This window comes from Accipiter gentilis, chromosome 21 (assembly GCF_929443795.1).
Source record: "Accipiter gentilis chromosome 21, bAccGen1.1, whole genome shotgun sequence".
NCBI classification, from domain to species: Eukaryota; Metazoa; Chordata; class Aves; order Accipitriformes; family Accipitridae; genus Astur; species Astur gentilis.
The window spans coordinates 16,303,003-16,372,933 of NC_064900.1; the positions used below are offsets into that span (position 1 = coordinate 16,303,003).

Below are 69,931 nucleotides of genomic sequence, written 5' to 3' on the forward strand. Positions count from 1 at the left end.
TGCTGTATCTGCTCACCCCCTCTGAGAAGCCAGCGCATGGGTTTTCAGCCCTGTGTTGCACCCTCTTCCCCCAAAACAGGTGCTGCTCCTCTGCTCCATTTCATTGCAACGAGGGTGGTGGCAGGGAACAGGTGAGGTCCTGCAGGGACCTCTGCCTGCTGCAACAGCCTGTACCCCCCCTGACTGGATCTGGCTTTCTGGAGAGCTGCCTGGTGCTATGGGAGGTGTGTGCACAGGCTGATGAGGAGCTGGTTCATCGATGCACGAGCCTTGCAGTGAGGAGCCTCTACCTCCCGGCCCCTCAGGCTGTCATATGAATCAGTTTATTAAATGGGGAAAGGAGGGACCTTGTGTTTGTTTTGGTTCGTTACATGAATCTTGTTCCCTCTAGGAGTCCCATGGGATCAAGCAAAAGGATTTGTTTTACAGTTGGTTTTTGCTTGTGAATCCCTGAGCTAATTTAGTCATTCAGTCGATGCCCCAGTAGCATGGCTCAAGGGTAAATGCTTTGGGCTGCCATCCTTTCTGGGGAACCCCCCCCCCCGCAAAACCAACAAAAAACCCCACAACCAAAACAAAACCACCCCCAAAACTCCAAACAACTGCTTTCAGAGTGTGTCTCTGGTTTGAGACCCTTGCTAGTGTTTGGCTGCCTGCCCAAGAGGCTGGGTTTCCCCTGCCCGGGATGTGCCCCTCTCAGCCTTCCACCATGTCCCTGGCACCTGCCGGCAGGAGCAGCAGCATGCCCCGGGCTACACAATGCTGAAGGTGTGATGCCACACGGCAGCTGACAGAACTGCAGCACTTGTCTCTGGGGCTGTGGCCAGCAGGCTCCTGGCCTCAGGTCCCGGCAATCTCGCTGCCCCTGCAAGTAGTGCTGGTAAGGGATCCCCCGCATCTGGGTGCCTGTTCATGGGATGTGCTTACAGGAGAGCGTTCCCAGCCGATTTCTGGCTGTGCAGTGATCCTTTGAGAGCCGAGTAGCCACCTGGGCTGGCTGTTAGGATTCAGGGTCTCCTGTCTGGGTAGCTGATGGGCTGGTGGGGATGCTATGGGAGAGACATCATGCTTGGGGTGCCCCACTGCACCCCGAGGCAGAGCTTGGTCAGCCATCCTCAGGGAACACTGTGCTACCCCAATATGTACCTGAGGCATCGTGCTGCTGTCTGCAGCTACAGAAAATAAATAGTTGAGGGGAGCTTCAGCCCTAGAAATCTGCCCCCATCGCTCCCTGGGGTCTGGTCCCTGACCTCTCTGTTAGCAGGGACCAAGCTGCTCCATGCAACGAAGCAGGAGTCGTGAGGCAGAGGGTTAGCCTGTGAGCTGCTGTCGGACAGCAAAGCCACAGCTGGCAGCGTCGGGTGCTTGGCACACACACAGTGGCAGGAGGGACCTTGGGCATCACCCTTGCCCAGGTGGCATGGGGCTGGGGTGCCGGCTGTCACCTCCCAGAGGCGTGTTGCTTTTCTGTTGCACCCCGCTCCCCAACCTCTCCCTGCTGTTTCGAAGCAGAGGAAACCACTGCCGCCAGGCAGCTTCCTCCCAGCCTCTTTCAAAACAGCAGGGTGGCTGTTACCATCCCCTGCGAGAGCCTTCCACGGCCCTGCTGGGAGAGGACCCCAGCAGAGCAGTTTCCCATGGGGCTGGAGCGGTGCCCAGCGGCTGCTTTCCTTCTCCTCCTTCTGGGTGAGTGGCCCGCGCAGTAGCGGGGACTTTCCTGGGGCAGGCAAGGGGGAGGTGAAGCACCCCCTTGGTGCGGATGGGACCTTTCCGGACGGGTGGCTCAGTGGGGTGCCTTGCTGTGGCTGTGGGAGCCGGGATGCGTGCTGGGGTGCCGTGGCCAGTGCTGCTTCGGCTCAGTGGCCATGGGAAGAGGTGTGGCGGCATGTTCTTCTTTCGGCACTGTGGTTTCATTCCAAAGCGATAGCTCGGACCCTGGCAGGGTTTTGGTGAGGGGATGTGCGTGTCCCTGTTGCATGGTTGCTGGGGGTGTGGAGGGGGTTACCTTGCTTCCCCCCCCCTCCTTCCCTTGGGAGGGTGTTTCTGAATGTTTCTTAGGCTGTGCTACCACCAGCTCTCTTCCCTGGCCTGGTCTCCACAGTTGGCTTTTTACTCAGTGCCCATGTCCTGTGGGCATTTTGCTCAAGTGTTTGTGCTGGGCACTGGAATGGAGCGAGTGTCACCGCTGTGAGCTCTGCAGGACGGGAGGGTGCTCAGGTGGCCATCACCTCCCCAAACCCTCTGCAGGAAGAAATGGAGGGAGCCCTTGATGACTACTGGTGCTCCCTGCCTTTGGAGGAGCTCTCGTTGGCCCCCTCTCCCACTCCCTCCCCAGTTTCTGTTCATGGAGCACCTCTGCAGCACCCCGCCTGCTAGTTCCTTCTGCTGCCCCATGTCCCTTGGCTTCTGTGTTGTATCGCCTTCTCTGGCAGTGGTTGGCTCAGGCACCTGCTCCCTTTTCGCCCCAGCTTGTGCAGGACTGGAGTGCTTGGCCCTCTTAATTTTAACACACCACAAACTTCCTCCAGTGACCTCAGCCTGGTTGCTGCTTCCTCTGAACAGCTGGCTGAGAGATGCTCTCCAGCCATGAACAGGCTTGACAGCCCCCTGGCCATGATGCTGTGGTCTCTGTCGCATGATCCCCAGTGTGCTAGGAGACAAAGTTTGGAGGTTTGTCATTGCAGGACTTGTTCTTACAATTGCAAGGGGTGCAATGTCCCTTGCACTTCATGCTTCAGAGAACGAGACTGCATAGCAATTCTTTCCAGTATTGTGGTCGCATACGTGCCCAGACCCACTGCCATTTTGCGTGTGCAGTTCTCGGGTAGCATACACCCCTGCAAACACCGCGTGTGCCGACTCTTTGCCGGCAGGTTTGAGCACTGGCCAACGGGTGGTGACTGTTCAGAAGGGTCCCCTCTACCGCGTGAGGGGGTCCCACATCACGCTGTGGTGCAAGGTGAGCGGCTACCAGGGCCCGGCGGAGCAGAACTTCCAGTGGTCCATCTACCTGCCCTCGGCCCCCGAGCGGGAGGTGCAGATCGTCAGCACCGTCGACCCCTCCTTCCCCTACGCCATCTACACCCAGCGTGTGCGCAGCCGGGGGATCTACGTGGAGCGGGTGCAGGGGGACGCTGTCCTGCTGCACATCACCGAGCTGCAGGACCGGGACGCCGGGGAGTACGAGTGCCACACGCCCAACACCGATGAGAGGTACTTTGGGAGTTACAGCGCCAAGACGAACCTCTCAGGTGGGTCCTGAAAGAGAGCCCTGCTCCCTGCCAGGTGGGGGTGCAGACAGGCTTCTACTGCCCTCACCTTTGCAGTGGGGAGAAGTGCTCGTCTCTGGGTGCCTGCCAGAGGGGCAGCTGAGGAACGGAGTGATTAATGGGAGTGGTAGGCACAAATTTTCCTCCTCTTCTCCCCAGTGTGAGATTGCTATCCTACCCCTGGGTGGCCAAGGTAGGGTTGCCCACATGTCCCCTTGCAGGTTGCTCGGGACGTTGCCTCCTAGCCAGGGCGAGGGAGGGGAGGGGAAGCCTCTGCTCTCCCGTGGCCCAACTTTAACTTCAGCTCCTGACGCAGCCATAGCATTTCACAGCTAAGCACTTAGGAGGGCAGGAGTTTTCAGGCTCTGTGCGTTAGCTGTTGGTGTCCTCTTAGGTCAGGGTGTGGGACTTGACCCAAGCGGGATACCCACAGATGGAAGGAGGTAGCAGCCCCTGCAGAGTACTGGGAGAGGGAAGGCAATGGGGTGGAGAGGCAAAAGGAAAGGCCCTGGTGTGAGCTCACCAAGTCTACGTGGTGGTATGGTACTTCCACTTGGTATTCACCCTTTCCCTCCTTTATCCTGGTGTTGTACCAGCCTGCACTTGGGATTGTGAGGTGCTGGATGTTGATCTCTTTGGGGTTGCCTAATTAATACTACCCGTAGTTTGACTGAAAAGGGTACTGCAGAGACATTCACTGTGCTTTCTTCTCTGCTCAGGTTTTAACCACTTCACACCTTGGCATAGGCTGATGGAAGCCTTGTCAATCAGCTACAAAAGATATTTCTCCTATGCTGTCAGATACTATAGGGCTGGCCGTGGTTTTGTAGTGGCCGGCAGGTTGCCCACTGAGGCCAAAAGATGATTTTTCCTGTGACCAGCTGCTCTCTGTGTTTCTCCCCTGTGCTCAGTGATTGCAGACAGCCTCTCGGCTCACATGGCCCCCCAGATCCTTACCCACACTGAAGGGGACGCGGTGGAGCTCACCTGTGAGGTGTCCAAGTCCACTGCCCAGCACACGCATCTCTCTGTTGGCTGGTACCATCTTCAGGAAGCAGGAGACCGCCGCGCCAAGGAGGTCCTCACCCTCTCCAAGGACTTTGTCTTGAGGCCAGGGCCCTCTTATGTGCAGAGGTTTCTGGCGGGGGATGTGCGGCTGAACAAGGTTGGGAACACCACCTACAAGCTCTCCATTGGGGGAGTGGAGCTGTCCGACTGGGGGCAGCTGTACTGCGAGGCAGCCGAATGGATTGAGGATCCTGATGAGACGTGGAAGGACATCTCCCACAAGCAAACAGGGAGGACATCACTGGTGGTCATGAGCCAGGGTAAGGTCCTTGCAGACTCACATGTTGGCTGCAACTCTTTTGCGCATTGGAGGCTCTATAGCAGCAGCCTTCAGTGGCTTTTGCCTGCCTCCACCGCAGCCCAGGGACCCACTGGTGGGTCTGGCCGCCTCGGTTGGGCATTGAGGGGGGCGGGCAGGCTCGGGGCCATGGCAGCCCTTGGTTCGGGAGCTGTTGGTACTTACTTCTTGCTTTGGAGGTTCGCGCAGCTGAATCTCCAATGCGGGCAGCGATCTTGTAACCTCCTGGGACCATGCCAGGTGTTAGCAGAGAGAGCAGCATGTGCCCACAGCAGGCTGGCTCCTTGGCAGCATTAAGCTCCAGTTTGCGGAAAATGCGTTGTTAGATTGCCTCGAGGGTCTCGCGGGCTCAGAAACTGAAGCACACAAGTCAGCTGCCTATCGCAGTCCCTTGGCCACGGGCACTGAGGGACACAGGGATGTGCTGCATTTGCTGCACAGCTCTGGTGTCTGCTGGAGGTGGCTTGTCTGTCCATGCTGTCGCAAGTCTGCTGGCCTCCAGAGGAACTGTTTTTGCTGGTTTTTAGGCCATCCCTGTGTCTCCTCGTAGTAGTTTGTACATGGTGGTAATGGGACTGTGAGTCAGGCTGTGCTTTGAAGTCTAGCAAAATGTAGTATTAGGTATTTAGAAAGAGGAGACTTAGACCTGCTACCATATATGAGATGGATTAAAATAGGAAAGTTTGAAAAACAGCATCTTGCTAGTGCTGCCCATCCACCCCTGCTCCACTTTGTCCCTGCCAGGCACCTCCTGTTCCCTCTGCCCAGCAGCTTCCCATGGTTTCTGGCATCTGCAAGCTCTGCATCACCTCACCCAGCAGGGCTGGTGCGAAAATCCCCCTCTCCCCACTGCCCTGGGATGGTTACAGCACTGTGTGTTTGCTACCACTCCTCTGAGCACCCTGCCTGCTGTTCCTCCTGCTGCAAGCCTGTTCCTCACTGTGGTCCCTCACCCTGCTGCGTGTGGGTAGCTGTGCCCAGAGGAAGGGAAAATCTCTCTTTCCCACCAGTAAGCTTCACCTCAAAGGAGCCAAGGCAAGGCTGTGTCTAGTTGATGCTCTTTAACATAGGCAGTAGTATGCAAGAAAACGGGAGCAAGTCTCTCAGAAAAGATGCCTGGGGAGGTGGTGTACCATGTCCCCCATGCCTCGGGGCGGATGGAGGAGGCTGCAGAGCCAAGGTGGTGAGGGGAACTGGTGTCTTGTGGGAGGGTGGTGAGTCAGAGCGGGAAACCAAAGAAACGGATGGGTAAGGACCAAGAACCCTGTTTCTTCTGTTCAGAAATAGAGAAATTTTGTGAGAGTTTAGTATTTGCAGTGTGCTAGTTCTTAAGGGTAGAACGGAGGTGATGATGGTAAGAGGATAATATGGTGGTTGTATTGGAGCTGCTGGTATTGCTGGGGGGAATGGTGGCAGGCATATGAGCCCTCCAGCACATCATATCTGCAGGGCTGGGGTCTCCCTCTAGCACCCTGTGAGAGAGCCCAGGCTGCAGGGCTGAGTGCCCCATCTCACCAGGAGCCAGCGACCACTCTGACCATGGCCAGCTGCTCCAGCGGTTTCTATAAACTCTCCAGCAAATATTTGGGAATGCCAAACATATCTGCAGCAGCTGGGATTCCTCTTTGCAAACTGTTTATAAACCAGTGTTTAAATTCTCAGGGTACTCTTCTTTCAATAAATTATTTGAGCCCTTCCAGTGGCAGTCTGGGAGCTGCTCCGTTTTACCTCCAAACTATAGCATGTAGTCTTGCCCCTCATTGTTAGACATGGAGGCCACCACGGTGACCCAAGGAGGTGGAGTGGTGTGAGCCAAGCTGCCTGCCCAGGGAGTCAGGGCTCAGCCCTACCTCCTGTTTTTTAGCTGTGCCACTGCTGTGTGGGGTCACGGCACAGGGTTTTGCGGCACCCTGTGGGTCTTTGCCTGCAGCCACTGTCCAGCCAGGCTGATGCCAGGACCCAGGGGGCATTAGCAGCAGAGGCTTTGGATGCCCTGCGAGGAAGGCAAATCGTATCATAGGACCTAGAGACAGGGTCCTTACCTCAGGTGTGGCTGACTGCCCAAGAGGGTCTGCCAAGGGGAAGATGACTTTGTGCTCCCCCTGTCGCTACCCTCTTTGCTCGGTACCTGCTGCTAGTTGGTATGGGGGGCAGGACAGGGACCAGGAGACCTCTACCTCCTCTTGCTTCCCTCCGACCTTCCTGTGATGTGACAAGTCTTGACATTTCTGCTTTCTGTAGGAACTAACCCAAAACCTCTCCAACTTGGAGAGCACCTCTTGCCCACATCCTGCAGCAGCCAGTGAGGGCTGCAGCATGCGGGACCAGCAGCATCAGATTCAGACAAGCAGCTGGAGTGCTAGCCCTCCACATACCTTCTCCCACCACAGAGAGCAGATTTAAAAACACCACTGAGTGATAAAGCCCCTTTATACCCCTTTCTGGTTTACGGGATATATGTTACATGAAGCAGAACAGGGGGTGAGACGGAGTAGCCCCCTGTAAAAGCCTATGCCTCTGGGTTAGGGCAGCCCTCGGTTTGGATGTCTGAGCTGAGCGGGGGGTGTGGGTGGGTGGCTGTGGCCTGAGGCCATCCTGGGGGGGGGGGGGGGGTTAGTTGCTCCTGAAGCAGGGAGGTCAGCTCCTCAGGGCTCTGGTTCTTCCTCCACCTGCGACTGCTGGTTAGGGCCTGGAGCTGGCAACCATCTCCCCATGGGCAAAATCTTCCATCCTGATGACTCTTCTAATGAAAGAAAAGGTTTTGATAGAGAATTCTCTCCCATTTCCTTCTGTATGGCCATTGGTGCTGCCAGGCAGGAGGGAAGCATGGCAGGGCCACCCAGCACCCTCTTTGTTTTTCGTTGCCCACAGGCAGAGACCTCTCCATGGACATCACTGCCGCTGAAAGCTCCCTTTCTGAAGGTGATACCTTGCAGCTCAGTTGCACGGTGGGGGCCCAGAAGAGCAGCAGCAGGCACTTCCAAGTGCTTTGGCTCCTCAACGGCATGGAAGTGGCCAGGGTTGACCCCCATGGGACATTGATTTGGCAGGAAGAATATGAGGAGAGAGCCAAGCTGGGGCATCTCCAAGCATTCAAGCAAAGCAACGCAGTTTATGTCCTTACCATCTATGAGGTGGGGCTGAAGGACAACGGTATGTACCACTGCTCTGTTTCGGAAGTGAAGACTCCTGGAGACATTCACAGCATCCAAACCAAACTGTCGTCAGGCATCCAAGTCAACGTGAAGCCGATAGGTTAGTAAATCCTAATAGCTGCTCTTCTGGGTAAAGCCTGCAGTGATCCTTGACTAGGGAGCTCTTCAAGTCTGGCCTAATCTTGGCAGGGGCAACATACCTGCTGTTTGCAGCAAGAGTGCAAATGTGCCATAGATTTTTAGTAGATAATAATAGGAAAAGCGCTTGCTCTGGCAAACATTAGCATGACAGATGCAGCAGCTGTCAACAAAGTGTAAACGTTTAGCTCAGTCTCTTTGCAATAAGTTTTGGGCAAATAGGTAGAGTTCTGGGGAGGTTGGGTCCTCCTGTGTCGTTGGTACAGAAAATGATGAGCAACACCTGTTGCTGCTCCTGAGGATCACAGGATGACCCAGCAGAGCAGGTACTTCTGGATGGGGTGGATCATTGCCATTTCCATCAGGTGCTCTCCCTGTTTTGGTGGGATGACTTGTGAGAAACCAGTCTAAGAAAGATGTATAGGAGACTCTTGGTTTCCTTGTCATAGCTAGACAATGACTATTCTGATATAGCAGGAGCTGCCTGTTGGGACTCTATTTCTTAAGTATTTCTTTATGTATCCATGACCTAGGAAAGACATTAAAGAAGAAGAAGAAAAAAAAAAAACAAACCCCAAAACCAAAGCCCTCTCCAAAGTTCTAAGAAAAGGCTAGTTGAAAATTTCAGGCAATTCCTTTCCTTTTCCGATGTCAGGATTTATCTAGTCTCTCCATTTAATGCCACAGTATCTCTGGCTTTCTCTGGGGAGCACAAAAATGTTCCCTCCTATACAGTAACTGTTGTTTGCAGAGCGCCGCATGCGCCTGTCCGTGTCCACCAGCACGCCACACGTCATGGTGGGAGACGCCTTGGTCCTCCTTTGTAAGGTGCAAGGAGCGACTAGCCCTGTGTCCGTGCAGTGGTGGCACCTGCCACCGCAGCACCCAGGTCCCCGGGTGCTGGTGGCCACCATGGAGCGGGACGGCACCCTGAGCCTGGGCGATGCCTACGGGGACAGCAGGACTCGAGGGAGCCTCCGGCTGGAGAAAGCGAACTCCGGCGCTTTCACCCTGGTGATCCCCAACACGTTGGACGAGGGTGACAGCGGGCGGTACGGGTGCAAAGTGACGGAGTGGTCCCGAGGCCAGAGCTGGACGGAGGAGGGGGAGACAGCGGTGACAGTCAGCTCCATGGGTGAGTTGGGCCACCCCTATTTCTGGGCTTTCAAGCCGGTCATGCTGGAGGCAAGGCTGGAGAAGCGGGTGGACACATGTGGTTAGGACAGAGGTCTGCTGTGCCCCGAGCTCCGCTACTGCTGCAAGGTGACCTGGGGCTGATTGCTTGGCCCTGGAGTGCTTCAGTTTCCTCATTTCTAGCAGGGTGCTTGGGTCCTCCATGAGGTGTTTTGGGAGAGACAAGTGGGACACAACAGCTAAAATGCTCAGAGACCTGTAAGGCAGTGGCTTGCTCATCAGGTCTGTCTGTCTCCTTAACTTGAAATACAAAATATCTATCCTAGGAGCATAATTACTTACAGTAGTTAAGCTCAACAAAGGCACTTGATGACTTGTATGGTGGCCTTTGTCAGAAATACACCCCTGGTGCTGGCATCCGATCACTTCTCCTGCCCTCCTGTTTGAGCGCAGAGCTGCTAACCTCCCTGGCGTGCAATGCCATTTCTTCTTTTGATTGCTGGAACGAGTGCCTTTATGGAGTGGCAGCTTTTGGCTGTGATTTAGGGTGTTTTTCCTTTCTTATTGCTGGGCCCGGTGCCTGAGAGCACTGGTCGGGCCACAGGAGTTTTTAGGCTTTTGTGGAGGGTGGAAAGAGGCAGCAAACCGGGCAGCAGGATCAGCAGAGGATCCCTGGCTCCCTGCCACAGGGCAGGATGGGGAGCCTGGAAGAGAGGGTACTCAGGGTTGCCCAAGGGGCTGGGGGTGGGAGAGCGGGAGGCGAGGTAGGAGAGGGCCAGGGACTGTGTGGGGCTGGAAGAGCACAGTGCTACTTGGGGGAGAGCAGCGCTGGCCAGAGGAGCGGCAGGACTGCCAGCTGCCCTGGGCCTGTGGTGGCTGCAGCAGCAGGGACGGCCCTACGTGGGAAGGGTGGCGGCAAGATGGCACGGGGCAGGATTTCTGTCCCGGCGCCAAGAGCTCTCTCCTCCTGAGCAGGTCTCGGTCTGCACGCCACGCTGACAAGCCGAATTGCCACTGTCAAATATGGGCAGAGTTTTGAACTCGTCTGCCAAGTGAGCGCCAGCTACACCCTCGAGGAGGTGCCGGCGTCCGTGGGGTGGCTCTTCCAGCCCAGCCCACCCACTGGCCACTACCACGAGCTGGTCCGGGTCTTTCCCGGCGGTACTCTGGCCTGGGGAACAGCACAGCCACGCTTCCAGGGGAAAGCCCAGCTGACAAAGACTGCCACCTCCTTCAGGCTGAGCATCCACAATGCCGCGGCTGCCGACGAGGGGACGTACCAGTGTGAGGTGGAGGTCTGGAGGAAGAACACCCTGCCGCTGGGGCAGCCGGCGGCCACCACCAGGTCCAATGCCGTGGGGATAAAGCTGGTGCTGCCAGGTAAGCAGTGCCACGGGCGCTTCTTCAGCAGAGGTGTCTCCTTCTGCAACTTTAAATCTATCAAACATGACCAGGGGCAACCAGGACCATAGATTATGCCAAGCATATGGGAATCAGCATTGCCACTAGGATTTTAAGCCTTGTTTCTGGGAAGTAGTCGTCCCCTCCAAGGAGCCCAGTTGAATGCTGGGGGTGTGAGGTACCTCCCATGGTGTGGGCTTCTGGCGGGCTGGAGGGCGGTAGAGAGAGGCAGGCCCCCAAAGCTGGTGCTGGGATATGTCTGCGTTCCCCGAGCTTCTCCCAGTGTATTCGAGGTGCACTGAGAAAGGGCCAGGGCTCTCTGCCGTGTGGGGAGCCAGCACTGAGCTGCAAGGTGCTGGGGGCCCTGGGTGGAGGTGTCTCCTCCCAGGCACGGCTGGGCTGCGCAGCCAGGGACCCTGGCCAGGGTTCCCTTTTATGGCCAGCTCTGCAGGCAGGGTCCGTGCTGCCAATGTGCCTGACAGGGAGCCTCGTCCTCTTATGGAAGAGAGATGTTGTAAATACACCACAGCCGCCCAGCCAGCCCGCTGTGTGCCTGCTCCCTGCCACCCCTGGCAGCAGCACGGTGTCAGCTTGCCCTGCTCGTGGCTGGGGCAATGGAGGAATGGAAGCGGTTGTCCCAGGCAAAACCTCTGAGCCTGTGGAGGCAGGCGTGAGAACACAGGCTATTCTTTTTTCCCTTGTATCTGTTCTGCCAGCAAAGGAGAGTTCTTGCGCTTTTTGCATGTGTTAAGCGCTCCTTCCTCTAATCCTTGGATTTTTGGGATCACAACCCAGCGAACTAAAATCACATGTTTTTCACTGCTGGGTTCGCTGTAGTAAGTCGGTACATTTCCTTCCCTGTTTGGGCTCATTTCCATGCTGGTCCCTCTCCTGCTCTGCTGCTGCTTCTTCCTCACCCCTGCAGAGCTGGGTGCTAGGGTACTCTGTATTACACCCGAGCTCCAGCCAGCTGGGGGCAAGGGGTCTGCAGGGTGGTACTGAGGCTAGGGGTGACAACGGACAGCGTCTGTGAGTAGTAGTACATTAGTAGTGTAAATGGCATTAAGGCAAACAGGTATAACCGTAGAGCACCTACACAGAGGAGATGGTAGCAGTGGAGCAGTGAGATATTGCGACATTTGGCTCCAAATGTATTACGGCTGTTACTGGATACTGCGGTGCTGTAAAGGTGGTGGGAATTGGGAGGGGATGATGTGCAATGGGAGGCGGCTGCTGGCTCTAGTGCCATCTCTCTCAGAAAGGCATATTTGGGAAGGTAGAGAAGTAAGTTTGGGAAGGAAGCCGGCTCTAACGGCAATGGGATGAGGTGAAGCTGTAGAAAATAAAGCTGCAAATCATGAAAATCACCAACCTGTTTCTTCATATACAAAATCTTATGGTTAGTGACTGCAGAGAGACTGGAGCTCTTGACTTTTGCTTCAGCACTTTGTTTACCACTCAGTGTCAGTCGGTGCTTAAGGAGTTTAAACGCCGCTGTGGATCTGGCCTGTAGCTTCAGATGGGAGGGACGTGCGTGAAAGGTCATAACAAGAAGGGAAGGCGGACAGGTCTTTTCCATTTCTGACTTCTTACGTAGTTCAGCATCTGACTCTTGGGGGGGCCCATAATTAGTGCCCTTGGCAGGCAGATGCTGCCCAACCCTAGCAGGGATGCTCCCATCAGCCTCTCAGCGCAGCTGCCTGCGGTGGCTTCCCCCAGCTCCGGAGCGAACCACGGGGGACTTTGCACTAGCAGCCGCTCTGGCTGGCCCGCACGGGTTGCTGCAGCAGCCGTGCCCTTCCGTGTGCTCTGCTGCTCCTGGGCTGAGCAGAAAGCGCAGCGTCAGCAGGCAGGGTTCGCAGCGAGATGGGCAGCGAGAGGCTTGGCTTGGTTAATTAAATGGAAAATGAAAGGGAAAACAGCACCGTGTCTTTCTGTGCCAAAGGAAAAGGCAGGCAGCTGCTCTGCCCTTTTTGGTAATTGGTCTTTAGCGGTAGTGAGAAGAGACCTGGAGCTGAAACAAAGGGGCTTTGCAGAAAGTGCTCTGCTTCCTCTCGGGGTGATCTTCTCTGAGAGTGTAGCAGCAATTTTTCTCATCAAAATCAAGTGCTTACAGCAGTGGTTCCTGTGGCTCCTCTCTGAGCTCTAGTAGCTTTTGCTCCTCTGGAGTATTTTCAGGCCGGGCCGTACACAAGCACGGGGCCTCCTGCCCTGGGCTGTTTGCTGTCTCCTGTGCTGGCAGCCTCTCTGGGTTTGGGGAAAGGTCCTGGGGTTTACCTGCCTGCCCCTGACCACAGCAGCACTGCCAGGAGGACGTCACCTGAAGAGAGATGCACGTTTTGGTCCAGCATGGCCCCACAGATGACTTTCCTGAAGTTCCTTTTTGCTGGGAGAGGTGGCAGAAATGCTTGTGATGAGCAGCAGGGCTGCTCTGCCGGTATGCTCTTCTTGGCAGCTGCAGCTGGGGAAGGCACATCCTTGTGTCTGACACGGGAAAGCTGTCCCCGATGCCCACCGCTTTCCCTGGTCCTGCCTATTCCTCTCCTGTGGCCTTTGAAGTGAGAGCAGTCTCCAGTTGAAATACCTGGGAGTATTTTTTCTTTCCCTTTGTCAGAGTTCACTTCTGGATCCCTGAATAAAGCTCCTGAACTTCAGCAGGCTTGCTGAGTGATACTCCTGTACTGAACAGCTGAAGTTAAGAACCAAGTGTCTTATTTTTTCCAGTGTGATCAGTTCACCTGTCACAGAAACTCAGGATGGTTGAGGTTGGCAGGGACCTCTGGAGGTCATCTGATCCAAGCCCCCTGCTCAAGCAGGGCCACCTAGAGCAGGTTGCTCAGGCCCATCTCCAGACAGCTTTTGAATATCTACAGTGTCCCTCCCTGAAGATTTGTGCTTCCTTGGAGCTGGCTCTGGACTGGGCGTGCTTTTAAGTACTGAAGTTGGACGACATCAGCTTGTATCTGTTTCCTAAGTGCACTCAAGTCTGCTTGATCTCTGTGTACGTGGTTCTGATTAATTGCACAGCTTCCTAATTAGGTTGATTGCTTTTCTGTTTCTTCTGCTTCTTGCCCTTACCTGTTTCTTCAGAGCAGCAAAGGTGCACTGTGAAATGCTGGACAGGACTTTGTTGATCCCTTGGGAGTGGCCACCTCCCAGACTTCCCAGTGAATGTTGCTGGTGCAATCCTCACCACCGAGGTGAGGCAGTAAGCAGATACTGGGACTTGTGCAAGTCCTGCTGTGGAGGAAACTGTCAACTCTTAGTGACAATGTGTCTGTCTGCAGTGTAGAGAGAAGGGGAAGGAAGAACAGGGTGCGAAGAGAGAAGAGCAGCATAAGTGGATGTGAGCAAAGAGGTTTTGTTGGCAAATTTGAGATGGGGGCAGAGGCCACGTGCAGGGGTGTCAAGAGCCATCAGTTAGGATATTTTGCATTGACTGGCCTCAAGAGAGGCAGTGATGGCCTCTGAAGTGGATTGCTTGAGTTTTTCAAGAAGAAATGCTTGAAGGAAGGGGAAATGCGTGGGCTTTTTCTTGTGGTGTCCCTCTTCCCCATCAGCCCCTGTGGGAGAAGCTGCAGCTGCCTCCTGGTCCAGAGGCCCTCTCCATAACTTGCTGCCATGGCATCCCTCGGGGAGGTGTTGCGGAGGAGAGGGCGCCCTGCTGAGCCTGCGGCCAAGAGCAGGGGCTGGGACGCTCTGCAGGGACATCCCAGTGAGTCCTCTGCGGCCCGTCCCCGATCCCAGCACCCAGGGGCTGAGCTGAAGGGAGCTCGGCTGCGCCCAGCCTCCCCGGCACAGGGCGTCCCGCTGCTCAGCTCGTACGCAAGGAACATGCTGAGAATGGAAGCTCAGTCTACAGTCGCTTAAAAGCCTGGTGGTGTCTCGTGCTGAGTGATTTCTGTCTACCCACGGGTAGATAGCCGGTGTACTCCTTCGCGTGACTGGTGACCCCGTCTGACAGAGGTGGTGTCTCAGCATGGAGGGGAGGGCCAAGAGGAAATGCCGGTCATTGGAGGCCCTTCAAAGAGACCGGTTTGCAGCCTTTCCACTGCTGGAGGAGAAGGAAAGGCACCAGCAGCAGGGGAGGTGCAGGGGGAAGGGGACCCCTCAAACCAGCAGCAGCGCAGGCACATAGGGAGCAACTGTGTACCCTGCAGGGGGGCAGAGCTGCAGGCAGCACTGCAGCTCTCCTCTCCTGAACTGCTCAGTGCTAAACTGCGCAATTGCTAGGTATAATCACAGCGGATGTTCAAGACCGTGTTATGTGGTTTCCGATTAATAACCACAGCAAACACCGGAGACGGTGACTGTTAGCGAAACCCATGCAGGCTCTGTAGCCTCTCTGAGATAAGACACTTGTTCACAGTCTCCAAAGCCGCAGGCTGGTTCTATCGCTTATGTGTGAGCCTGCCGATAAAAGCAGTGGTAGACGGACACGTTTACTTCAGACAGAGGCTTTGCCTCCAAGCTCTAACACAGCAGCTGCCTCTGTCCCATGGTCCCCCAGGTGCCTCCTCTGCTGCTCTTCTGCCCAGTAGCACCCAGTGATTCCCCACCACAGTTCAAATAAGGGTGTGTGGATTTTCTCTTTCCCTCCTTCCCCCACCCCCCTGCTCCAGCATCCCCTAATGGGTCTTTGTCCCTTGAGCACCCTCTTCCTCCCTCCTCTTTCTGCGAGTCTCTCAGACCAGCCTTATTCCTGTCCTTGCCAGCATCCCTGTATGGTCAGCTGCATCCAGCATGATTATTTTGTTTCTCCGTTTAGAAAGCAAGCTTCATGTAGCTACAAAAGAAAGCTCTGTGGAGACTGTCAGCGGTGCCGACACAGCCATTGAGTGCAGGATCATGTTTGCCCAGAACAATTCTCAGTTTGCCATTACCTGGTACCTCCTACCTCCTCCTCTGGCAGATGCAACCCCCCTGCAAATCCTAAGGGCCGACTACAGCAGCATACTGGAATATGGGGCTGAGTTCAGCTCTCCTGCACAAAAGTCCCGCTTCCTGAGCCAGAGGGTGTCCAGCAACGTTTTCTGGCTGCGGATACTCTCTGCAAACCCTGGGGACCAGGGCAGGTACTACTGTGTAGTAGAGGAATGGCTCTGGCTGGTGGATGGCTGGTACAAACTCGGAGAGGGAGCATCGGGAAGCACCATGCTGGAGTTCAAGCTCCCAGGTAAGCAGGTGGTTTTCTTTCATATAAGTGCTGCTGGAGAAGGTCGGATCAACTTACGATGGGGCCCCTGCCAGACCTCTCCTAAACTAGCAGGGCTTAGGAGAAGCAGTGGCTCCTGCATTGGATCTGAGACTTAGGGATGCAGGAGGTGTCAGTGCTTCTCAAAGGGAAATAGGGAATTAGGAGGATTTACCACATCCTCCCAAACCAACCAAGCTGGTATTTTTGCCACTGGCAGATGATGTCTAATGCTTCATAACAAAGCGAATCATGGTATTTTCTTATCACTCCATCACATGGTGCGGTTGGTTGGTTGTACAGTTCTGTGAATAGAGAGGAAGCCATTTTGTGGTACTCCTGAGCATCCTGAAGCAAAATACTCTTTTCCTTACCCTGCAGCACATTGCTGCTGAGAGCAAGGCTGTAGGCTCAGCTGGTCCCACCTTGGGCACTGCACTGCTGGGGTGCACAGTGGGTCTCCCTGGCCCAGTTCTTCCCTCCCTCAGCCTCACTTGGCTTATGGGTTGCAGCCCTAAATAAAGTGGATCAGAGAATTCTAGCTTCCTAAATAGCTTTTGGTCCAAAGGATGCCTTATCATTTGCTTGGAGGGGGGCGGAAGTATTACCGCAGAGGGTTGTGAACAGGGGGCAGAGATGATGGGGAGGAAGGACCACCCCAGGGCAAATGAGTCACAGGAGCAAGGGTCCTGCAGGTGTCCTGCAGAGGCTCTTGTAAGAGCCTATCTCAATCCTTCCCACTTTGTTCCAGAAGATTTCTGTCAGCCTGCGAGCACAGGCAGGAGCATTTCTATGGCAGTGCAAAGCTGCAACGCATCTTTCTGCTTGCATCCTACCCCCCAGGGCGTGAACTGCAGCTGGAGAAAACCAACCGCAGCGTCTCAGTGAGGGAGGGTGAGGAGGTGACGCTGCACTGCCTGCTGCAAGGTGCCCACCTGCCCGCCACCCACCTCTCGGCCACCTGGTTTCGGGGAGAGGAAAGCAGACACGTCAGGCCCCTGCTCACCCTCCGCCATGACGGTGCCATCGAGTACCCCGTGGAGAGCCTGGCGAGGAGGCTGCACCTCCGCCGCCCCACCACCGGCGACTTCAGCCTGACGCTGCGCAGCGTGGAGGAGGGCGATGCGGGGGTCTATCACTGCCAGGTGCAGGAGTGGCAGCAGAAGAGCAAGGGGACGGACTGGGCTCTGCAAGCCTTGGCGCGCTCAGGGTACACCCGGCTCACTACCACCCCACCAGGTAATGCCACCGGGTGTGAGGGGCGGCTCACCCCACACCAGTTCCCCCTTAGCCATACTGGGATGGTGCGGGGAGGATAATGACAGCTGTCTGCTGGCAATGCTGGCTGCAATGGCAAGAATGCAGAGGGGTCGGGAGGACTTGCTAAGGGATTGCAGAAGGGGTCAGTGCTGGGGAGATCACCAGAGCTGTGTTGGGAGCCATGGGAGGGAGGAGAGCCCTTCGAGGGACACATGCTATGGACCTGGTGGGGGGAGGCAATGAGATCCTGTTCCCAGTCCCCTTGATCTGCCAGTGGCTGAAACCGGGTGCTTGGCATTGTAAATGCCAGAGGTGGTGGTCAGATGAGATGCCAAGAGCTCCGACTATGAGACATGTGGCCCAGAGGTACCACTGAGTGCACTTGTGTCTGCAGTGCTTTGTGGCTTGTGGGGTCTCTGTGGGACCATGGGCAGAAACCTCTGCTCTCGGGCGTGCCATTGGGGCCAGAATGCTAACTGTTTGGGGGAAAAAATTCTTGGTGTGATTTTTCTGGCAAGTCCGTCTCCAGCAAGGTCTCTAAAAACAGCCTCTGTCCTCTCGGGGTGAGTTGGGATGCATGCTGGGTGCAAAGATAAAGCTGGATTCTTGTGGTTTAACCCCAGCTGGCAACTAAGCACCATGCAGCTGCTCACTCGCCTCTCTCACAGTGGAATGGGAGAGAGAATCAGGAGGGTAAAACTGAGAAAACTTGTGGTCTGAGATAAAGTCAGTTTAATAGGTAAAGCAAAAGCCGTGTGCACAAGCAAAGCAAAAGAAGGAATTCATTCAGCACTTCCCATGGGCAGGCAGGTGTTCAGCCATCTCCAGGAAAGCAGGGCTCCATCACGTGTAACGGTGACTTGGGAAGACAAAACACCATCAGTCCGAACAGCCCCACTTCCTTCTTCTTCCCCCAGCTTTGTATGCTGAGCATGACGTCCTATGGTCTGGAATATCCCTTGGGTCAGTCGGGGTCAGCTGTCCCAGCTCTGTCCCCTCCCAACTCCTTGTGCCCCCCCAGCCTCCTCGCTGGTGGGGTGGGGTGAGAGGCAGAAAAGGCCTTGGCTCTGTGTAAGCACTGCTCAGCAGTGACGAAAACATCTTGGCATTATCAACACTGTTTTCAACACAGATCCAAAACATACCCCCATACTAGCTGTTATGAAGAGAATTAACTCTATCCCAGCCAAAACCAACACAATTCTGTACACAGAATTTTAAATAAAAGCAAAGGTTTCAGTCAGGCACACACAGTGTGTTTAGGGAGGTAACAGGCAGGAAAAAAATATTCTCTTCTTGCCTCTTTGGGGAAATAGGAGGCTTGGATGACCCATGTGGAGTTAAAAATATGAACTGTGAAATCGTTCATGTTGCGCTTAGCCAAGAAGATCCTGCAGCTCTTCTCGTGCCTTCAGCCCTGGAGTTGCCATGCCCGAAGCCAGCCTGGGTGCCAATGTGCAGTTATAGCTTCTGCAGGAATTACCAATGCTGACCGATGTGGAAGAGCTCAGGGCACACTGTAGAGCCCTCCCTTGTGCCTGCTGCTGTCACAGGCAAGCATGGAGCCTGCTTGCATGACTTTACACCTACAGCAGACCTAATCTGGATTTAGTTGCACAGGGAGGCACTGACAGTGCTTCATTCCCCTGCTGTTATGCTCCTGCTGTTGTCCATCATGGCTCCCTCTAGCACTCAGAATTCTCCTTCATCAGCTCCCCCTGTCTCTTGTTACCCGTTACTGGTGGAGTTACCATTACTAGAATTGCTCAGTAACTGCTAGAAAATTGTCCTTCAATTTTTGTATAAGTGTTTTTGCCAAGTGGTTTTCATGGTTTTCACAAAATCTAAGAGATTATCTGGGTGGTTTGGGGTTTTTTTTGTGTGCTTGTATGTTTCTGTAATGACGCAGGTATCTCAGAATGCCCCTCTGGCTCGTGAATTTCAGTGTTTTGGAGTTTTCCAAGTGGTAATGACATAGCCATGTGCAAGTGTACCCATAACCAGGAGTAACTTCAGCTCTAATCGCTGATGCTGCCTTTTAGGATACCTCCCTAGTACTATAGAGGCATTCATGTAGTGCAGACTTCTCCCTGTCTTCCTGTGGGAGAGTAAATGTTGCTTCCATCTATGCGGTTGGGGTGCAGAGCTTCAGAGGTAGAGAGGTGAAAGCCAGTTTCACAGCCAGGAGTAGCCCCCAGGTTGGTTCAACCCTCACCCACCAGGCTGTGTGGGTCCCCCACGGACAGCTTCAAATCAGCAGACCTGCATGCTCCGCATGGCTCTGCAGAGCAAGCATAAAACATCTGCACGTGGGTCTTTGGTAAAGAGGAGAACTGAGGAACACCGCTTTAAGGTGGATAAAACAGACCCAAAGGAGTTGGCGTGACCCTTCATGGTAGGCCAGGTGCATCTGAGGTCAGCCTGTGGTGTTGAAGCTACATGTCGATGAGATTTTGATGGCCAGGATTAATGGGTGGCTGTAAGGAGCCCAGGACAAAAATGGAGAGGCTGCAAATGAGAGCTTTTCAGCTAGCATAGGACTTATCAAACATGGTTTTGTGAAGTACACCAGCAGTACAGGCAGCCCCCACCTCAACTGGGGAGCTATTCTGCAGGAGCTGCCAGGGATGGGGCTCACAGTTGAGCATGGCTGAAATTTGATAGCAGAGCCGAAGAAGCAAGGAGGGGCAGGCATCTGGGGAAGACAGGGACCTCCTTGATCTGGTTTCGTTTGCTCTCCTCTTGTCCCTCCTTGTTCAGTGGTGCAGCCTCTGGCAGACCTCCACCTCACCTCGCTGTCACTGGTGTTGGGCAGGGACCCAGCGGGTGAAGGGTATGTGAGCCCAGTCCAGAACGGGTTAGCTGAAGAGCCATGCTGTTTCTGTTGGGATGTTTCAGCTGAACGAGTTGGGGCCCTATCTGACCTCCCCAAACAAGAAATTGAGGCAAATCACCTGGTTTCTCTCCCCCTTCTCCCCAGGTAGCCTGTATGAATTCTTAAAAATTCATGGTAACTGTTGAAGATTGAGAGAAAAGTGGTAAGAAGATAACCTGAAGAAACAGTAGGAGAGAGAAACTCAAACTAGCTTGGGGCCTCACTTCTTTATTTTTTTCTTTTTTTTTTTTTTTCTCTCTTTTACTCCAGAGTCAACTGTTTTGTCTAGGATCTGCTCATCCCCACCACTGCTGAACTTCATGCTATACTTACCGCTGGTTGTGATGCTTCTCCTGGCCCTTGTTGTCTTCTGCTTGTACTTCAAATTTGGAAAAAGCAAGAAGGGCAACGTCACAGGAGACCAGCTGATGGAACTGCAAGGAGCTGAAGGGGTCAAGAAAACTTAGCTGGTCTATAATGGCAGATGTAACTTGAAGGAGTAGAGTTGGACACCTGAGGAGGACTGAGTACTTGGAGAGGTGCTTTTTATTGTTTTGTAGTAGCTCTTGCAATGAATCCTTAAAATTGTGTGTTCACTTGCAGTGGAATGAAGTGGCTTTGAATTACTAAGCAAATAGTTTTTTTCATAACAGGTGTTCCTGTCTTTTATGTTAGGTGCCCACCTATTTCACACTCTGGTCATTGTGGTATATTTGAGGTCCTTGCAGTAGTATGTGTCTCCCACTGTGGATGGAAGTGGTGTTACTCTCTACAGGTATAAGGGGAAAAAACCAGCTCTCTCTGCACTGCGACACAAAGGTATCGAATTGCTACTCATTTTAGGTGACTTGAAAAAAAAACTATGTGGTGTGCAGGCTAAAAAAAGGCAGCAGAGCTGGAAACAGAGTATTGGTGTCCAATTTAAGGCATTGCACTTGCCTTTGTCCACCCTTTGCTGGACAAGCTCTCAGACACTTCTGTTCCCTCATTCTGGGAGCACCTGTGCCCAAAATACATCTTCTCTGAAAGGAAAAGGATCACAAAACCTGTCACAGGAACATGAGGACTGAGCAAGGCTGGCTGGGGCTGAAGAAAGTCCACAGCAGGGGTACCATAGCCATCCACAAACATTGAATCCTGTTGACCCAGTAAGGGACTTGCATGGAGTCTTGGATCCCAGAAGGAAGAAGCGGACACCAAGCCATCTTGGACATGAGTGTACAAAGACTTTCCAGCTCCTTCCTTTGCTGGGACTGCTGTAGAAGACAGCATCCAGTCCCTCATGCCAAAGCTGCATGGCTGGGACCTGGTATTAGACACCTCCCGATTGTACCATGTAATAAAAAAGCCATGGGTGCCCTTGCAGGGCAGCTCCTCTATGCTCTGGAATCCAGCTCAGGCTCACCTTTTCAAGGCTAAGGAGCTCTGCTACCTGAAAGCTGGCTGGCTGATGCATTAGAGGAAAGGAGATTTCGATCCCATCTCTATAAGTCAAGAGATACTCAAGCCCTAGTTGTGCAAAGTGGGATGTGGTCCCAGCAAATTGTAAGGTCAGGCGTCAGGGTGATGATCAAAGCACTGTCCTCAGATAAAAGCAGCTGTGTGGAAATCATGGCAGAGATTTATAAACTTGCTTCCTTTGACTGGAGGGAGGGTTGGAGACACCACAGCCCCTCTAGAACTGTTCAAGTCCTTCACTTTCCTTACAATTAGAAAAGCTGCCTGCCCTGTATCCCGAGGAACTAGGAGATGCTTCCTTCCCTTTCTCCTTGAAAAACCACTTTTTGCATAATTTTGAAGACTACTGCTCTTGTTTCCCTGCTCAGCCTCCTCTGTCTGCACTGGCTGGCTCCAGTTTGCTCAGCCTTTCCCTGTGGGTTATGTTGCCCGGACCTCGTGCAGCTTTTCTCTTTGTTGCCCTGACCCCAGCTGTCTCTCCTGTGGCATGAGTGCTCAGAGCCGCACGTGGGGCTCTCTGCAGAGGTTTCCTCCCCGCTTGGTGGGTTATGTCCCGTTTACACATCCCAGTAGGATGTTTGATTTTCTATGTGCGTGTGACAATGTGGCACTGTTTGCGCTTGGCTCGCAGTTGGCAGGCTCCTCTCCTGCAGATTCGCTGTCTAGCAAGTTGTTTCTCCACTGTGTGTTCAGGCTGTTGACTTTTCCTATCTAACTGAAGCACTGTTTGCATGGGCCTGTTGAACAGCTTTCTGCACCAGTTTGCAAAAGATCCTGCTGTCTGTTTGTCTTAGTCCTGTCTCAGTAATGGTTTAATTCGTGGACCAGTTTCAGTCTGTTTTGACAGAGAAGCAGATGCTCCCAGGACATTAAACTCCTACATGTTTCGTGGAAAGTGGTAGCCGGATGAAGGAGAGGAGGCAGGCGAGCTGTCCCACCAAGGGAAGGCTGCAGTGGGAGTTGCCTGACAGCCAGCCCTGAGCCAGCCGTACACTGGCTGCCTAGCATCCAGCTGGTAATTAGGGGACACAGAAAGGAGATGTAGGTGTGTTAGGGCGTGAGAAAGGAAAGAAGGAACCATTTTTTACCATAAACTAGTAACAATTAATCTCTTCATGTAGTTTATCTACCAATTTTGTGCTGTCCTCCTGTGTTTTTGTTTGGATTGTTTCCTTAGCTTCCCATAGGACTACTTCTTGCAGGGAAGATTAGGTAGGTCTGACATGCTCTGTTTTTGTTCAGAACAAAACAAAAAAAGTTTATTTTCTTTTTTTTTCTTGCATTCTTCTAGGTGCTTGTAATTACTATGTCCCTGCATCTCCCTGAGGATTGCAGTTAAGAAGATGCGGGTGTTCAGTTTCCCCTTCTTTTTAAAAATAATTTTGCCCTTTTCTTGTCACTCGGTTTCTCGCGCTCCTCAGGTGTTACCACAGCAAAGCACTAACAGATGGCCTGACAGCCCATTCTTGACGTGTCTTAGGATGAACCTCATCAAGACCAGCCTTCTGCTCAAAAATCAAACTTTAGGTTGCTACTCATTACCAGACAGTGGTGGTGTGGGACAGCCCCTACCCTGCTGCCGCAGTCATGAGTGCGGGTCAGTCTCTGTAAGCTGTGCAGGCTCTGTGAGTGACCTGGTTGGGTTTGGTGCATCCCCCAAGCCCGCGCTGGCCCCTTGCTCGGCCACCTTGGCACTGTGTTGCAAGTCTGTGGAGGCGGCTTTGCTGCCATCTGATCTTCATGTAAAAAACTGCAGACTCTGCTGCAACATGAGATTTTTGTGTCTGGTGGACTGCGGGAAGAAAGTGGGCAGAGAGAGGGAGGTCTCCCCATCAACAGGGTGCTTTCTTCTTCTGTCCCGTTTTCGCTCAGTTAACCAGAGGCCTATGGAAGTAGCAGCTTTCTATTCACACAGGTTTAGAGGTTTTAATATAAGTTTGCAAAGCCTGCCTAGGGCCTTGATAAAAGTGTCTGCAAGAAAAATGTGTGGTTTTGCAGTGGCAGGGTTTTTTCCTCTTCATTTTTTTTCTGGCTTTGGTGGGTCACTGCCAAACCTTTCAGCTATATGTTTTAAGATGTATTTTTTTCCATGAGTAAACTTAGAAAGAGTTGTAACTTCTCACAGCAAAAGCTCCAAACCAGTCCTATTTTTAAAGAGAACATTTCACTCAGCTGAGGTAAATGTACGAGAGGGAGAGAGATGTTTGTGTGGTGGGTCAGGGGATGGTGTTGATTTTGCTGTTGGGGCTCTTGGCCACCTTCACCCACCCCCATTGCCACCTTTTTTCCAAGTCCAGCCTCTGATGTAACTGATAAATATTTAGCTGTTACAGTCCCGTGGGGGAAAACCATGCAATAGCACAGACCCTGCAGCATAGCAGTGCCCCTGTTGCACCCCGTCCCCCAGATACACCCTTACCTAGGGAACGTCCTGTGTGAGGGCAGCGTGTGGTGGGAAGGTCCAGGGTCCTGTCACAGGTTTTAAAGCAGCTTGAAGGGTCTACAGGGCAATGCAGAGCTGCCTCCAAGAAGAATTAATCCACTGGGAAGCGGTTGAATGGGGCTATAGAAACACAAGAGCTGTGTTGTGCTCTTGTGTTTCTATAGGAAGGTATGGAAACTATAAGGCAAGGGGAGAGCAGTGCTGCCTCCCAGGCAAACCAGCACAACCTTGCAGCTTGGCAGACCCTCACTGTTCAGAAGATGGATGATGCGAGGACAGGACGGGTGGGAATATAACCCCCATGTTGCGTTGCCTTCCTGGAATGCTTTTATGGCACCTGCCTCTGGGCAGGAGCAAAGCCAGCGCTCATTGACCGCTGGGGCAGCTCACCCAATGCAGTGGGACAAAGGATCGCACCAGTGACTCTCTCACCTGAAGATGGGTGTATAAGGACCTTTTGCTGCAAGGCTCCTCTGTGCTGTGAGGTGCGACTGGGTGATGCGCTAGTTGCTGTGGAGGAGCGGTGGGAAGTGGCTTGCAAGCAAGGAGGTACTTTGCATCCTCTGGCAGCCGATGGCTCAGGGTTTCCTGGCCTGCCCTGCTGCCTGGGAGCAGAGGGCACAGCAGCAGTGTGCTGTCCTGTACTGCCAGGGCAAGGTTGTTGAGGAAGGTTGCCAAACTTTCCAGAAATGCTTCCAAACAAATGACTTGGATTTCTCCTGGGATGTCCCCTCCCAAGCAGCATCTCTTCATTCCTCCCTATTAAGTTTAAGTTGGTTTTGAAATTGGACATTCAGTTTTCTTCCTATGATACAATATTTAAAAACTGGAAATAAAAGATGCAGTTTTGACATGTGCTTTGGTCTCACTTGGTGCTATTTTGCATTCTAGCTGGTTCCCACAGCCCCTGCTTGTTTTGCATGTCCTTCGGCCTTGGGCTTTGGCACCTAAGACAAAGCAGAACCTCTCCTAGGACTCTAAACCTTCCTTAACACCAAGAAACTGCTGCATCATATCTGCCTACTGCCGTTTTTTTGGTCCTTCTCCTCCAATCCTCTGCCTTCTCCCTCTTTCCTTCCAGCAGATATTATGGGATTACAGTGCTGTTGCAAAGGGCAGGAAGAAGCAGTCCTTGCCCTAGAGCGATGCTTTCCAAGGCAGAAGCAGTACAAACCATGGGGCTCAAGGTGGGAAGGATGTGTGAGAGGTAATGTGGTATCTGGCTCGCTTTGCTACCGTAGCAAGCAGGAGGGACCAGCTCAGCATCCTTTCAGCCAGCTGCACTCACCAGCAAAGAGGCTGGTTGTGGGACTGACAAGATTAATAGACCCCTACCTGCTTGGGCATTTAAAAGAAAAACCCAGAATCCCAAAAATCCTTTTGTGGGCATCATTTAAACCAAACACAAGCATGTTTCCCTAGCAGCTCCTATTTAGAAAAGCAAACTGGAAAGTAAGGTCCAGACACTACTTGCTTCTGCAATCCAGACAGGAAACAGAATACCACAAGCAACAAATTTGAGCATGTGCTCATCTGGGCTTGCTTGCTTTCATTCATTCATTCATTACATTTTTTCCTGTATGTTTCTAAGGAGAGTTATATGTTTATAAGTGATGCTGGCAGGGAGCTGAGCCCTCCTCTAGAGCCAGTGCTAGCGAGCTCTCCAGGGATGCGTGGGCACAAGCTCACTACTGCCATAGCAAACTACTCACCTCCATCAGCAGCTTTATTTAAAAAGAATAATCTGCGCAAGGGCTATTTTGTCTTTTAATTGACAAATTAAATTAATTGCATTCCAGCTAGTATAGCAAACTACTCACCTCCATCAGCAGCTTTATTTAAAAAGAATAATCCGAGCAAGGGCCATTTTGTCTTTTAATTGACGCTGTGCTCATTCCCCCTGCAGGCAGTGGGTGCAGGTTGTGTGCCTGGGCTGCTGGGCAAAGTGAGGGGAGAGGGAAGGGAGCTGCTCCTCCAGCATCCCTGGAACCTGCCCTCGTGATGGGTGCTGTCCTCAGACTCCTCCTTGGGGACCATCATGAAGGCAAAGTGTGGTGGGGGCAGCTGCGAAGCAGGGGGTGACCTGGTCTCCAGCCTTGTGCATGCTGTTACCTGCTCCTTGTAGGGGTGGGAGGAGCATTCCTTGCTGGGACTGTTGACTAAGTGTAAAAATTCACCAGCAGGAGGGAAAACATTGGTTTTATCATTATTTTAAGTGTAAGGGAATGAATGGGTGAATGCTGGGAGTAGTATGGCAAACCACGAGGAGCTGTGACTCCTCGCAGCCCCCTCATGGGATGCTAATAGGGAGGAGAGGCCCACTGTCCCATTTGAAAAAGAAGGGCCATGACCAATTGCTGTTAAATGTGGCATAATGCCTCGTGCGGTGGCCACAGGATAAAAGGCAGAGGCAGCCTGAACTGTAAAGATGTTTCATTTCCCTGGTAATGAGGGAGACACACTGTGGCAATGAAACCAGGGAGAGAGAGACCGTGAGATGCTAATTTCTGTTCCTGCTGCCACTACCACTTTGATCTGAAGCAAATGCCCATTTTAAATTGCAAACGGATGCAAGTCAGATATCATCCAACCAGTGGCTTACAGGCTTAATGAAGTGGGATGTATGCTTCTGCCTGATAATGTTAGGAGACGCAGGAGATTCAGAGAGGAATTACTGAAGGTCTAAAGAGATGGGGAGGAAGGATGGGGAGGTCACGGGTAACTTTCACCACCATTGGTGTGGCACAAGGTCCCCTGTATTCTGCCCTTGGGAAGCTATGCCTGTGGCTAAGTCCCTAGCTCCTCTATGCCTAGAGAGAAAACTATCAACATACATGTCTATGTAAAGCACACATCCTGTACAGGCAATGCAAGGTCGTCCTGCTCTTTGGTCTCAGAATGTGACCATCAATTTGGTGCATTCCCCAGGTGAGGCAAAGGTGTGGGAGGCTAAGTAGCTCATTTTGTGCTATTATTTGGGCATTTAATTGGACTTGAACAAGACAAAACTTGTTGTGACTCGACCGATGAGGCAGTTCCGGGGCAGACTTTGGAGACATCAAGCCAGAAGCAGGGATCTGGGAGCCTGGTAGCTCACACTGGACAACTGCATCTTCTTGAGACTCTGTTTTGGGCAAAGATCTGACCTGTTTTGAAGAATGAATGTCTACAGGGATATTTTTTTATACTCTTCACTAACACAAGGCTCTTGGGTCCTAGGATCAGGCCAGAGTTTGTTGTATGTCTCACGTGGGTATTCAGAGGCTTGGATGGCTCTGCAAGTTGCTACGCTAGACTAGCCAGACGGGAAGGCTGAGGGACCTGCAGGCAGCTGGGAAGACTGAACTCTGCACCAAGCAAGGAAGAAATGGTCTGGCTATTGAAAAAGGCAGGTGTGGCTCACGAATCTAAGGTTCTTTGAAGGAGTCAGTAAGCGTGTGGATGAGGAAAATTGCATGGATGTAGTCTGTGCAGAGCTAAAAGAGTCCCCACAATGTCCATCATCGAAGGATCTTATGGAAACTAAGTAATGATGGGATAAAACTAGCAGGTCCTTGCATGGATAAACTATTTGTTAAAAATACAAAGCAGAAAAGAAAGTAAATAGTTCCGACAGAAAAGGGAGGTCACCAGTGATGAGATCTGTGCTGCTCAATGAACACACAAATGGTCTGGAAAAGAGGATGACTACTAAGCAAAGAAAATATTAAGTTAGTCAAGACGTTAGGAACAAGGGCTGGCTCTGATGAAATGCACAGGGGCGCTGTGAGACTGAGTGACTGGGTAATGAAACAGCAGGTGACATTCTGTGTAGGTGACTGTAAAGTGAGACATGGTGGCAAAAAAGTCAGTCTCAGCTTCACATATAAAGTGAATGGCTCTGAGCTGACTATTATCATTCAGAAGCAAGATCTTGATGTGAGAATAGCCAGATGTATGTAACAACCGCATGATGTTCTGAGCAGCCAAGATCGCAAACAAGAAGTTGTGAGTTATCAGGAAATATAGACTGAAACAGACAGCATCATTTTGCTGCTGTGTACACCTGCAGTGCACCCACACCTTCCGTGCAGGGCCATTCCTCCTCCTCCACCCCCCACTAGGCAAGATGAAATTTTTAGATTATCCTTTCTTTTTCTACAGCATCCTCCATTCAAGGACTTCACACCATCACAGTAGCATAGTTGAGAATTTTCTCTGCTTAACAAATGAGAGAACTTAGACACAGCAGTTTGCTGTGAAACAGGCAAAGAAATCAGAAATCTGCTGTTTAAGAACATCTCTAGAGAAGGAGACAGGAGGAAAGACTGGCTCTAAAACTGAGAATCAAAGGGAAAAATCTCTCTGCTAGACCCAAAATAAGTTTCCATAGTAACAGATTTCTCTGAACATGAATTACTGCAGTATGAAATGAAGATTGTGGATCTAATTCTGCAAAATATTTAAGCATGTTCTTTGCTTATCCCTATTCAGCTCAGGATGCAAGCATGTGATTTCCATGGAGGCTTATGTGCTTTATTTGATGGAGGTAGAAATAAGGATAAGCTATGCTGAATTGAGATCCGGGCTTTCTTGTGCTTCCTCGCCACTGACAAACTTGCAACTTATTTTTTTATGACAGCATGTGTTGCTTTGCTGCTAAAAGTACAGACCCCAGCACATAGACCCCTGTGCTTCAATCTGGGAGTTCAACACAAAGTTCCAGCAGACTCTTCCTGCTAATGGCGAGTGGAGTCAGCAGAGTGTTTACATTGCTGGGTACTTTATTGTTTCCTTAATTAACTCTTTTTCTATTTACATGCGGATTTAAATTTACATGGGATATTTATTCAGTAAATGAACGCCATGGTGATTATCAGATAATTAACTTGAGAATTGATGGCATAAGAGGTTGAGATTTGTTCCTAATCTATCTTTTGTGCACCTCTATTTGTGGCCCATAGACATTTTAAAGATGGGATAGGTTCTTAATATCTTGCATGCTAATTGCTTTTATTGTGACTGTGTGCTGATAAATGATTTGGTTTAGTTTAAGCTATTTAAGGCTGTTTTGTGTATCTCTTTTTCTTTCTTTTTTCCCCTCTGTTGTGACTTTATGCTCAGCCAAATTAATAGGACAAATAAGGTCTGACTCAGAGTTTTATTCGCATTTGCTATACTTGGAATAGATGAAGCTTTTGTATAGCCAAGCTGCGGCTACCCTTCTTCGCACAAACTTTCCATGTTCTTATTCCCTCTTTATTTCATATTGCCTTTCAACTTTTTATTTGGTGAGGTGCCTATTTGTAGACCCCCCCAGGCACTTCCCAGCAGCACTATAGAACCCCACATAATGAATTTAAGCCTACTGATGATAGCGCTTTGGGAGTCTTTTTCAGATGCTGAAGAACAAATAATCCTCATGCAAATTCTATCGAGTGTTCTTGTTCCCTCCCCTGAGCCTGTGTGCCTGTCCCAGCCAAAATAAACTCTCAAGGCATTTAAACAACCCATCTTAATGTAATGTTCCACATGGAAGCTATTGACTTGCTGTTGAGTCCATATGAACAATCCCCCCCGCTGGTCACCCATCAGGCACTGGGCTCTTGCACGCACTGGGGTGGTGACGGTCACTGAGGTGAAGCCGGTGCTGGAGCCTGGGGGCAGCAGCTGAAACTGTCCCCTAGCACTGCTGGGCTTCGGTGTTCTGCTACAGCTGGAAACTATTCTTTCTCCAAATTTTCTCTGACAGGGTGATGGAAGACACGCTTCATCTCCCAGAGTTTCAGTTGTTTCTTAGTGCTTGCTGAGAGCCACACTGGCTTTGCAGGCATCCTCCCACCCTCCTCCCTGCTTTGGGACAGATTTTGTGTTTTGTCAGCGCCTGCCGCGCTGTTACTATCGAAAGCACATGCTAGTGATGGCAGCAGTTATGTCTCTCCTTTGGTGGTGGTTTTCAGCTCCGAGCTTTTGAAGGTATGAGGAAAGGATGCTGTCAAAGGAAATGACAACCCTCCAGCAAGACCAATGAGGGGAGCTGCAGGTGCCTGACAGACAGTCTTTCTCCTCAAATCCCTGAGGAAGCCTGTGACCTATGTCAGCATATGAAGTGTTGAACAGATTCGCATGGGAAGAGCAACTTTTGTCACCCTTTTGCTGCCTCCTCAGCTCCGGGCAGGGCCTCTGATCCTATGTGCCCAGCAGCCACAGCCACCCAGGAGAAGCTTAACCCTGCCCGTTCCCCAGCCGGTCTTGCCCAGGTCCCCCTGGGAGCTATCCCGGGCCCACAAAACAAGCCGGGCTGCTGCGCACACCTTCCTCCACGCTGCAGGCCTGAGCTGGGGGGGTGCATCCCCACGCAGGCCATCTCTGCCGGCCTCTTAGCCAGGCGTGTTTCTCTTCTGAGCTTGCAAAGCCTGCTGTTTGCATGCCAAATTGAAGTCATGAGAATTGAATAAAAACAATCTGTTTTTAATCCAGTGTGAGATCTCTTACTCTTGGCTGTTTTTTTCGTAATTGGTTCTGTTTTCTGCTAATGATCTGAAATTCCTGCCTCGGAGTGTTACTTTGATAACCGGTGTGAAGGAATAAGATTAAGACTGTTGTTAGCAGTGGAGGCTGCAGGACATATGGGTGCTGCAGACCTGTTAGTGATAGACAGAAAGTTGTTTTGAGGCAGTGGGACAGATTGTCCGGGAATCCTGGCTTAGTAGCAATGAAAGGCTGATGAGGTAAGTAGTGCTGGGAAAATCCTGTTAGGGAAGGAAAAGAGCAGACTGGAACTGAGTGATCACAGGATGCCCAGTATTGAATATGCAGTTTCTCTACAAAATTGAATTAACTTTTGGCACAGAAATGGGCTCCTGTGCATTCTATTGCACTTGCTTCATTAGCAGGCTTGTAAGGCACTCTGATCTTTCCAGAATTTAGTAATGGATTAGGACCAGAAACTCATTCTGAACCTTTGAGGCTGTTGGTTCAGGTTTGGATCAGACATTTCCACCTCCGTCTCATTTGCAGATGCTGTGGAGTGGGGGATGAAGGGTTCGGGACAGCATCCCCAGATCTGGTCCCTGTTGATGTGATGGAGGTTAGAAGCTCCAGTGTAGAAACGTTCCTTGCTGAGCTGGAGGGGAGCTATTTCCAAAGTCAGGCAGGGCAGCATGGGCGATAGAGATGTGTACACACACGTATGGTGAAACCTTTGGGTAACTGTCAGCACCATCTCTCCATCGCTGGGAGCTGGGGACCTGCCCTGTAGCTGGAGTCTGTTTCCATGCTGGGTGTGTTTCGCAGCACTCTTTCTAAAGCACTTCCCTGGCGCTCTTTTGTCAGTGGGTGATTTGTTCCCTGTTCCTCTACAACAGGTAGATTAGCCTGATTTATTTGGGACAGGATTGGGACTGGTGATTTGTGTGCTGCTGTGGGTGTAGGAGTTGTGTGATCTCATGGTGAAGGGTGATTGGCATGAAGCACAAGGGGACAGATTAGTATAAATGACACAGAGGAGTCTGGATCCAGCAGCTGAATGAGTATGTGGGTGGGATATCAAAAATCCTTCAGATATGTTCCTAAATACAGCCTCTCCCACTCCCTGCACCCTTCTGATTAGGGACAACAAAGTGGCAGGCTTGTCTGCTTTTTTATTGTCTGCTTTTTCAGGAGGAGATGGGAGGATGACCAAGGCAACAAATTCTGCTGAAGAAGAAAAGCAGCAGTGAGGGGTCTGCAAGCAGAGACAACGCTTCTCCTGTCAAGGGCACATGGTGTCTGGGCACATCGCAGTCATGGTTCCTCCTTGTAAGAGGCAGGGGAGGGGACCCTGGGAGGGATGGCTGGAGGCAGTGTCCCTGGGTAGCAGGGGAAATGCCCAGGAGAGGGGCTGCACAGGGGCCAGAAGGTGCAAAGACCTGGAGGGAGGCTGGGGTCTGGAGATGGGACGAGTCTCATAGAAGCATAGAACAGCCCAGGTTGGAAGGGACCTCGAAAGATCATCTGTTCCAACTTTTCATGGGAAAGAGAGCCTAGATGAGATTATCTGGCACCCTGTCCGGTTGCGTCTTGAAAACCTCCAGTGATGAGGACTCCACTACATCCCTGGGGAGGTTGTGCCAGTGATTGATTGTTCTCACTGTAAAAAATTTATTTCTTGTATCAAGATGAAATCTCTCCTGGTGCAACCTGTACCTGTTGCCCCTTGCCTTCTCTGTGTAGCTCCTTGTGAAGAGAGAGCCTCTGTCTAATTTGTAGCTACCCTCTAGGTAACGGAAAACTGTGATGAGCTTTCTCTAGGGACAAAAGACCGAACTCCTTCAGTCTTTCCTCATAGGGCAGGTTCTCCAGCCCTTCGATCAATTTTGTGGCCCTCCTTTGGACCCTGTCCAGTCCGTCCACATCTTTTTTGAATTGTGGGGACCAGAACCGGACACAGCATGCTAGATGTGACCTGACAAGCACTGAGTGGGATGATCGCGTCTCTATCTCTGCTAGTAGTGTCCCTGTGGATGCAGCCCAGCATCCGATTCGCCTTTGTTGCTGCAGCAGCGCGCTGCCGACTCATGTTCAGCTTGTCCATCAGGACCCTGTGGTCCTTGAGTCCCTCCGTGCAACCAAAGTCAGGAGAGCCCTGGGGGGCAGATCGTTTGTCTGCAGGGTTTGTGGTTCTGCAGGGGGGGGTACTACTCAACTTGGCTGGCTGCCACGCTGCAGTGCTTTGCCATCCCCCCAGGCAGAGGGCAGCTGGACACCTGCTGAGGGTGGATGAAGTAATTGCAGCATCGGTCAGGAAGTCTTTGATGCAACCGGAACCCCAAGGTGCTGTGATATGTGGCCTCCCCACCCCTGCAGAGCAGCAGCTTCTCCTTTCTCGTGGGAAGTGCTGGGGCCTGGGACTGGGGGACGCCACCAGCGCCCACGCTGCGGCTCCTGCCTTGCAGATCTGCTGCCCGCCACTTCATGTTCTGTGCATATGCATCTTCCAGGTGAGGCTCTGTCCAGCTGGCATGGGCGTGTGGAAAGTATTTTCTTGACGCTTGTGTGGAAACTGCTTACGTTTATTTCTGTAAAATGCCATTTTTCTTTTCAAAATCCCCATCTTCCACATCTCTGAGTTGCAGAGCTGACCCTCAGCATCCCAAGTCTCCATATGGAGCCATCGCTTCCCTGCCTGCCTGGCTATTTCTCAGCCTTTCATGCATCATAGGAGTGAGCTGAACAAGAGCTGCCTTGTTTCTCTTGCTGCAACTCAGCACTCTGTCAGCCACAGCAAAACCACGAGCATCTTGTCAACTTTTTGCTACTCTTGGTAAAAACTCTGAACCTCTGTGAAAATCTAGCAGCTGCATGAGCTACAGACTCAGCAAGGTGAGCAATATCTGGCAGTAGATGAATCCAGTTGGAAAGACAACCTGGAAAATTAGAAGGGCCATATAGAGCTGTGGGAACATGGGCCTGTCCCACAGCACCTGGCAGGTTGCGGTCAAATGGGAAGCTAACTTTCTCCTCTTCTGCAGACAGAGGGGAAGCAGAGTCCATTGGACACCTATCATCTGGTGGAAGCAATGCTTGACCTCTTCTGCTAGATTTTGGGGAGTTCAACCTGTCCTATCCTCCCCACAAAGAGGTACAGTGGTAGGCAGGGAGGAGTGCCAGACTTCTACCTGAAGCCCGTTAGCTGTTATCGGCTCTGTTGGCTGTCGAATCCTGTTTTTTATTTTGAAATGCAACTCTGGGTTAGGATGAGCCTCTGTTTTTGAATCCTGTTCAGGAGGCATTGAAGAAGAGTGGCTTGGAGACCTGCGACACTGGCCCCAGAGCCATGGCCCACAGAGCAGTAAGGAGTGATCCAAGGAAGTGAGAGCCCTCGTGGGGTTTCTGGTTAAGAGACAAAGAAGGCGGCTGCAGGGAGATCTCCAAGAAAGTCAAATTAAAACCAATGATTTGCTGCTTCAGAATGTTGAGAATCCCAAACCATGGCAACTCTGGAAGAAATCACTATGGCGTTTTGTTTTGGTGGTCAAAACCAATATTATTACCAGCAGAATCCTGCCTCATAAGCAATAGCTGGAGAGAGAAGTATTTTGCTGGCCCTGCGAGGGGCTCTGCTTGGCCCTGGAAGAGCATCTGCTCAGCTTTGAGCTCAGCGAAGGTGACGCTAGGTCAGGAGGGGCATGCTGCAAGGTGCAGGCTCTCTCCCACGGCGCAGCCCCTGCCTCTCACTGTGGTTCGGTTGACGTCTCTGGGCACCGGCAGCACTGCTCAGGCCACCTCCCCAGCGGGGTCTGGCGCTGTGGGGGGCTCACCGCCCCACCGCCGGGCAGACCAGCCTCGGCAGCTGCGTGTGCCGGGAGGCGAAGCACGGCTAACCGCTGCCACGTGGAGCCGCCGGCTGCCACCCGCCGCCGGCCCGGTCTCTGGTGGCGTGACTCGTGGCTGTCACCTGACAGACAGCTCAGCGCCGTGGTGGTTTTCCCACCCCGTTACCAGGCCACACGTCACACCTCTCTTAGTCGCCTCTTAAAAGTTTTTACAGCGGACTGGTGGCTTGTGGGTCTCCGTTAGCCCTGCCTGCACGTCATCTGGCCTCTGACAACAGGGACCCATGAGGGACCCCTTGCACCCGGATGGTGGCAGGGGACACCTTGCCTGCCCCAATTCAGCTCCTTTCGGGGGGGGGGGGAGGTATAGGAGAGTGAGAAGCCCTGGGCAGGTGCTGTGTGGCCACTAATCACATTGCACAGCTGCTCCCAGTGGCTGCTCTGGCTGGTGTCTTGGAGGGAGCGGGGGCCAAGTGTGGCAATGTGCACTGGGGGGGCTACGTGTGGGATTTGGAGTCAGGAAGGCTGCCAGAGCATTTTGGCTGACCTCGGTCGGGACAGAGCTTTTCACCCAGGTATCTTGTGTTAGGTCTGAATAATGTTGCTGTCATGAAGACATCAAGATGGAGAAACTCCAGCCCTCCCCTTGGAGTGAACTACAGTGGATAATTATCTTCAAGGTAAGAGCACATGGCTTTTTTTCCTGATAGGGCTTGTCTGGCTCTAACTTTCAGCCATTGACTCTTTTACCTTTCTCCACTGAATTATTAAAGACTCTTGCTAAGGTACTAGCTAAAAGCATCTCACAAGTGGTTTTGGACAATCCAAACTAAGTTCTTCATGCCCTTCACTGGACAGCATTTTTCCCAGTCTTAGAAGATCAAAATCTGTTTAAGTGTGCAGAAGCCTAGAGGTGTGAAAGCATTGATTTCCCAAGTAACCCACACCAGGAGGATTGAGTCACCTATACTTAAGAGAGAGCAATTAAGGAAACTAAAGGTGTTCTTGAAGGGCTGAATAATTCCTTCACATCGGTTTCCACTACAAAGGTGGCTCTAGAGGTGCTTAAGCAGACCTTGCTCTTTTCTGGACCAAGGTGAGATAACATCAGAGACTGAGAGAGGAGGAGCTGGAACAACCAGACTGTATAAGTATCAGTTAGCTGCCAGGTCATGATGGTGTACAGCCAAGAGGTCTCGGGGAGCACAAGGATGAAAGGGCTGCATCTTGAAAAGAAATGTTTCTTCTCTCGTTGAAGAAAAAACCAAAAACACACACACACACGCACACACACACACACACATGAACCAGCACCCCCACCCACCCCCGAAACCCAGGAGAAAAAGCAGTGTTTGATAAGGATGGAGAATGTTGTACTCACATTTTTAACAGCTCTTAGGATGATCTGGAGAATTATAGGCCTGTTCAACATGCATGCAAATGAATGCAATACCTAGCAAATTAGGAGAATTGGCCGTGAAGCTTACACGGGTAAGACTGCTTGGAGGTGCAGCCTGCAGAGATTCTGCAAAAGGAAACCACATTTCCTGAACTCTTGCAAGTCTTTGAACAAACCAGTGAATTAGCTGAGAAAGAAGAACTGTCTGACATCATTTATTTAGCTTTTTCAGCAGGCTTTTTTGCAAGGGCACATTCAAGACGTGACTGCAGACATCCAGATAATAGTGGAGAAAGTGGCTTATCGCTATGGCTCCAACACCGGCTAGGAGTTGAGCGAGTCAGCAGTGGTGGCATGGGGGATAAGGTGTCAGTGCAGAGCCTTGATCAGCCATGGCACGGTAACCTCTGGGACAGGGAAGAAACATGCCAAAGCTGCAGTGAAGCTTAGGTCACTCAAAAAGGAGGAGGAGAGGTGGATGGAAGACCTGAAGTGGGAAGCGATGGATTCACTTGGAAGGTAGAAGGAAAAGGGGTTGATGGGAAGGGGTGTCTAAGCCAAGGATGGTGCCAGGAAGAGGTACTGAGGGGTGAAAGTCATCTTCCTCAGCATTGCATGTTTATGTCCCTGATACTGAAGATCTGGGTGTGTAGGACACCAGCAGGCTGGCAGCAGGGGCAAAGCTGCTTCACTGGGTAATTTCAGGTGTCTATGTTAGACCAGACCCTGGGGAAATGTTGAAAGAAATCCAGAATAGGTGACAATCCAAAAAGGGAGTATGTAGGGAGAAGAGAGGAACCCCTCCTTGGTAACATCTGAGTCGATAACCTCTAGGCATGGAGGACTGGGCTCTTGCTGAGCCACTGAAGCACATCTGATCAATAACTCAAAGTCCTGACTTGCACATTAGCAGAGTCAATTACCAGCTCTGCTCTCTGCTTCCTTGATTATTATTTCAGCATGTAGCAGCTGCTTCGCAAGCGTTATGGCCCATCACACTCTGAAGGGACTGAGTTAAATGCAGATTATTGACCGATGAGGCCATAAGAATGTACTGTAAAATATACAGTCATGTTCACTCATAAATCCCGATCGAGAGTGCTTTTTAAAGAAACGCTTCTTGCAGTGGGAGTGCTCCGGGTCACTGTGGAGGCCCTGAAAAATGTTTTTTCCACCTGATTCCTGCCATCTCCTCTGTGGCATTGTTGTCTCTCTTGGCATTGCATCTTCATGTGAATTAGTGGTTCTCCCTCCCTCAAGCTGCTCATCAGGACCCCATGCCTTCAGCAGGGATGCCTTGGTTACGGTTGATTCTGCACATGGGCAAGGTGAACTGTAATGTTTCTGCTTTGGCCCTGGGTTTTCTGCTGCTTCTGAGTTTCTCAAATTGCTTCATGTTCCTCAGTTTTGGCTGAGATTGTGGGCTTATGGTTTAAAGCAGCCTAAATTCTGGTGAGCACGAGCAGGCTAAATTGTGAGCTGTCTGAACACCAGGTAACGACAGCTTTCCCTCCTCTGCCAGTCTGATATACCGCTGGCCATCAGCTGCGTGGTTTATGGAGGCAGCCAGAAGTGCCCCAGTCGTTTTTGCTTTGCAAATCTCCTCGGCTTCAGGATTCAAACCGATTTCAAGGGAAGGGGTGCATGTCTTTATGGTTATGAATTGGGAATGTTGTGCATCTACACTGAAAACCTTGCTCTATTTGAGATGCTGGTAGCTAGGCCAACAGTGATGAGGTGCTCAGCAGCTCATTAGCTCGGTGGTGCCCTTTGTCCAAAACCTTAGAGGAGTCTGGGCTCATGCCAGGCAGGTTGTTCGTCATTGCAAGCACAGCACACGCTGTGTATAAATACATGTCCCTCTTCTGCTCTAGCGGCTAGGCATTGAAGAGATTGCTGGTTTTGATCAATGGCCCCAAGCTGAGACACCTAGTGTTTTAGCCCAGGCAGTGAAGTTTCGTGCTGTTGAAGCTGGGTCCCTGCTTCTGGCAGCCCACTGAGGCTTCCTTAGTGCTTCTAAGGATTCTTGATCTGCTTCTCCCTGGGGTGCTTCCCTTCCAAGGACAGGAGAGGATTTCACGTGCTTGAGCTGGAGCCCAAAGAAATGGCTAATTTAGAGCTCGATGCATTATGGAAATATATATATTGAATTTTTTTGACTTTTTTTTTCCCTAAGCTTTCTCAAGTGCAGCATCCTGGTCACAGTTCTGGTTGCAAGTGTTTTTAAAACCTTTACTGTTGGAGCAACTTTGATACTCAGGGCCAAACCCTCACGAGTTCCCAGGGAGGCCTGAATCTATCGGACTGGTGCCAACAGCTGTAGGGGTGTCCTGCTGGTCATAACTCCCGGGACCTGCTGCTGAGTCCCAGCTACTGAAGCATCTTCATGTCATGCAGATAAAAACACTACAAGAAGCAAGGGGACAGAGAATACTCCCTGCTGTGGCAGGGACACCACAGCAACTTTATGGACTTTTCTTGGGGGTGAAGAATAAAGTTTCTGCTGTCTTCTACCCTGGTGTTTACTGCTGTGAGAGCTGCCTGTCCTTCAGAAAGGACCGTGATGGCTCACTGATGTGTGCTGGGCAGCAGAGCTGGCCAGAGGAGTAACCAGAGTTGCTTCGTGTTACAGGAGGTGGAAGAGGAAGGGATGTGCTGCCCCATGGGGTAAAAGTGCCGTGAGAGTCCAGGCAGGATGGCCAGGGACCAGGGAGGTGGGAATCCAGTTCCTAGCCTTGCTCCCCACAGTGGGGAGACTGTTCTGTTCTCAGCAGTGTCTGTGTCCAGATCTGGTCTTTTTACTTTCACAGGGGAAGGAGTCAAACGCCGCGAGGGCAGCCGACAAGGGTGCCAAGGTGGCTGAGTGTGAGACCACCGTGGGAACGGCAGCACAAGGGGAGGAGGCATGGCTGTAGAGCTTGTGACTTCTTTTCCAAGGGTATCTCATGTTAGGGGTAATGCTGGGTGGTCTTTCCCTGCTGTGGGCAAGGAGACCCAGCACAGACACATACTCCAGGGTACATTTGTGCTGTTGGTCTGACGGTCCCTCAGCTTGCCTTTCCCATCACAGGGAAAATTTCTATCTGTACCTCAAACATACCTTGAGCCTAAACTGATGCAGTGGTGTTATCTGCAACCTACTGACGCTCGCTCTCTGTGTCTCAGGCTGGGGAGTGAAGAAAGAGGCGGTCAGGACCAGGGCAAGGGAGGCAGCAAAAATCTGAGACAGGAATCCTGGATTTATCATAGGCCCTGTTGCAGGCCACCGCAGTAAACCCACTGGCTGGCTTGCTGGCTCATCCATAATTTGGATGGGGGTTGGCAGCTGCCACCAAGTTTTGTTTCTCTCCCTCCTGGCTGGCTTATCAAGCAATGTCTCATGCTGCTCAGCAGCTCTCACTGAGGTCACCTGGACACGTGATGTTCTAGCCTTGAAGGCTAAACGCAGTGGTTGGGGGTGGGTGGCGGGAGGGCTCATCGTGTGTGGCCGGGAGGCTGATAGTCACGCTGTGCGTTCATGTCTCAACCCAGCTACCTGTAAAGAAGTTAATGCAGCTGTACTGCCTGGTCCATGCCCTGTCCCTTGTCCCACCCACACTCCACAGCATGTTGTCCCCCGCTGTAAACTTTGTCCCAGGAAGGGCTGTGCACAGCAGCACGCGGCACGGCCACAGATGTGCAGCTGGTGGAGCGGCTGCAATAGGATCACACCATGTCTTTGAGTGGTATGAATTCCTTGGTGTTTGCTTTCTTTAGCTCCCTTTTCATCTTACTTTGTGTTTGAGGGAGTGTTTTTCTGTTAACACACATGCTCGCCTTCAGCTGTGTCATGCACATTTAATTTCACTGCCAGGGTAAATCTCTCATCTTCTCTGCCAGCGTAAAGGTCCTATATCAGCCCTGCATAAACTCCTCTCCTTTCCCTCTCTCTCTTTCACACCCTGCATATGCTTGAAACACCCTTGTTTAAATATCAGCCTGGAAAGAGAGGTTTGCTGATGATGAAGTTGGCCTCCTTATCAAGGACATCATTGCAGCAGGGCTGAACTCATCAAGGAGGAACAAAAACTTTTGGACAAGAGCATCCAGGAAAGGATTATTGTGAAGTGACCTCTGTCCCTTCAAAGGCCTAAGGTATGTGGAAAAACCAATGAGCTACTGAATTTTTTTTTCTTGCTTGTCATTGTTGTAGAAGTCTAGCCAGCTTGAAGTCTCAGAACTGCCTCATGCAACCCATCTGGAGATCCAGATAATATCTCCAGCACTTGTTATGTATGCACTGATGTTCATTGCTGCCTTTGCTTGCTCTAGAAATGTCAGGCTACACACGATGAGAGTCCCATGGTGTGATATGAAACCTCTACACAGACTGCGAGCAACTGAAACCACACTGCACCAGCACAGGCTGTTCGTGCGACACTTCCAGTCGTGCAGCGGTTTTCAGAATGGCTTTTTCTCACTTCTCTTAAAAGCTTCCATGTCGCCACATCAAAGACTCATGGGTTAGACCTATAGCTGTCACCTGGTTAAAGTTGATGGGCGCATGCCAGATCTACATCCGTTTATACACTGGTCTTCAGGTTGAGTCCTCCCACAGCTCCTCAGATGTCTCCCACTGGTCCCCTTGGACACATCCTTGGCTTCAGCATGGGGCAATTACCTGAATACCAAGCAGGTATGGAATTAGATGTGGTTACATTGGCTCTTTCAGGGATGCAGGTTAGGCTCCCATAGCCCTAACTGTGTCCTTTGATATCTGAGGGATGTGAAAAAACTTCAGTATTTGGAGAGGAGGAGGCTGGTAGGGAATACAAATGAGGTTTGCTAAACCACAGAGGCAGTGAACCTGTTGTTCACCCAGCCCTGCAACACAGCCACTGTGTGACACTCGCTGAAACTCCCTCACCTCTTTGGGAAAAAGCATGTTTTCGTGCAGCCGGTCCTGGAGGTCTGGCCTTTGCTGGCCCCGGGGAGGCAGGCAGCACCAACAGGCTCGGGCAGGGTGAGAGGCGTTTGAGGACAGCAGGCTCTGGAGTGGGGTACTTGAAGGGATGGGAAGTGCCCTCTCCCACCCTTGGCTCTGCGATGATGGGCACTGTAGGAGGATGGTGGGGACAGACCCCAGGAGTGGTCGACATGGTGTGGTCTCTCCCATGGCCATGGTGGGAGACCAGGCTAGACTAGCCCATCAGTGTGTCCCAGACAGGCGTTTCCTGGGTGTCTAATCCCAAGATTTAAAACCTCGAGAGAAATCTCCCTCTCTCTGAGCAAAACTAAGGATTTGGAAGCTGAGAGGTAATACTGACAGAGGGAATTATCAGGAGGTTAAGTACATGAAATCACACCAGTGTCCTTGATTTTTCTGCTCCTGATTTCTCTGCAATGTTCAAACTCGAGCGTGTCCTGCTGGCTGAAGTCTCATCTTTTCTTGCTGCAACATGGAGGTCATGGTTTGTTGCTGAGGGCCCCACTCGTGGCAGCGACCCAGCAAGAACTGAACAAGTTAAAGCTTCTGATTAAAAATGCCCCTGTGAGGAGGACATACCTAACCATGCCCCAGCAAGCCATAACTGCCTGGTGACAGCAGAGCAAAGGCCAGTATGCTGACAGGGTCTCAATCCTCTATCTGCTCACCTACATTTGTGGAAATGTAGGATATAAGTGAAGGAGACCTTAATATAGCTGAGACTGCTACCCTCTCAATCAAATTTCATTGCAACTTGAGGAGAGGGCAGTGAGTGCACACCCATGGGGATGGGCAAAATGCTCTTAGGCCTCTTTGCTGTGGAAACTGGTCTGGAAATGAACCTTGGCTGGAGTGAGCCTTCATCCAGGGATGATTTTGAGGCTGGCAGCTGCAGAGTGGCTGCTAACACCTCGCAGCACTGCTGGGGTGGCACTGCCTGCTGTCAGATCTCTGCCAGACAGGCTAGTGATTGCGCTGACACACACATATGCATGCAGGCTGCAAGGAGCAGTGCAGAGAGGATGCTTTAGCTGCCGAGCACTTGGTTAGATATGTCAGCTAGAGGAGGAGCGTGGGGAGGAGAGCCCCGGGAGCCAGAGGCACCATTGGCCCAGCCTCAGCAGAGAGACACAGATGTTTATAAAGCAAGGCTGAAACACCTTCACTCCTCAAATAAGCAGGAAAGTTATACATACTCGTGCCTGTAGGTTGCAAGGCAGGGGCAGGGGAGAGGTAAGGTGGCCACATCCTGAGGACATGGCTGGGGGGACTGGGAACACAGAGTTGGGCTGCCTGCTGGAGGAGGAGGTTGGGATGGTACTGCTCAGGGAGCGCTTACAGGGAGGAGAGAGGGGCACAGCTCATATGTGTATGAGAGGGCCAGGGCTGTGCGCTCCCTGGCCATTCAGGCAGCAGTAACCGCTCGGGACTCAGACTGGGGAAGGTCTCCAGCATGCAAAGCCACCTGGTCCAGCTGACAGGCTTAGGAAAAGCCCTTGGAGTAGAGGGCAGGGTTTGGTGATACCATGCCCTGTATGAGCACCTGGACCAGAGGGAAGATGAAGGCACTTGCTAGGTCGGGGGGGAAGCAAAGCTGAGTGGGCAGCTCTCTGCCAGACAGCTCCCACGTTCAGGCTCAAACAGTAAGTCCACTCCTGGGGCGCTGGGCTGTTGGTCCCAGTCCTGCTTTCCAGAGGGGCTCTGCTTGCTCAGCTCTCCCAGGCTCCAGGTCACAGTGGTGTGCCTGGAACAGTGGTGTCATGGTTTTAAATAACATGGATGAGCTCAGCTGTTGGGCATCGATGAGAAATGGGTGGGCTCTCTGCTCTGTAATTTAGAAGCTGACTTTTGTTTAGCTGTGACTGCATCACCACCAGCTGGGAGCACCAAAGCCTGTGTGGTTGTTTCTAGGTCAGCAGTTTTCTGTCCTTGCTGTGCGGCTCCCTGGGGATGCCTGTCCTGCTCTTTGGGGTCTGAGGTATGTGAGTCTGCTGTCTGCTGGCAGTCCTGCTGACACAAGGGCACGTGCCCTCCACTGGAAAGCACTCTGGGTTCCCCAAGCAATTAGAAACCTTTAGCTTAGTGCCCAAATGCCTAGTGTTTGCTGTGTGGCATGGACCCACCCTCAGTGCGGGATGGACCCCATGTCACCCCGGGTCACACATGAATGTATTTTTACTTAGAAGGTCTACCCAGGTCAAGCGGACTCTCTTCTCTTTTGCCCGGTGCACTGCTTTCCCCCAGGGCACCGCTGCCCTTTGAGCCCCCCCCCCCTCCCTCCCCCCCGCCCCATCCTGCCTGCCTGCCCACCTCTGCACCTTGGGATGCTGCTTTTCCAGGCCAGTCCAGCTGGCTATTGAGTTACCCCCTCAGGCTGTCGCTGAAACGCCTTGGTGTGGCTTCCCAGGCAGCTGGTCCTTGAGATGACACGGCCTCCTGCATCTTCACCAGCCTCTGGCACGGTCCTGCTCGGAGAGAGGTTTGAGAGAGGATTGCTGCTGTGGAGGCCCCAGGCATCTATGGAGAGCCCGGGGAGCCCTGTGGTCAGCAGCAACGGTCCGTTATCCCTGTGCTTGGGCACAGGAGAAAGTCTCCTAACTTGCTGAACTGCCATCAGCACTGAAACTCCCCTCCCCTGCTCTGGCGCTCCTCTGCTGGCATTCGACATGGAAATGATCCTGATTTATTCTGGAATAATAGGATGAAATGGTGCAAAGGAAAATTTTACACTGAGGATCGAGATAAATTGCCCAGAGCAAAGTCAGCCAAGAGAAGGGAGGGGGGAAACTCCATTGCTGTGGTCACTCAGAGGACCAAACGTCACACTGGAAAATAAAATCTTGGAAACAATGGGATGCTGGCCAAGGAGCGTTGGCTGAATTAAAAGGGCTGGGTGCTGACCGTCTCACAGCCTCTGGGATTTTACTAGCGGTTAAAGCAGGGCCTCCCAAAACCTCACACCCCTACTCGTCCCCCTTGCCCCCAACTGCAAGGCAGGAGGGGGGGAGGCAGGCGGCAGCTCCCGGGGCCCCCAGCGGAGCTGGAGCCGGGGCCGGGCTCCCGGAGGGTTTCTGACAGTCTGGCACCATCTGCTGGGGTTTCCCGGGAAATAAACGGGTTTTGGGGAGGCGGCTGTGCCCCAGGGTAGCGGTCTGAGGGCTGGGGACAGCGAGGCAGCCGTGGTTCCCGGGGGCTTGCCTCCACGCTGGCTCTGCTGGGGAGACAGAGATCACCCTCTCCTCCTCCTCCCGGTCTCTGCTTTGCAGTCAGTGTGTCCTTGGTAGCATGGTGGCAAAGGTGACTGATGGCCCATCTTTACAGACCCGGGGCCAGCTTCCAGCTTGGGCCAGCCCAGTGACACATCACTGGTTAGCCTGGTTTAGCCAAGGGGCTGGGGCCCAGCCACATGTAGCCCCTTTTGGAGAACGATGCCTGCCTTTTCTTGGGCCTGGCAAGGTCAACTTTCTTGCTGCTGAGTTTCCCTTCTATCGTTTCCCTTTCTCCTGTCCCTCCTTGCCCAAAGGTGGTGGTTGCGCCTGTCCTAGTACCTGGTTTGCTGCTCAAGCGCTCTTGATCCGTGCTCTGAGGCTGTGCTAGCGATGGCAAAGCGTCCCAGGGCCACTGGGAGGAGGGTCCTGGCATAGATGGAGGCGTGCAGAGGCGAGCGCCTCCTCTTCCAGACGAGCCCCTGTTGGGGAGTGCTGGGGCTTGCATTGCTCCCTCCAGAAGAGCTGAGAAGGAGCAGCAGCGAAGCGAGCACATTTTGAGGCCCCTTGCTGGGCAGGTCCTGGGAGCAGCCCCCTGCCCGCCACTTGCAGGCAGGAGGACACCCCCCCCCCCCTATTCGCCTGCACTATCTGGCAGCATGGGTCTGGGCACGGCTGTGTTTGCGGAAGGCACCATCATCTCTACTGCCTTCACCCTGAGGTAGCTGGGCAGCAAAGGCGGCTCCCTGTTGCAGCTACGCTGCCCCTTTCTGATTTTGTCCACAGCTCTTGGATGAAGCTGTGCCCGGCGCCAGCCCCAGCCCCACGCAAGCAATAGGCAAGAGACGTCCCAGATTCACATGAGCTTCTCCTTATTAGGGGCTCCAGCGGAGGAGGGAGGGAGGGAGGGAGATGGAGAAAGGCAGAAATCTGCCTCCAGCAAGACGGTCTGCACAAATGGACTGGCTTATAAATGAATTTATAAGTTGAAATTGGCCTATAATGAGAGAGTTACTGAGAAAAAAGGACTGTGCACTGCAAATCACTTAGGAATCTGAGATCTCAGTGCATTAACGCAAAGCCAGAGGGGAAATGCTGGGTCCTGTGAGCAAAGGCATCACAATTTGCTCCAAGTAGTGACGGGCAAGCTAAGGGTAGTTATGTTGCCTACCCCACAGGTCTTCACTGGCCCTGGGTGCCTTCCCCAAAAAGCATTCCCCTCCTCTGATAAAATTGCAAGAGTATTGGGCTCTTGAAACCGTCACTAAATGCTATCATAAAAAATGGTTTTATTTCAAGACAGCTTTTACTAGTAATGGTTCTAGAGTTAGTTATCCAGAAAAATACGGTAGTTTTGAGGTTTTTCTTTCTAAAATTAAGCAGTCTCCCAAGCCCACTGCTGTGGTTGGGCTTTGTGCTTACAGGCTTCTGTTGACAGGTTGCTTAATAAATGAAGATGTGAGGGAAGAAAAGCTTTTCAATAAGGAGGCCATGTGTTCCAAGGGCTGCAACGGTAAACAGGACGTAAGCAGTGATTGAAAATATGACATCCTCCTCTCAGTACTCCCTAACACATGCAGAATCAGTTTCACCTTTAGAATTCCTTGAAACTGAAGAAGAAGTTGGTGTGCCTCCATGCATGTAACCCATGAGTTATCTGTTTGGGAAGCACACAAAGATTCAGGCTTGTCTGAGTTATGTACAGCCAGTAGGTGTGGGGAAAGTTCAGCCTATGATCTTCCTTCTTGCAACAGTAATCTGACCAACAAAGCTGTTCAGAAATGTGTTGCCTCTGATTTCATCCTCCCCCAGCAGCTAACATCCACCTTAGTGCTGCCTTTCTGAAGTGCAGGGAATAAACATTTCTCTCCAGGTACCATCCCCAGCTGTGAACACGAGGTATTCACACTATCCTGTCACTAGTTGTGCCTCACTGGTACCTACAGCCAGGGAGATGAGGGATGGAGTCCAGGCAAGCTCACCAGGATGGTCTGTGGTTCCCCTGTGTCTCCCCACTGCCTCATTCCACAGTAAATCCACTCTTTGCATGAGGGAAAGCCAACCTTCTCTTGAAAAGCTCAGCAAGCCTGGCCCCTTCCTCGCCCAACGTGCCACTGGCCTGCTCTCCTTGCCTGTGCACAGCTACTTCTCCTTGCGGGGCTGCTGTCTCTGGGAAGCTGCTGCCTTTCCCACAGTCTGACCTGACGTTTCTCTTCCCGTATTGGGAGCATATTAGCATATTTTCTCTCCTTACTGTCACATGCAGCAATAAAGTATGTTCTCAAACAATTGGCCTGGGAGCTTCCAGAGACCACTAACAGAGAATGAAAAACAGCATCTATATAAAGAAAATCAGCCTCAATAGTCAGCTGGCATTGCTCAAAGCCAAAAGGCTTACAAATCTCCTCTACAATAGGGAAGAAAAATCTTAGGCAATGGGAAGAAATACCAAGCAAGGAGTAAGAGCCAGGAGGTACTGCCATAATGTCTGTGCAAGCAGTAGCCCATGAAGCTCCTCCAGCGCAGCTCCTATGTGCAAGAGGCACTGAGTGCTCCCACTCCCCAGTGCTCACTGGCACCACTCCTGTCCCTCCACAGCACCAGGCTTGCAGGGCAGCAGCAAGCCTCCTGGCACATCTGCTGGGGCCTGTTTCCCTGGGCGGGGTACAGTGTACAGACAGAGATCAGCTTTCTGGAGTCAGTTTTAAATGAGTTCTCCCATCAGAAATGGTTCTCCGGCTCATGCAGGATAAAAGGGGACCTGGAGGACGTTGGTGTTCATTGACCCAAAAATGCACATCAAGGAGAATGCATTTGGTATCAGCCAGAAACCCAGCAGAAATGTCTTTGTGGACACAAACCTCCTGTGGATAGATGTGAACAACCAAATTTATTTGGCTATTACCTCTCCTGAGAATATCTGAGATAACACTGAGGCATGATTTTTTTCTTTTTCCTAGAAGTGCAGCACATCTGTGTTTTCTGCTGAGGTCAGTTAGAGCTATGGGAGATCAGAGGTTGATGAAAAATAAGTGCCTTGCTATTGTCTTGCCTCCTGAAGTAGCGATTCTTTGATTTCTGGGTTATAGTAAAACACTTACTTCGAAGTCACATGAAGAGCTCTTGTCTGCTCCTGCCTCTTTCCCAGGACAAGGAGGCAACCAGCTGGCTAGAAACCCTCCTGCAGGAAGACAAGAGGCTGGCAGCTAGTTTGGTTGGCCACCTTTCCTCCATCCCATTCCCTATGCAGCAGCATGTCCTAGAGGGCATGATCCTGTCAGTTGCCGGGGCTTGCTTGCCCCATGGGTGCTTGCCCCTTTCTTAGCATCTGCACATGCAACTGGAGGCCACGTTCTTGAAGGATGCATTGGTGCAGAAAGCACTGGTGCTGCACTGGTGTCCTGGTTTCAGCTGGGATAGAGTTAATTGTCTTCCTAGTAGCTGGTACAGTGCTATGTTTTGGGTTCAGTATGCGAAGAATGTTGATAACACACTGATGTTTTCAGTTGTTGCTGAGCAGTGTTCATACTAAGTCAAGGATTGTTCAGCTTCTCATGCCCAGCCAGCAAGAAGGCTGGAGGGGCACAAGAAGCTGGGAGGGGACACAGCCAGGGCAGCTGACCCAAACTGGCCAAAGGGGTATTCCATACCATGTGATGTCATGCCCAGTATATAAACTGGGGGGAGTTGGCAGGAGGGGGTGAATCACTGCTCGGGAACTAACCGGGCATTGGTCAGTGAGTGGTGAGCAATTACATTGTGTATCACTTGTTTTGTATATTCCGGTTCTTTTATTATGATCATTGTCATTTTAGTATTGTTATTCTTATTATAATTTTCTTCCTTTCTGTCCTATTTAACTGTCTTTATCTCAACCCACGAGTTCTACTTTTTTTCAATTCTCTCCCCCATCCCACTGGGTGGGGAGGAAGTGAGTGAGCAGCTTCATGGTGCTTAGTTGCTGGCTGGGGTTAAACCACAACTGGTATTTCCACTGGGTTTTTTGTACAGGAGCTAATGCCCAGGCTGACTTTCTCATTAAATGGCTTGACCCCCCCGCGAGCACTGCCTGAATCTCTCCTGACTATTCTCACAAGGGCTGCCTGCTTCTCTGCAAGGCTTGTCAGTGCCGTGGCGGGGGAGGAGGGAGGGAGGAATGGAGTTGCCTCACTGCTGATGTGACTCCGCTCTCAGGGATACAGCTAGGCACTGCTCCAATCCGCCTCCCGCTCTGCGGTGCAGCAGCACCTGGAAGAGCACGGTCCTCCTCCCCCCAAACACCAAGGACCAAGCAATGCTTGGCACTCAGCTTACGCCGCATTCTCCTGCTCCTCGTACTGAGGCTGCCACGTTTTTGTCACTGGGCAGAGCCAGCCAGCTGTTTGCTGTACGACAGCGCCTGGCTGACATCCCAAAGTGTTTTGCTGCTATCTGTCCCCTCCTGACAGAGAGATGAGTGGGATTATTTGGCTGAAGGAGGTTTTACCCAGCACTGGCCTCTCTGGTGGCAGCCTTAGAAAGGGGTCGTCTGTTTGGCAGTGAAAGGCATGGAGCATGTTCCCCAGCACTGGTACATCCAACAGGGCAGTCCCTTGGCTGTCATCGACCTCCCGAATTCCACCAAAATTGGAGAGGACCCTGGACTGATGCCAAGTCAGGAGCTGCCAGCTTTCTGCTCAAGGACACACGTGGTGCGTGCTGAGGGCCTGTCACGATGGTGCAGAGAGCTTGGTGCTCTGCCTCTGCCAGACAGGCAGGAGGTTTCCTGCGGGCAGCAGGGAGCCCCTGGCAGCCAGGGGCAGGTGGGACCCAGAACTTCTGGGGCACCCGAGAGAGGCAGGTCCCCTGCTGCTGTGCTCTGCCTCTGCCTGGCGTGAGAAAGCAAGTCACTGGGAGGTCACTCAAACCTCAGCGGAAAAGGGGTCCCTGAAATGCCACAGTCAGCACTGGGGGAACTAAACACTCGCTAAGCATTTCTGAGAAGTTCATCTGCTTGGTGTCGTGCAAGAAAAAAGTCTGGAGGATGTGTAAGAGGGCTGGTTTGGCTAGAGCCATGTATGGAAAGCTGGAGCTGCGGCTGCTACAGTTAAACCCAAGAGACAGGAGAGAATGTCTGTGTGGTTTGGGGGCATTTTGTCCTATTCTGTCTGCAAGTTTAGCGACTGCAGTATCTGCAGGCATGGAAGGAGAGCAAAGCCCTTTTCCTGCACGTACAGTGCTGGCAGGGACCGCGCTCCTCTGCGCTGGCCCCGTGAAGCGTGCCCACACCCCTCTCCGAGAGAAAGGGGCCCCTGCGAGCCAAGAAAGAGCTGACTGCATCTGCCAGCCGTCGGTGGTGCGTGGTCTCGGCTGGACCCCCCCCCCCCGGCTGCACGGGGTGCCAGTAGGAAACTTAACGAATGACTCTGCCTGTGAGCTGGCTTGTGTCACCTCAGCATCATGGCACGGGGTGGGGGGCTGCCAGGGCACCAGGGCTTGGCACCTTCCTCCTGCTTTTGCTTGCAGTGGCTGGAGGTTGATACCAGCGTATGACAGGCTGATGCAAATGGCCATAGATTGGACAGGTTTCAACAAGTTTTCAATGCTTTGCAAATCCTCCCCTTCACCGTGCTTTAGCCACAGCTGCCTGACAGGCTTCCCTTCTACAGATCCACTGAGACTTGCCCATCTCATCTTTGCCCGGGGAGTCCAAAGCATGTGACTAGAAGAAGCAGCAGACCAGGTTTTTTTGCTCTCAAATGCAAATGAACAGCAGCAACACTATTAGTAGCAGGCAGTCTCTCTGTGGCTTAGCTCCCCCTCGCAATCCTCCAGCTGATGCATGAGACGAACACCTGGTGAGGGATGCTGGAGGTTGGACACCCGCTTGGCCCTGCTGCAGCCTGCTCCTCTGCAGCCTTTCCCTTGCACCACCGCTTCACAGCTTGCACCCAGAAATGGCCATAAAAATGAATAAAGATGTATTGTTTCTGTGCTTGGGACAAGAGGCAGGGCCATTTCCAGGGAGCACGTGTCACAGTCTGTCACACGTTGCTGTCTCCCCGTGCCACACTAGCCACGTGTCAGCCCGGTTTCCTTCTGAATGGCGGTGTTCAGACAACAGAAATCCAGAGGAGAATTTCACGGGCTGGCAGGGTCTTTCCAGGGCTTTTTGCACAGGGTTTAGGGGCTGTACCTGCTCCTGACTGGCCAGGGAGCCTGTTAATCTCTGGAGATGTGTCCCCTTTATCTATGTTCTGCTGGCACGGTGGCAGCGTGGCTGGGCTGGGCCGTGGTGCTGTGCAGTGCTGTGCAGTGCTGTGATGAGGGGTAAGGGCAGTGCTCTCTGTTTGCTTTTGGGGTAAAAGCAGGAAAGGGGGAAATGCTATGAAATACTGACCGCTCAAGGTTAGTTAGGTAGGACAAAGGAGTCCCTACCTCAGCTGTGGGTGCTGGGTGTGGCAGTACCCCAGCCCTTTTTTAAAAAACCCTGACCTCTCCAGCAGCCTGCGATCAAGCTAAAGGGTATTTGGGGTTGCAGTCTGATTGAGGGCAAAGCACGTGCCGGCTGATGGTTTAAAGCTGCACCAGGGGAGGTTTAGACCAGACATTAGGAAGCATTCCTTTACTGAGAAGGTGGTCAAACACTGGAACTGGCTTCCTAGGGAGATGGCCGATGCCCCCAGCCTGTCAGTGTTTAAGAGGCATTTGGACAATGCCCTTAATAAAGTGCTTTAACTTTTGGTCAGCCCTGAATTGGTCAGGCAGTTGAACTAGATGATTGTCATAGGTCCCTTTCAACTGAAATATTCTATTCTATTCTGCTCTTGCACAGAGAGAGCAATGGCTCCCTCCTGGCAGAAGGCACTCTTTTCCTGCAGTGGTCTGGAGGGCGCTCCCTGTATGCCCGATAATTAAAATAGCACCCTTGGGCTGGTGCAAGGGCTTGCTTGCTGGCCATCTCACATGGCATCCACCCCTCTCCATGGGACAGCGCCTGAGCCAGAGCTGGTGCAGCAGTGGGGCTGTGACAAGATAAGTCACACTGCTTTTGGCTTACTGGTGTCGGAGTTCATCCTCTTTCGGTTTTGTTGATAGGTACTGTCGTTGCCAAATGTTTGCTGTGGGTGCTTGGAAAGGTGCCTTGCCCACTCCAGCAGGTCTGGAGTGCGTAGGAAGATGCTCAAGGGTGAGAAAAAAAGCTTTAGCTGGTCAAGTGGGTCTGCCCCCCAAAAGAGCAGGTACTCTGAATACCGCACAATGGGTATCAACAGGGTGAGTATGCGAAAAGGAGTTTTATTACATTTGTCACTTGCCATATTATAAATGTTTCTCACTGCCCTGCTGTTCAGGCAACTCACAGGATGCTCTAAGCAGGGCAGTCAGAGTACAGGGGAACTTCCTCCTTGTGCTAGATGGGTAGATGGGTTGCTTATCAGCCCCAGCTACTTCTCATCCTTCTTGTGTTGCTGTTTCTTCCCCACCTCTTTTCCTTTGGAGGAGACCAGAATTAAGGGTAGGGTTATCAGAGCCTGCCTTTGGGAATGGTAGATTTGTAGGAAGATTCCTTATGCTGTAAAAGGTAATCACATCTAAATAGCAAAAGAAGAAGATTTACTTCTTCGCAGCTATCCCCAGGGTGAGGTCTAGGAGAGTTGACAGCCTGGGGTGAGAAAGGTGTGGAGAGGAAAAGATGGCTTCTGGAAGGAGGAATGGCCTCCTGTCTTATTTTGGCATGGCCCTTATGCTAGTGTAGAAGAGCAGGCCTTGCAGCCCCAAATCTTGACCTTGTTATTAAAGCCTAATGTACACAGCACTTCACAAAATAAGAGGATGCCCATGCTGCGTTGTCAGGGATGAGGTTTGGAGGCTCCCATAGCACTGCTCCCAGGGGAGGAAGGTCTCTGTGCTTCTCTTTGCCCTTGTCCTCTGCTGAGCCCCAGAAAAAGAAAAAAAAAAACCTCCAGCAGTGGGGGAAGGCTTTCTTGCAACAGTCCTTATCCGTGGGGACCAGGATTAAGCTACAGTGCTCTGCGACTCATTTACCACACTCCACCAAACAGCCTTTGGTGGGTAATAATTTTCACTTGCTGCCGTTTTGTGTTTGGAGAATTAATTGCTTTAATAAGGAGCTTAATTAGAAGTGCAAAAGTAGGATAAACAGCAGAAACGTTGGATAAGTGCTGAAGACCATTTCCATAAAGAGAGGTGCTGCCCTGCCGCCCTCCCGGTAGGAAGGGGTATTGGGGCAGGGGGATTGCATCGCCATACCCTGCAGCCGTGTTTCACACTTTGCTGCTGCTCCTCCTGACAAAAGCTGCCCAGCTGAGTACTATGGTGTTGTACAGGGGGCCTGTGCCAAGGCAAGCTCTGATGAGATATTCTGTGCTGAGGCGAGATCTGATGAGATATTCTGTTTGGAAACAGCATGTTTCTGCAACGCTTGTGGCAAAACAGCATTGCCAGGGAGCTCCAGCTCCCCAGAGGCTTTTCCGACAGGTCTCCATGTGCAGTCCCAAATTCTGCAATGTCCTGGGATGTTAGGACACTGGAGCAAAAGCAGGGGCTGCAGCCCTCCCCGTGCTAGAGTGTAGTGCAAGGAGCCACATCGGGGAGATGCACCTTTGTCACCCCTTGCCTCCAGGCTGATTTCGCAGCCTGGTCATTCCCACAGTGAAGATGAACATTTCTGACTCCAGCTGCGTTAAAGAGTTTCAAGAACAAATGAACTCCAAGGCAGAAATAGGCTATTTTCTCTCCGCCCCCTGAAGCAGCTATCAGCAAGGAAAAAAACCCCTCAATTTTCAGGGCAACTGAATCCATTTGCAAATGCATGCCAAGTTCGACAAATAGTTTGGGCTTAAATAATGGAGGGTGGCTTTTTTTCAATCTAAATGTTTTATTCCCACAGTTTCTAAACAAAACATTTCACTTTTTCATTTTGAAATAATGTTCTGTTGTGAAATACGATTTTTTTTAAAAAGCATAAAGCAAAACACAAGCCCTGAAAATGAAGTAAATGGCACTGAATTTTTGTATCAAAAGCAAGGATTTAGCCAACCCACAGTGTTTATTTTATCCATGGTAGGTGTCAGCAAGCAAACTGGAAAATCTGCATTTCTGGACAACCTGAAATTATTCTTTTTTTCCACCCCTAACAGTGAGCTCAGAAATCAATTTTCACAGGTCCATTTTCTGAGCAATCTCATTGCCACTGTCAAAACGATCTCTCTACTCTTATTTGTACCCAAAACGGACCGATAAAGAAGATTCCCGAAGTAGAGGTATAGAGGTGCAATTCCTCTTCCTGCGCCAGTCAAGCCCATTGGGATCACTCCGATCTAAATAAGATGAATCTTTTTCTCTCCCTTCCCCCTCCCAGGGCAGCTCACGTTGCACGTGGTGGTGGTTGCAGGATCGCTGCCATCGCCTTGCTCTCCTGTAGCACCTGAACTTCCCAGGGCCCTTATTGATTAATTAAGCCTTGCAGTGATGCCGAGAGGTACATGTAGCTCACGCAGCGATTGCTTTCCCTGCTGTCAAAAGCCTCATCTGTCAACTCGACGCCTTTTCTCCATTCTTTTTCTCTCTCTGCCTCACTCTGCACTTGGGCTTTTCCAGCCATGGCTGCCTGGCTCCTTTCGGCCTCCTTGGGCAAACAGGCTGACGGCATATCTATCCCGTGCGGTCAGACAAATCGCACTGGTGCAAATCGTTTGGTCCCCTAAGCATTCCTTGATTAACTTGGTCGGCTGGCGCTATGGGGTTGTCTCACCAGCAGACAGAGCGAGCTGATGACCCAAGTTACTTTAATTTGTGGTATCCCTTGCAAGCCTGGGGTAGCTCCTGTGTAAAAACTGCCCAGGATAAACCTCTGATGGAAACCCAGCCACCAGCGAGCTGCCGTACAGCTCTCGATCCAGTCGCCAGCAGGTCCCAGCCTGAGTGGTAGCAGGGCTTTGCTTGGACAGCCTGGGGTTTTAACTGCAGCACGCAGACCGTTCCGGCGGGGTAAGCGTCAGCCGGTACCACGGTGCGCTGGCCCTGCTTTACAGGGGAAGCAGCTTATGAAAGCCTTTGCTGACTTCGGAATGAACAAGAGTCCTTCCCCTTTCTCAACATTTTCCTCAGAGGCTCCCTAGCCAGCTGCGAGGGTCTAATCCTTCGCTATCGAGCGCCCGCCGCACAGCTCCTCTGCCTGCTGCTGGGGGGTGTCCACTTAGGAGTGTAAGCGGCCTGTCCCACGCGCAGAGGAGGGGAAAACGCAGGTCCACGTCCTCTTCTCTTTGTTAGCGACGCTTAGCCATCAGCTGTCAGAAGAGGCCCCCGCATCTTCCCACCCTCTGCCTGGCTGCTTTTGTATTCGTTTCTCTCCTCCGTGGTCCTCGCCGCTGGTGCCGGCAAGCCTCCCTGCCCGCCTCTGACAGTAAGAGCCGCTGGTTCCCACAGGCGGAGGAGCTGAAACGGTGGAAATGCAAATGCAGCTGCCAAGAGAGGGCGTTGAGGCACTGTCAGTGGCGAGGCCGGCCGTGGACGAGCCGCGGGTCCTCCACGGGCAGCCCCGGCCGGCGGCCCTGCCAGCACAGCGGCTGCTGGCCCTGCGCCCTGAGCTGCTCCAGCACACGGGGCTGTTAGTTTTGCCCGTAATTTCCGCGCTGGAGACACGGAGAAAGAGTTGGTGCTTTCGTGAAGGGCTCAGCAGCGCTTCGCGGCTAAGGCAGCTGCACGGCCTGGTCCGCTGCAGCATCCCAGCCGTGCGGGCTCCGAGAGGACCCGCCTGGGCACCCGCCTACCTGCGGCTGAAATGGTGGGGAAACGTGCTCTCTTTCTCCATGCACCCCGAACGCGCGTGGGTGCTCCCTGAACGCGTGTGTGGAGCGGGCCGCTGGCGGAGGGGCAGGAAGGGTGGCTGTCCTCCCGTACTCCCTGCTCCCTGCTGGCTTTCTCGCGCTCGCAGGGAGAGTGCGGAGCAGGGTCCAGGGACAGCAGACCCGGTATGTAGGTCGATGATGATAGGTCTGGGTTCTCCTTGCCTTTCTCTCCTCCAGCCTCAGAGTCGGGGGGGTGTCCGTGTCCTAAATCGCTCTCTGCCTGTGAGCCATGCGAGCGAATGCCCGAGGCAGGTCCCTTTCTGTGGAGGTGGGCCTCACGCCAGCTCCACCTGCACCTGCAAGGAGGAGAGCGGGAGCCGTCACCAGCCGAAGAGCCCATCCACCTCCTAGGCTCTCGTCAGCCATGCTGGTGTTGCTTCCTAATGGAGCAAAACCGGCCAACAGCTCTTTAAGCAGCTATCTGCACCGCTGAGATGAACAGCAACATTTACGGAAATGTATATACTATTTAAGGTGAAGCCAAGGTCAGTGTGTACCTCAGAGGAGAATCTCAGCCAGAGCATGAAAAGCATTTCCTGTTGTTTTCTGAAATCTTTAACTGTCTTTTCCTTAAGAGAGATGCCGCGTTTGAAAGTGCACATTCAAAAGTAGAAAGGCAGGCTTTGCATTTGGGGAAAGTAAGGGCCCGGGTTTGCAAAACCAACTTGTTCTGCATCCCCCAGAAAGCCACTGAGCTCTGGGGCTCTGCCTTCCTCTTTGGTAAGGCGTGACATTAATACTGACCTAGATGCTGGGGAAGAATGGTAGAGCAGGCAAATCTCTGGACTCTTGTCAGTAAATGACAATCGGCAATCACATGGTAGTATCATTTCAAGTGCCAGAGCAAGGAATTTATGTTGGGAAAACTGTTCTGAGCTCATTCTTTGGATATAAGCTCTTGCTGGTTTGTAAATGGGTTTTGACCAGTGGCATATTCCCACGGTGGTGTGATGTCCCCTGTGTTTGAGTGACAGCATCTGGATGTACATTTGCCTGGTGAAAATTTACGGCTTTGTTTTTTGGCCTGGTTTTCACGTTTTGGAGGCTATGGGTGCCTGTGGGACAGAGGGAGAGAAATGCGAGCTAGACCAATGCAAGGAGGAAGGAGTCAAAACCAAGGCAGCTGTATTTGTTGCAAGGAAAATGGATGGAGGCTGCGGAAAACAATCACTGTTAGGAGCAAGAGAGTGATGGTATCCAATCAAGAGACAAGGAAAGAGCACATTTCGGAGCAGTAACTGGTGTTAGCTTCCCGTTAACCATAATAATAACTATATCCTGGAGTGATCGCTGAGTTCATTTAGACCCAGATACAATTATTGCATTGTGTGCAACAAGCACCCTCAATTTGCTGTGCAATATTGAGCTGGACTCAGCTCCCTTATGGGCTCTGGTTTCCAGAGGCTGGGCTGCTAACAAAGTGTCCTCTCGCTCTCACCCGCCATCGCTCACCACGCACTCACACACATCTATATTCTCTGATAAAATCAGGGCCTTTGCAGCTAAATGCCAGGCAGTATTTCTTTCAGAAAATTCTCTGTCTTCGTGGCAGCAGCCTGGGAGTCCCTCATTGTGGACTCAAAGCGCTCTGTGCTTGGAAAAAAAGCAGCCTGTTTGTCCAGTCCCCAGCTCACCAGTCCCTGGTTTGGGACTGGGGCAGCTGGGCTCTGTTGCAGGTGCATTTTGGCCAGAGACTCTCAGAAACCATGATGCAGGGTGCTCATCAGCCATTGGAAATGCTCTCATTAACCTCAGCAGCCTTGGTGTTGGCTCTGCCAGACACAACAGAAGCCTTTGGGAGTAATAAGGCTGACACACCCCAAACTTAAATTTGGGCAAGCTTTTTAATACCCAGTTGAAGAGATTACAGGAATGACCTACTTGTTTATATGTGGCAGATCTGTGAAACATGCAGAAGGCTTTGCTCATTAGGAGAAGCGGTCTGCAGGGTGGAGTTGCCCCAGCAGCGCCAGGGCTGCAGCCAAGTGTGCAGATTAGACGGTGCCTCCAAGGAGCTGGGCTCTTGCATGTGTTTGGAAATTCCCCATGCTGCCCCTAATTCTTAGACAAAATGCTTTGTGCTGTGAGTCAGGGGCGGCTAATCCCAGCCAGTAGAGGTTTGCAAGCAGTTTAGGCTCATCAGCAAAGCCAGTGCTACCTTGTGCAGTGCGCCTGGGATGTACAGGCCAGGCAATGGCATGCCATGCCCTACAAGCCACTCTGAGTGGGTTTTGTGAGTGCCGAGGCATGCACTGTAATCTGGGATCCACCGCTCCAGGTCCTGATCTTCCATATTGGCATTCATTAAAAGTGTTTTGGACACATGCAACATCCTCTCTTCCCTACTACACAGTAACTTCTGTGCGCCCTGACTCACAGCCTCAAGGTGCTCGAGTTCTGGATGATTGAATTCCTGCCCATTGCATGGCTCCTTGGAGATGGGAAAATGCAACTTGGTACAAAGGCAACTTCCTTCAGAGAAGTTTGTCTGATTTCTGGCTGAAAGTATAAACACCTCAGAAGCATTACTATTACCCAGGGACTTACCCATATCTGGATTTTGAGGACTTCCTAAAATGAGATCCAGGGAAGGAGCCGGAAGGTGTGCTATAACTTGATGAATACGATAACTGAGGTTTTCTGTGCAGTGATCAGTCTCTCCCACAGCATGCCAGGCTGGAAGGTGCAGGAAAAGGGCACCTGTGGCTCAGGTGATGGGAGCAGGTTGCCCAGCTCATCCTGAGAGCCTTGAATATCCAGAGCCTCTTTGACAAGCAGAGCAGAGTCAGAGGTGTGATTTCCCTCTACATTCACCATTTGCTGGGGTGCCGCAACGTGCGCTGTTCATGTCTATTGCAGTGACACTCAAACCTCTCATGGACTTTAAGGAGGATGGAGATATGCAGCTGGGACATGTCTGGAGAGATAAGTGTTCAGCTTGGTGAGTCTTTCGGCAGGGAAGGAAGGTTGGTGTGAACCCTTCATGCTGTTAGTCACCCAAAGCACGCAACCATCTGCGTGACTGTATTGACACTTGGTGCTGGTGTCACCCAAGACATGACCCCTGTGCTGTCCCTGTTTGGGGCAGCCTGACCGCAAATTCCTCTGTGCCTGCTCTCTGTCAGGGATGGACCCCTGGCTGTCCTGTTGCTCCAATACCTCTGCGTGGGGAGATAGGACAGGCCTGCTGGTGCATAGGTGGCACCTACAAGGGTTCCTCCACCCTCGCTGCTTCTCCTGCATCCCAGCCGAGTGAACGCAAAGCCGTCCCGGCCAGCACTCAGCAGGCAGGCAGGCGGCATGGGCAAGCAACAACTTGGAGGTCACAGCAGCGCAGGTACAGCCGCTGTGTCCTTGCACCAGTGACAAGGAGAAAAAGTGTGTTGTTATAAATCTACAGCCTGGTCTTAATAGCTTTGGGCTACAGGCACGTAGATTAAATTTCCGCCCTATATTTCACGGAAGTCACACAGCGGCATGTCAAGGCGCTATAACTGAGTAGCCCTCTGATGGTGTGTTGGACATGTGGCAGGTGGACTAACTAGAGCCATGAAATAAAGCATAACAACATGTAGGCTAAAGAACAGGAGAATTTCTTAGTGGTGAGATCAGGGCTGAAAACGGCATCTTGGGGAAATGATGGAAGCTTCTCCATGATTGGGTTATTTAAAAAAAAAAAAAAAGATTGCTAGATGGTGTATATTAACCTAGTGGTGTGAAAATCGTGGCAATTTTGTCAGAAAAAAGGATGACAAAAGGGTATGCTGTTCCATTTTCAGCTACTTTACTCTGAATGCTGTTTACTTTTCTTTGGAGAGTTAGGAGGAAGGTTGGTTCATTATTTTTTGTTCAGGAAGGGGAGGTTTCTTTTGTTGTTGATCCTATAGAAGAAGAGATATTTTCATTATGAAGTTTTTGCTTGTGCACTTTCTTGTAGACACACGAGGGACCGGAGGAAGGTCACTTGCACCCTGTAAGGATAACCTCCCACGACACAGGTTTAGACGCGCTCTGTGCTAGTTGTGCAAAAGGATGCCTCTCTGCAGTTGTCAGATGCGGGGAAGGTGAGAGGGAGAAGGGCACAGATCAGGTACCCATCAGCTGGTGCATGGCGCAAGAGTGGGTACCACCTTGCTGGATGCTGCTTGTAGCAGCTTCCTTTTAGGCTGCCGTTTTCTCCATGCATGGCCGTACTGGAAAGCTGCAGCACAGCAGCAGGGCTGTTCTCTGCAGCCGCGCACAGTGGACAAGGGAAGAGGCAGCCCAGCAGTTAGGATTTCCCAGCCTTGTTCCCCTGTGAAGCTGTCCCTTATCGCATCAGCCTTACCCCTTCCTACCTGCCCCTGTTTCTCAGATAGTCCCAGCATGGCGCTTCCCAGCCTGCGCACGGTGCTGCCCGCTGTCATCAGTTCAGCCAGGAGGAGAGGCCGGCAGCAAGCGTTTGGCCAGCGAGCAAAGGCAGCCCTTACCCTAGCGCTGGAAATGAAGGGTCTTTTTCTCCAGCAATAGCCTCCTTCAGTCCACAGACTGTTGCAGACTCTCCTCCCCTGTGTGATGGCAGCAAGGCCCTATATTTTTGGACACCCTGCCACAGCAGCTGGCTCTACCAAGCCCAGCAGTGGTGCTGTGCCCTCTGCGGCTGCAGGGAGCAGCCCCCGGCCCTACGTGCCTGCTTGCACCTTACGTCAGTGGTGGGACACGAGACCTCTGGGGTGGCAGCTGGTCAGAACCAGGCGGGAAGGGGCCAGCCCCACAGAACCTGCTGGGGCTCGTGCAGTGAGTGCAGTTTCGGCCCTCTCTTTCGGACAAATGCTTTTTCCCCCTCTGTGAATCCAGGGGACTGCCTGTGGGGCCACGGCAGGGAGGAGGAAGGCGCCCCTCACCCCAAGAAGCCTGTCTGGGTGTGCATGTTGGGGGGAGCTCAGTCCTCGGTGCAAAATGATGAGCTTGTAATAAATATTCAACTTATTTAGAATTGCAAATACCAGGGGAAGGAAAACAGTAAACAAAGGGGGCCGCAATCAGCATCCTGGCTAAAAATCAGGAATGCTGAACTGCAGAAGGCGGCGAGTGGCCAGCCAGGCCTGTGCGCTAGCAATTAGACCAAATTCAAGTCTGAGAAAGCAAAAAATCAAAAGGAAGCTGCTTAAGTTAGGCTCTTAATGAGAGACAAATACACTAGAAAATACTGCCTGCTAACAGTATTCATAAGCTGCTCCCAAGATGTTTTGATTAAACCACTGTTGTCTTTCTAGTGTACTAATGGTTTTTAATCTCTCTTGATGCCTTGGGGCAAAGGGGTCTACTGATTCACAGCAGCTTGGTGAGCTAAAACTTGTCCCTGGTGAATGCATCTCTCATGCCAGAATCACGGCTTTTAATTTTTAAAAATGTGAGTTTTTTAGCAAAGGGAGAACCCTTAGCATGTGAGCGGGATGTTACTGCTGTGGTGCCACGTGCCTGAATATGAAGGGAGCTCCTGTGGGAGAGACACGTACTTCTCCCCCTTCTCCTTGGGGTACACTGAATTACAATGCTGACACTATTTCACTGCTGGGCAAAATCTGATTGCACTCTCCTGCCTGGCCGATGTGGTGGGAAGGAGCAGGCTGCCATGTCACCTGCTGCTCCCGTGCCGACCTGCCAGAAGTGGGCACAGACCCACAGGGGTTGCACAAGGCAAGTGGCAAAGGAAGGTCAAGCCTCATCTTGGGGGGGTTCACACCTCTCCGACAGCCATAGGGAGTGATGCTGGGGTGGTGGGTGGTGCTGGGGGACCACCGCTACCTCTTCCCTTGTGCAAGGCCTGCCCTAAGTGGAGGGGTTCCGCTTTGCTTGCCAAAGCATCGGGGGCAGAGGCACCGCACGGGGAAGTGTGGGGACACAGTAGCAGCTATCCCACAGCCGGGATCACCGTAGGAGTGAACTGCAGGCGTTTAGCACAGAGGCTTTGTACCAGTCCCTCCCCTTTATACTTCCCTTCTTGCTAACAGTTATGGGATGGACCCAAGCCTTAACAAGGCTTCTCATGTCTCGGAAGTTTGGCTTCATCTTCCCTGTGAGCATCATCTGGTTGTACTACCCAGGTTCACAGGCAGTGTTCTGACTATTGCAGTTTTTAGTTAGGAGATGGGACATATAAGGGCTGATTTCTGGTCTCTGGTGGCCCTCATGTCACACAAGACTGCTGGGAGACGAGGGCAACGAGTTGGGTTTGATTCTTGAGGAACTGCTGTTCTTGAGTTGGGGAAGCAACCACTTTTGTGCCCTAAAGCCATGCTCTGGGCTTACATCAAATTCAGAGCACACCTACTTGCCTCCCAGTGGGCAGTGCCTTTTCAGTGCTCAGCCTTCTACAGGGGTGTCCATACCTGCATCCTATTTCAGCCCCCCCCCCCCTCATTTTACATAGAGCATCCCTGGCCACCCTCCCTGCCACATTGCTCCGCTGACAGTGGGCAGCCAGGGCTCGCCCAGCTGTGACCCCTTTCCCAACTCGTCCCAAAGCCCACAGCCACCTCACCATTCCCCCTCCATGCAACTTTCTGGCTCCTCGGTTTCTTCCCCCAGCCTCACGTTAGCGGCTTTTACAGAAAAATAGCCAAGATGGGCTGGAAAGGGAGGAAAGTCTTTTCCGTCAGCAGGTACGAGGGGAAAGCTCTGCCTGGCAGGGGCTTGCCCAGCACACGGCGTGGGCTTGCCTCCTGTCTGGGCTGGGCACCAGGGAGCATCCCTGATGAGAGCAGACAGTTCCTCTGTCCTCTGGGTACAGTAGCTGCTTGTTGCTTGCGGAGGACGAAAACATATTAAAGTATGAAACTGCTGCACTAGTCATTTTCCAATTCCCCACTCGGAGAACTGGCTTCCCTGGAAAATAGGTCACTTACATAAAAAGCACCTTATTATCACACCACAGCGGTGAAGGAAAGAGATGGCTTGAGAGACACTTTCATTTTGAGCCCCTGTTCCTGGGTACTTAGATATTTCTGGAAAATTGACCCTTTGGGCTGCAATTTCTCACGCTCATTTTCAGCACTTAAGGTGAATTTCAGGACCTCGTTCCCTCCACGGAGCTGGATGAAGCTAGGGAAGAAAATGTATTACATCGTAACCTTTGGGAGGGCGGTGCATCCAAGCTCAATACTTCCCATGGGGATTGGGGTGAGCCATTATCCCTGATTTTTTTATCAAGGGTGGGGAAGACTCCCAGAGACAAGTAGACTTGTGTCCTCCCACCTCCTCCTGCAGTAACCCCCTGCCTCCCACCCTCCCCAGATATTAATTTGCTTTTCTCCTCTAACTCATATTTGTGCTTTGCACTTCCTAGGTTGGGAAAGTCAGTGAAGGGCAACGGGAGGAGGAGGGATGGGGAGAAGAGTTTATGCTGAGCCTGGGGGTGTTTGAGATGTGGAAGAGGTCAAAGGGACCATAGGGACATGCCCTTGTGAGGAAGGGAGAAGGCATCCAGTTTTCAGTAAAGGCACCAGAGCTGAGACAGGGTAAATGAGTGAGTGGAGAGAAAGGGGGGACTTAATGAGGGCATATGTGGTTGGCCTTGGAGTCAGGTCTTCTTGAGAGGGAAAGGGGAGGTCTTTGGTGAACAGCTTTGGCTTGGCTCGCTTCAAAGCAGTGACATTAGCAAAATGCTCAGCTCTCCTCTGAAAGAAAGAAGCTCTGGCTTGGGTGAACAGGCTGACTGAGAGAGTCCAAAAGGCAATACCCACCTCCTTGGTCCTGGGCTGGGCGCTATGTCCTGCCTCCATTTCAACTGGGAGATTCAAATGCTGTAAACCTGACAAGAGAAAGCACAGAGGGTTTCTTCGGCCTCTCTATTTTAATGTTGATGACTCCAGCTTTGGCTAGCATCCGTTTCCCCTCACTATGTCGTTCAGGCTGTGGAATAAGGCACCTTCCTGCCAGACTTGTACTCAGCTAGGCAGGTGGAAAGGGGCCAGGGTGTGAAGAAGCCCCCAGAAGAGGAGGATGAGGAGTGGGAAGTGGAAGGAGGAGTGGGATGGAGGTGGACGGGAAGGAGAGGATGCAATAATGTGAGCAGACGGGATGGGAGGACCGAGGGTAACAGCACAGTGAGAAGCTTGTGGAGAGTCTTGGAAGCCAGTGGGGGCAGATGGAGAATGGGCCAACCAAAGAGCAGGTTGCCGGCCTCCCACCCTTACCAGTGCAGATGCCCCATCCCGAGGAGGAGCTGGCTGCACTGACACGCTGTGGACAGCATGGCTCCCATGCAGTGGGGGACATCCCTGCCACCGACACCGCTGCAAGAGTGGGGCAGAAGGCCTGGTGTCTTTGCACAGAGGAGGCGCTTCCAAAAAATATTAGTAATTACCTCCATAACAGCAGCAGCCAGTGAGCAGGAGTAATTTACATAGTAAGAGCTGGGAGATAGATGTGTCTTTAAACCAGATCTGTCATTCCCAGCTCTCTCCCTGTCTCTGGTGCTTTGATGTTCCTCTTTGAAGAGCTCTTCTCGCTTGGTATTCCTCGCTCCCTTGGTGCCGCTCCAGCTCTCCAAATGCTTTTCTCTGTCTTTCTGCCTGTGTGCCTTTGCTGCTGCACTGGTACGCCTGTGTCTCAGCAGGAAGGATGCAGAGTGAGTGACAGCTGGCACCCTGAAAGCCAGTGCTGGCAGGGGGCTGCAGGGAGGGAAAGCCAGCTTCGGCAGGCACGGAGGCATTTGTTCAGCATGAGTTCTAATGCGCCATCAAGGAGGGCGATGTGAAACAATAATAGCAATAACACCAAGGAGCTTTCAGTCGCTGTGTTGGCATCTGATGGGGGATCCGAGCATTCAACCCAAAGGTACAAAAAGATGGAGGTGAGTGAAGGGCTGGAGCCCAGGAGTTCCTAGTTCTCCAGCCCTTCAAGGGCACCGTGGGCTTCCCAGTATTTCAGTGCGTATGGCATCTTTCACTCCACCTGTGTCCCTGGTAGGTTCAAGTCCCTGGAAAGTGAAGGAAAGGAAGAATAGACTCATGTGAGAAAAATGTTTTTTGGGTGGTTGATTGTTTTAGGAGGGCTGAACACTTGGTGAAACAGGCCAGAGGCTCTTCCAAGCAGCAGCAGACATCAAGAAGTCTGCCACAGCAACAAGGACCGGATCAGAGGACCCTACCTGTGAATGAGGCATACGGGAACAGAGAGGGGCAGATGGGTTAGAGGAGGTAAGTCTGGGATGGTTTTATATATGTCAAACTAGAGGCTAAGCGTGGCATGGGAGACCATGCAACTGCGGGGGATAAGCCTGTGCCAAAACTAAGTAACAGTAGTTTTACCAGATACTAAGGTGTAGCTACTCAGGTGGGGTTTTACCTTCCGGCAACCCATGTCCCGCCCTGAGCTTTTACATCCCCGGGTGCCAGTGACCGAGGGTTTGGGTTTCTTCAGTTTAGCAAAAATCCCTTCACAAGCTACATAAGCTAAACCAAAAAAAAGCACTCTAATACCAGAATTAGTGTCTATTCAGGTTCTTATTAAGGGATAAAAGCTGAAAGAGGTAACAGCAGTGCTTTAGTTTCACCATTTACATTGGTGAAGGGGTAAAGGAGCCTCAGTATAACTCTTCTTATGTAAAGGAGATCCCTTGTGTGTTAACTTCATAGCCCAATGGTGTGTTACACCTCAGGATCACCTAACAGGTAAAGCTGGAGAACAAACCACCGTCACAGAAGCATGGACACATACAAATGTCCTGCTACAGGATATCTCACCTGTAAAATATTTTGAAAGGTTTGTGCTTTTGAAATAAAAATTATTGTGGTGTATGCCCTGTACATGCAGAAATCCTGGTTCTGTCTACTACTTTTAGAGATACTTAGGTCTATGTTGCCTTTGAGAGCTGCACTTGACTTGGGCTCAGGGTCCCAGGGCCAAGAGGTGTGAAGCCAGTGTTTTGACTGCAGGGACTAAGCAAGAGTTTCTGTTTCTAGTGCTGATTGGACAGTGCCAATCCAGCCCAAATACCCACCTGCCTAGGAGAGTGCGTATCTCCTTGCATCCCTGTCAAGAGCCTCAGTCTTTTTTGGCATCACAGCCCACATTTCCAAAAGTGGGCTCTGTCTTTCTAAGGCCACTTAGAAGTATGCTAAAGATCTGATTTTTTGTTGTTGTTGTTGTGGTTTTTTTGGTTTTTTTGTTCCTGTGACAGTGCAGAGAGCTGCTTGGTAGCTTTCAAAAATAAATGCATCCCTTGCAGATGAATTGCCCTGAACTGGAGATGGCCTTTGAAAACATTGGGCAGCGTCAGGAAATGTTGTGAGCAGCCTGCAGTTTATAAGCAAGGATCTCAGCCCTACACAGGGGACTTGGGAACACGGATCCCTTGGGGTGAACAAAGCCAGGTGGAGGCAGTTCATGTCTCATCACCCTCCCCAGCCACACTCACAAGTAGGATTTTCGTTTCTGCTCTCTGATATAAGCAGCTTGATTAGTTTCACTATACCCCTGGGTTCACCAGCTTGGAGGGATAAAACCCCAGTTGCACTCTGGATGCTCTGGCTGTATTCCCTGCTGTTAGCCATGCTGCAGGGTGCCATCGCTATTTCTTAGACCCAGGTTTGTGTAGTTTGCTGGCTAAGCTGTGCTTGAAAATGCAGCAGAAGGGCTGTTTCCCCTTCTGACTCTTTCTTCTGGCACAAAACCGTGCTGCTTGACCACACGTGGTTAGGCACAGTACAGCCAGTCACTGTGGAGGTCACTGTAGTGGTTTGTGGAGGTGGGTGAGGAGCACAGGCGCTAACAATCAGGAGGCTTTGAGTTCTTCGGGTTTCCTTTTTATTTTTTAAATAAGGACTGTTGCAAGAAAAGGGGTGTGTGTGTGTGTGTGTGTGTCTAAGTGTGTGGCTGTCATCATTAGCACAAAAACCTGCCATGCTCAGGGGCTGCTTCAATCAAAAAACATGTCAGGTTTCACCTACAGGTTAGGGACCCTCTGTCTGTTGCTGGCACTGCAAATTAACTCCAGAGTGGTACCCAGGGTAACCTGTTCTCTAGCAGTATAGGTATCCGCATGGCAGAGCAGCCAGTAGCAGGGGAAGTGGCCCTTGGTTTATCTCGCACAAGCCATTAGCCTCAGGAACTTGATTTTCTCTGCTGTGGTGTTGGAGCACGACGAGGGCAGTATCTGGCCTCGTGGTTCCACCCTGGAGAGCAAAGGCAAGCTGCAGCATTGATAACACAGCATCTCCTATTTTCACCGTGACACCTCGAGGCCAAATAACATTGTCTATGTGCAGGTTTGTGTTAGGAGCAACGCTATGGCTCTTTCTCTCTTTCCTTTGGGTTGCAGAAGACTAGGGAGTCATGCCCTTGGTGGGAAATGAACCTCCGTGTCCTGGACTCCTGGTGCCACCTGTGAAGCGGAAGGCCAGTCCCTGCCTGATGTGTGCCTGATGCTTCATGTGCCCACAGTCACTCACGCTCAGGTTAAGGAAAGGAGATGGCTTGCTATAAACAGGTTGGTGAGGGAAAACGGTTATCCTTCCTCTTGTGAGTATTAGTGAGTAAACGGGCTGTGAGGACTGCCAAGTAAATCTACAATTTTTAGAAAAACAAGCACTCAGACATTGTCACCTCACTTTAATCTCCTCTTGCCTTTAGTGATTATTTTGTCCTTGGCCATTGCAGACTATCTGACTAGCAATAAGTACGGCTTACTCCACTGTTCTGGCTCAACATTAACTGTTAATGATGTAAAGCTGTATTAAGCCTGAGCTACTCTGATCATCTCATTCAAAACATCCCTTGAATGCCATGGAACAAATTTTTCTGTAACAAGCTGTTGGTCAGTGGATTCATGCCTGCTGTGTCTTGCTGGTTTTGTCTTGAAAAGAAATTTTTGAGCTGAAAACTGTAGCAGTGTATGTGTTGCAGGAACAGAAAATGCTCGAGACGCACACTGACCTTCGCTACACGTTTCACAAAGCTTGCCTAGTCTTTAGAGGTCATCCTGCATTTTCAGTAAGGACAGAGGGCCAGGACCTCAGTTGGCATAAATCAATTCTCCCTGCCCGAGAAGGGCTGAATTCTTCAGCTGAGTATTTGCTGAATAGTTTTTGATGGAGGTCTATATAATCAGAAGCGGCACAGAGAGGGCAAGCAAGGAACATCCATTCCCTAACTGCTGTCCTAAAAGAATAAAGGGGCACCAGCTGAAGCTAGTATGCTGGATGTTCGAAGCAACAGGGATTGATTCCTAATACAAGGCACCGTTCACCTGGGGAACTCCTTGCCACAGTATGCTATGGGTTTATGTTTATGTGGTTCAAAAAACATTTGGACAACCTTATGGAAAAAAACCTCCTAGGGCTATTAAACACAAGAAAAACACCTTCTTGCTCAGAAAGCCCCCAAGCTGCGGGTTATGAGAAACCAGGGAGGAATACATTAAAAGGGGGATTTTGGGCTAGCCAGAGCACAGAAAAGCAGGTTAGCAAAACCAGTGTGGGCCTCCTAGTGTGTGGCAGAAGGTGACAAAGTAGAAGAATAACCTTCCTGCCCTTCCAAATTTTAGGATGATTTTAAGGAGACACTGGCACCATACAACTAAAGCAGCCAGAAATTTCTCCCCCACTCCCTGAGATGGATTACTCAGGCAAAGACCAGCTGTGTTATCAGGGGTAGTCCATCACCAGAGACCTAGGAGAGCATCCCTGGCCACAGCGAAGATTTCTTGCAGGCTTGCTGAGGAGGTGATGGAGTTCAAGCCATCCAGACTCCCTCACTTCCTTCTGGAAGAGGATAGCAGGAGGGAGTGTTGATACAACAGTGGAGGAGAGAGGAACAGTAAGGCAACAAGTGCAATGGCAAGGCAAAGTCCTCCTAGGCAGGCCCTGCAAGAGGGAATGAGCCACTGGCCTACCTGTGATCTCGCTCTCCTCCTGAGCGGAGTGTTGAGAAATCTTAGCACCCAGCGGGCCAGAAAGCAGCAGCCTGATGTTAAGGGGTGAAGAGGCAGGGCTGTGCGCAAGGACAGGCTCTACACTTATTGTCACTCTGTCATGAACTATCCAGAAATGAAGCTTCTCCTGGGGCAAAAGAAAGGTGAGAAAACAGAGATGTTCTCTCTTCCTGAGCAGGTTTGACCACCAGATGGTGGTGAGAATTATTGTCACCATAATTAATTCCTTCTTGACATTGCTCTGGCAGATGTCCTCAGGTCTGCAGGAGCAGGGCTGTCTTAGCAGCTGCAAAGAAGTGGAGTAAGAAATAAGTGGCAGGGAGGTTTCCTTCTGTTTTGCAGGCTAGCTGAGCTTGCATGAGAAAGAAGCATCTCTCAGAGGCTGAGCAGACTCTTCAGTCTCTGGCCCTGCAGGCTTTCTGAGGGACAGGGACTCACTTTACCCCTGCTGTCACTCCATCATGGATTACCCCAAGATTGCTGAAGTTGAGACTGTCACGTGAAGCAACTTATGCATTGCAACAAGGAAAGTAAGTCAAAGCAGAGCACTGATCTCATGCAAACATGACCTTGATGTCCAGCAGCCATTTGACACTCTCCATTAAAACAACTCTACCTGCAATTAAAGTAATCTGAAGTGAGGGTTTTGAACTGCTGGGCTTTAGGATTACAGCTCTGGAGGGACTAGTAAATGCATATGTCTTTCCCTTCCTGCATTCTTTTGTGTCCCCCTGTAAAGAAGGGTTCTGCATGAGACTGAAGGAGGGAATAAAAGGCACTTTTTGATAATGTAACCTTTCTGTTTCTAGTGTAGCATAACCATCAACCCCCATCTCTGGATTTCTGTGCACCACTGTGGTCCTTACTCCCTGTGCTGTGTAGTACAAGGGGAGCCAAAGAGGCACATAGGCTGCGACTATAGACATATCTGCTGGGATTTCCATTCCATGCCTCTGGTACGTCATGGGGGCATGTTCTGTAATTGTGTGTTGATTTTGGGCTGGTTTCAGCTACAACCCAGGCTTCTGATACAGCTGCTATAGGCCTGGAAATCCCGAGTGCACACAGCAAACTAACCTCTTCAAGGCACATACAGGAGACCAAGAGTAGTCTGGTGATCAGAGAGCCTGGCTTGGGATATCTTGGTCATCCCATGGCAATGGCTTCTCCCTACATGTGGGCACAACTAGCTCTTGCCCTCCCTGCCAGCAGGTGCCCCTCCCTATCTGAGAGGGCTCCAATGGCTTCTGACATGCAGGAGGTGTTCAGGGATGCTATGGGACTCTGAGTCTATCCAGAGTGATACTGCTCACCTTCCTGTATGTTGCCAATAGCAAAGTCTTGCCTTGGCTGAGCTACCATTATGTAGGATTTCTGAGAAATGATAGGTGAGATGGATTACTGATGCTTCTTCAAAACGGCCAGTTCTTTAAAAGGTTCCAGCTTTCTAATACAGAAAATTTCACTTTTATGAATTGAATTAGGGATTTTATTTTCCCTTCCCTTCATGTAATTCCTGTTTATTATGCAACCTCTCCTTACTGACGTAGTATCTTAGCTCATGCATCATTTATTGTTATCTGAACAGTTACTGGAAAGTGTCCCTGGGTAAGCTCTAGGGAGGAACGGTTGCCTCACTAATGGAGGAAAAGCCTAACTACTTCCTAAATCAATTAACCTGAAAGGCCAGAAGACATGTCCAGGCACGTGCTCATACTCGCACACCACAGTGGTCTCTGCTGTGGGTAGCGGCACAGTACCCACAGACATGCTTGTTACTCCCCGTGTGGTCCCAGCCTGCTGAACAACATTTCCTACTCAGCACGTATACATTCACTCCATACATCCCTACTGCTGCATGTGCGCTCGTAATTCACAGCTCAGCAGCTGCTGGTTCCCCGCCTGCAGCTGACCCACAGGGGATGTGTACCTGTTCGCTAGCAGGCAGCCCAGCTTTCAGGCTCGAGCCATAAAAATTCATGCTGTTTGACTCTAGAAGTCCTCAAGGTAATGGTCACCTCATGCACGCACATATCCATATAATGTCTTTTTGTTCCTGCTCACTGCATGGAGGAAAAGGCTAACTGCCTGCTGACAGACACCACTGCCACTGAAAGTAAAGGGGAATTTGGCAGAAGTCATTATTGCTAATCACTGACATTCATCCTGGGGCGAGACAGGGGTGTTGGATGGCAGGGGAGCATATCTGAATGTAGCGCTGCCCATTGGCAAGCCATGAGAGCGTCCGGTACTGAGCACAGGCAGAGACCAGCACAACGCCTCCACGCTTCGGGAAGGAGTGGGGCAGGACGCAGCGCTGAGACCCCCGTACATCCTGCGGGAGGGGGAAAGATGGCACGGATGCTGAGGTGGAAGGGGTTGAGAAAGGGAAACGGACAACGGATGAAGATGCAAGAGAGAATATGGTCTGGTAAGTGGGGTAAAGTACAAAGGAAAGAGATGTCGTGGGGTTTTAGAGCGTAGGTTATGAACAAATTTGCAGTAAGACAGTACAGGCACTGAGTGGAAAAGCAAGACAAAGGGCTGAGCAGAGAAGCAGGTGGGAAAGAAGGTGACGAAATGAAGCCAAGACAGCATGCTCCCCT

General features: G+C 51.6%; 1 protein-coding gene across 1 annotated transcript; it reads left to right on the forward strand.

Moving 5' to 3' along the window:
- Positions 1-1,583: 1,583 nt before the first annotated feature.
- Positions 1,584-20,478, forward strand: CD101 (CD101 molecule). Its single transcript, XM_049824528.1, has 9 exons — positions 1,584-1,686; positions 2,874-3,251; positions 4,181-4,597; positions 7,507-7,890; positions 8,680-9,063; positions 10,038-10,442; positions 15,232-15,639; positions 16,501-16,896; positions 20,063-20,478. The coding sequence occupies exons 1-9, from the start codon at positions 1,638-1,640 to the stop codon at positions 20,257-20,259; spliced, it is 3,018 nt and encodes a 1,005-aa protein (XP_049680485.1). The 5' UTR covers positions 1,584-1,637; the 3' UTR covers positions 20,260-20,478.
- Positions 20,479-69,931: the final 49,453 nt, after the last annotated feature.

What these genes read in the sequence shown, in the direction of transcription:
- CD101 (XM_049824528.1), top strand. Translation starts at nt 1,638, where the DNA reads ATGGGGCTGGAGCGGTGCCCAGCGGCTGCTTTCCTTCTCCTCCTTCTG. An exon ending in AGTCAACGTGAAGCCGATAG is followed by an intron (nt 7,891 to 8,679) that starts GTTAGTAAATCC and finishes TGTTGTTTGCAG; the next exon opens with AGCGCCGCATGCGCCTGTCC. An exon ending in GCTGGAGTTCAAGCTCCCAG is followed by an intron (nt 15,640 to 16,500) that starts GTAAGCAGGTGG and finishes CCTACCCCCCAG; the next exon opens with GGCGTGAACTGCAGCTGGAG.